Below are 70,470 nucleotides of genomic sequence, written 5' to 3'. Positions count from 1 at the left end.
CACTGTCTCCCGGAGTTTGCTCAAATTCATGTTCATTGCATTAATGAAACTATCTAACCATCTCATCCTCTGCCATCCCCTTCTCTTTTGCCTTCCATCTTTCCCAACATCAGGCTCTTTTCCAAGGAGTCCTCTCTTCTCATTAGGTGGCCAAAGTATTTGAGCTTCAACTTCAGTATCTGTCCTTCCAAAGAACAGTGCGGATTGATTTCGTTTAGGATTGACTGATTAGATCTCCTTAACAGTCCACGGGACTCTCAAGAGTCTTCTCCAACACCAGAATTTGAAAGCATCTAATTCTTCAGTGCGCAGCCTTCGTTATGGTCCAACTCTCACAGCCATACATTACTACTGGCAACACCATAGTTTTGACTATATGGACCTTTGTCGGCAAGGTGACGTCTCTGCTGTCTAGGTTTGCCATAGATTTCCTCCCAAGGAGCAAGTGTCTTTTAATTTCATGGTTGTAGTTACCATCTGCTGTGATCTTGTAGCCCAAGAAAATAAAATCTGTCACCAATTCCATTTCTTCCCCTTTTATATGCCATGTTCCTATGATCTTGGTTTTTTAATGTTGAGTTTTAAGCTAAATAAGGGCTACTAGGGAGATAAAATGAAGATTTCACTACACAACAATATAATATAAACATCTGTAGCCACTTTACTTGTTCCATTCATTTCTCCCAGAATTAGGGTCATTCTATGACTTTGTTTGGCAAGATGTCAACTAGAACAAAGTAGTATGAAGCTCATACAATGGACTATATTTTCCTTTACACTGTTTTTACCTTGCAGGATCCAATCTGGGTCGGTCACTGGGACCAGAAGTTTAATCTTCCAAGGTTTTGGACTTGTGCTGGAGCTTGTGTTCCTCAGAGAACTACTCTCCTACCAGGATGTTTGCTTCATGATTTGTGTCCTGGTTAGGTTGTTCTGATCTATGTTGTACTCTTCTTCTAGTTTTCTATCTATTACTTTGTTAAGGAATTTGTTGTGCAGAGGTCTCCTTGTGCTACCAAAGAGTTGCACAGACAAGGAAGGGTACTGAGAGTAGTAAAAGTCACACACAGGAATACACTGAGTTATAAAAACAAAAAGTAGTTTACTTTTGAGATGGTGTAAAAACAAAAATGCACAGTCAAAAAAAAAACAGTCCAAGTCATTCACAATAGCAACAGTCCAAGCTACAAAGTCTTCTTACCGGTCCAGAGGTCAATACACAGTTCAGGTTACAACAGTAGTAAACCAACAGCAGAGCAAAAACAGTAACAGTAGAGATCAGTAAATTCAGAGAGAGAGAGAAACTATGTTCCTAGCTTCCTCTTATGGCCATGAGAACACTTACACACCCATTGGCCAATTAACATCTTAAAGACATAGCATTATGGTTAATATATTTTCAACCCAACATTGTAGGCTAACACCATATGCCTAACATACTTCATACGGCAACACCTGCGGCCGGCGTCAACTTCCCTCCGTCCAGTGCGCTCCCACAGAGAGGGCCTCCTCAGGGTGCTTCCGATCAAAGAATGTCAACTGGTGGCCCCTAGGGGGAGGGCGTTCTCTGTGGGCGCACCAGACCTGTGGAACCGCTTGCCGGTCAAGCTCTGGATGGCCCCCGACCTTTGCTCCTTCCGGCGGGATCTAAAAACTTATTTATTTGAGCAATCCGGCCTGGTTTGATGGGTTAGGGGTTGGGGTTTCAATATGGTTTTTAATTACTGTATATATCGGGCATAATATTTAATTGTTTTTTAACTTTTGTACTTCGTTTTTAATATTTATTGCCCTGTACACCGCCCTGAGTCCTTCAGGAGAAGGGCGGTATAAAAATTTAATAAATAAATAAATTTAATAAATAAATAAATTTAATAAATAAATATGCTAAGTGGAGGAGGGATGAATGTAAATAGGGACAGTACGTCAATGGAGACCGTGATCTCATCAGGAGCCACATTTAAGCCTTGTTGTGTCAAAAACTGTGTGGATGATACGACCGTGCTGTTCATGGGTGGGGTGAGGAAGCTTAAGCGTTGTGCAGGCCACTTAGTTAGGCTGTAAGTAGGGGTATCTTGTAGCACTACAATAGTTCTGAAAGGGATTCCTATTTTGTGTGTCTTGGGGAGTCCATAAAATCTCACTAGGGCAGTATCTGCTCCTGTCATTTTCCACCATTCCTTTTCCTTTATACAGTTGTTGTTGTTGTTGTTTTGTTTGAGCTAGCTAAGATAAGCATTTAATTGTGTGACCATCCTTCTCATCTCTGATCCTTTGTTGGTCTTTATGCTGAGGAATCATTGAGCAGAGTGAATGCCTTCCTTTCTTAATCTGTGCAGATCATCACCACCTTTGTTTTTATCTTCAAAGAAGGCATTAACATGCTTGTGAAGTGGCCTTCAACACCTATGTGTTCTGTAGGATGTTATGTACAGTATTCAGACTTGTTTTTTATGCAAGAAAGTGTAATTCCATGTTTGGTCTTACCAAGAGTCGATGTGAAGTTCTGCACGTGGTCCATCTCTACTGGGAAATTCATTAATGGAGGACAACCTGTTCTTCAAGGGAAGCCGAGTTCAAGGAAATAGCAGGATCAGTTTCTACAGATCGTAAACTGTTTGATAGCCCATTACAATGCTCTATATTCTACTCAGTAGGAGTCTGCAGTATTCATTTCATATTACCATTTTCTCCAATTTAGATCTTAAATACAAGAGATTGTATTTAAGGAAATCAAAATGATTTCTTTGGAAATATCCACCTAAGGCAATGTCTCCTTAAATCCCTGAGCCTGACAGTCATGAGTTGTTACTTGAAACAACAGCTATGAAATGTCCTGCCTTAATTTTTTAATAGAGAGAAGGATTGACCAGCTGTGTATATAAAGAACCTCGAACATATTAGCAGCAAATTCTACTGATCCACTGAGAATTGACTGCATGTAAAATAGCAACATATCTGATACCTATCTGACCCTCTGGAGGAGAATCTACTTATGCAGTGATATTCAGAAAGTACAAATATATTGTGTCTGCGAAACACAGTCCTCTTATCAAAGTTTCTCTCCGTTGTCAGTTTGATGCTTTTCCTAGTTAATTGGCCAAAGAGCATTGTAGATGCACTTCTTGAAAGCACAAGCTTTATGATTTAGACCAGAGTTACAAACTGTCTTTGCTCTTCCCCTATTATGCCTAATGAAGAATGTGCCAGGCCACTTGCTAGTTATGACAGCAAAGCTACCGTGCTGCTTGAATGAAGCAAAATGCCCTTGGACACAGTGTGGAAGGAGAAAATATTTGCCAAATGGGTGAAATTAATGCAAAGGAAATGGACAAGAACCTCTCGGAATCATCCTTGAAAATACCTGCTCTATGCAATGCAGAGCAGAAGGCCAAACAGAGCAAAATCTACTCCGCCTAATACCGGTAACATAAGCCAGTCTAGAAAATGCAGGGAAATAATTTTATTCGTTTATTTGCCGCGCATGTCTAAAAGGAAACTATTTCCCTACTGAAATTTTCCTGTTCAAGCTATTGTATCCAAGAGTTTAGTTTGGCTTTTAAGAAAGTTATGGAATTTGTTTCCTCTTTCTCTTTCTCTTTCTCTCTCTCTCTCCCTCTCCCTTAACAGTTACACAATTTTCTTTTCTGTGAGATTTATTCTAAGCCACCGCTGAAGCCTCAGGTTCAAGAATGGAAGAATAGACACTAAATCTTGGTTGAGTCACAAATTGGGTCTGCTCTTGGTCACTCAAGGAATCTTTATTATTGATTCCACCTATCCTCAACTTTTCCCTGAATTTCAGTAAAAAAAAAAAGATTCATTTTACCATCTCAGACTTTCACACTAAGGCTCTTCCTAAAGCAGATTATTTTCCTTTCTCCCCTTCTATCATTGTGTTCAATAGCATTAATGTTTATACAAAGTCCAAACAGAAGATCAAATAGGGCAACAGGTTTTTAAAAACTTAGAAGCCAGTGTCGGTTGGGTTATGTGTTGAATCACTTAAAACACACAACTATAATTTTGCTCCTCCCAAATTTCAAAAATTCTTTTCTTTCATCCCAGCCTGTCCTTGTTCTTGTTGTTCCACCTTTCAGCATTTTTCCAGTTATTTTTGGTTTTAAAAGCATTTTATTGAATTGCTGTTTTGTGGTTTGAATAGTTTTTAACGCATTGCAAATTGCAAATTGCTTTTAATGAATTGTGTCCTGTCTGAGGATTTTTTTTAAAAAATGATGAAAATGTGCAGGACAAAAAGATATAAATATATATCTATAAAGAGTACATAGAAGAGCAGCCAACATGATCAGGGGACCAGTGGCGTAGCGTGGGTTGTCAGCACCCGGGGCAAGGCAAGTAATTTGCGCCCCCTAACCTGTGGATTTTAGCATTCGAGTCTCTTCCACTAGCTCAGGAATTCTGGGAGTTGAAGTCCATGAGTCATAAAAGAGCCAAGGTTGCCTACCCCTGAGTTAGGTTCAAGGCAAAAAAGGGTCTCTGGAGAAGAGGGAAAATGCTAGTTTAAAACTGAAACAAGGCAACTTTAAGGTGCCTCAGCTGTGATTTAGGATGAGACAAAGAGAGGACATGGCGTTGAAAATGGTTAATGGGGCATGTTTGTTCCACTCTTAGTGGATGTCAGGATAAACCCCACGAGAGAATGACCTTACAACAGATGTGAATAGGCTTGGACTACGTTTGTAGATTGAGTGCATACATCACATGGAGCGATGATGGGCTTCATCAAGATTTATGATCCCACAATTGGCTAGTTTTCTCCATCTTGTCCTAAACCCTGGATACCAACCACGGTTTATGGCTTAGCATGTGGCATGGGGTTGACCCAACATGTTAGGCGACAAACAATGACTTCCAACTTACAATGCCTCAGCTTCCCAAGGTTATTCCAAAGCCGGAAAAGCCAACCAACCCACCCTGCAGCTTTGCCTGCTTAGGCTGAACCCCAGGAATTCATACTTGCTGCAGCGCCCGACCTATTTTCTGCCCAGACGCTGCTTATCCAAGCCAAGCCGCCTCCTTCTCTTTGGCACCTCGCCCCAAAGATTCACCAGCCTGGCTGGAAACTCTCGCTGCTGGCGACGTGTGTCGGGGGGGCGGTCCCGATTGCCTCCTGAAGGGGGAACCGAGTGGCCGCAGAGAGTCAATACAACAGGAGGAGGAGGAGGAGGAGCAGCAGCAGCAAGCAGCCGCAGGTGCGGCAGCTGCAGTTGTTACCTTTACCTCCGGGAAAGGAGGAGACGGGGGCGGGAGCTGGGTCGGGGGGGGCGGGCTTGCAGGTTGAGAGCCAAGCGGAGGAGAGCCGCGGCGGGAGAAAGAGAGGGAGGCAAGACACCGCCAAGCCTCCCCACCCCCACACGAGAAAGGAGGCGATCCGCAGCCGCGAGAGGACGGGATCCCGCTCTGGCTGGGCGCAGCGAATGCGGTTGCTTTCTACACTCCACCCGCTCGCTCGCTCACTCAATCGCTCCTCCGACCCTCGGCAAAGCGGAATCGTCCCCCTCCGGCGAGCTTAATGGGCGCCCCCCCAGATGTTGCGCCCGGTGCGGCCGGCCCCCCCTGCACCCCCCACGCTACGCCACTGCAGGGGACTGGAGGCTAAAACATATAAGGAACAGTTGCTGGAATTGGGTATGTCTAAGTTAATGAAGAGAAGGACTGGGGGTGACATGATAGCAGTCTTCCAATATCTCAGGGGCTGCCACAAAGAAGAGGGAGTCAAGCTATTCTCCAAAGCACCTGAAGAGAAGACAAGAAGCAACAGATGGAAAATAGTCAAGGAGAGAAACAACCTAGAACTAAGGAGAAACTTCCTGACAGTTAGAACAATTAACCAGTGGAACAACCTGCCTCCAGAGGTGGTGAATGCTCCAACACTGGAAGTTTTTAAGAAGAGATTGGACAACTATTTGCCTGAAATGGTATGGGGTTTCCTGCCTGAGCAGGGGGGGTTGGTCTAGAAGACCTCCAAGGCTCCAACTATTATTATTATTATTATTATTATTATTATTATTATTATTATTATTATTATTATTCGCACAGTCAGCCAGATGTTCAGACTGGATTTGGCATTTTTGTCTACCTATCAAGTCTTTACCAAGGACCTGGGATAGGCAGATGTGGATGTTTGATGGTATTACAGCTGTTGTCACAGGATGGAAGCAATTCCTAGTAAGGCCGCCTTTTGCAATTGACTAACTGCGAATTTGCCAATGCCAGTGGTGTTCAAGTGGTGCTCCAGTTGTTTTGGGATTGCACACAAGGCGCCTATTACTATTGGTACTACCCTTGCTTGCCTTTGCCACAGTTTTTCTATTTCTAATTGTAGGTCTTTGTATTTTGTTATCTTCTCCAGTTCTTTCTCATCTATTCTGCTGTCTCCAGACTCTGCCACGTCCACTATCCAGACTTTTTTATCTTTCTTATCAACAATTGTTAAGTCCGGGGTGTTATGTTGCAGGTGCTTGTCTGTTTGAATTCTGAAGTCCCAGAGCAGTTTAACTTTATCATTTTCTATGACTTTCTCTATTTTATGATCCCACCAGTTCTTGCTTACAGGCAAATGATATTTCTTGCAGATCTTCCAATGCACCATTGTTGCTACTTTGTCATGCCGCTGCTTGTAGTCAGTCTGTGCGATCTTCTTGCAATAGCTTACCACGTGGTCCACTGTTTCTTCAGCTTCTTTGCATAGGCGGCACTTACTGTCTGTTGCTGTCTTCTCAATTTTGGCTTTGTATGCATTTATATGCTGCTGCATCATCATCATCATCATCATCATCATCATCATCATCATCATTATTATTATTATTATTATTATTATTATTATTATTATTATTATATTGGTGTTTTTTTAAAAAAAGGGGGAGGAGGAGGAAGAGGAGGAGGAGGAAGAGCTCCCCTTAAAAAGTTGCTATTGAGCAGTCATTTTGAATATGCTGTACTGAACTTTTTAAAGGAATGGGAAGATTGTATATGTCAACAGCAAAGAAATAAATCCAGCACAGAGGTATAAAATATAACAGAGGAGGATGGAAGGGGATACCCCAGAGTTTAGCCACTGCTTCATGATGATATCTTCCATTTCTGCTTAAATGATACCTTCATCGGACAATTGGTTTGCCTTTTACAATGACAGAAAGAACCTTCGTTCAATCCCTTTCCCCGCCCTGATGTGATTTCCTTCTCCTTTCTTCCTCTTTGCAAACACAAACCGCGCTGCAACTCCTCCCGTACAAATGCAGCTTGTGTGGAGCGCTGGTGACATGTTGTGGTTAGGCTAGCTAATCACAGGTATTCTGAGGTTGCCTTTAAATGCTCAGGTCCTGAGCTGCCTGAAATTGGGAGCACTGCATTGGGAGCCAGGCAAGAAGGCTCAGGGAATCAGAAGAAATGACACATATCCCAAAGGCACAGAAGTCTTTTTGTGCTTATCAGAAGGCAAATTACTTGGAAAAGGCTAAAAGGCCTGGAGCTGAGACAAACAAAATTGGATTGGTATTTGCAAAGTTCTGTCCTACGGTCACTCAGAAGGGGTAGAAATTGGCAAATCTCAACATCTTTTTTGTAATGTGGTGACCAAAACTGGATGCATATTCCAGGTGTGGTGTTACTAAGGATTTATAAAGCAGTATTAATACTTCATGTGATTTGATTCTATGCCTCTGTTTATACAACCAAGGATTGCATTAATTTTTTTGGTTGCTGCCACACACTGCTACATATTTAAGTGATCATCTGCGAGGACACCAAGGACCCTCTCACAGTTACTATTTTTGAGCCAGGTTTTGCCTAATCTGTACTTGTAGCTTTGGTTTTTCCTGCTACATGTAAAATCTTGCTTTTCTCCATATTAAATTTCATGTTGTTTGATAGGGCCAGTGGTGGGATTCAGCCGGTTCGCACCGGTTCAGTAGAACCAGTAGCTAATTTTTTGTTGACTTCGGCAAATAGCCTGATGCCCTAGCCCTTTTGCCTAAGGCCCAGAACGGACACCAGAAGTGCATGGACGCCACTTCCAGAAGTCCATTCTGAGCTGGGAGGCTTCCCAGGCCCAGAACTGCCCACTGGAAGTGGGGTCCATGCATTGCTGGTGGGCCATTCTGGACCTGAGAGGCCTCCCCAGCTCAGAACAGACTTCCAGAAGTGGCATCCACACAGAAAACTGGTTGTTCAGGTATTTGAATGCCGCCACTGGATTCCCACTACTGGATCCTGAGCTTGTCTTCTGGCGTATTGTCTATTCCTGCCAGCTTAGTGTCATTTGCAGATATGATGAGTTGCCCTTCTATTCCCTCATCTATTCATGAAGATATTGAAGAGTACTGGGCCTAAGACAGAACTTTGTGGTACCCCACTGCTCACTTTCCACCATGTAAACATAGTACCATTAAGGATGACTCATTGAGTATGGTTTGCCAGCCAGTTACAAATCCATCAGGTGGTGATACTGTCTATCCCACATTTTTCTAATTTACCAAGAAGTAGGTTCTGATCTACTTTGTTGAATGCCTTGCTGAAGTTGAAGTATATTATGTCCACAGCATTTCACCGGTCTACTAATTTAGTCACTTTGTAAATAAATGAAATAAAATTGGTTTGGCATGACCTGTTTTTAACAAACCCATGCTGGCTACTACTTATATCTTTATTTGTTTCTAGATGTTCACAGATCTGTTTTTTTATTTTTTCCAGTGTTTTCCTAGGTATTAATGTCAGGCTGGCTCTTCTATAGGTTTTTTTTTCCTTTTTCCAATCCTTCCACTCTTTTTTAACCTCCGATAGTTGTTTCAGAATTTTTTAAAGATATGGCACAATGGTTCTAAGATAACATCTGCCAGCTCCTTTCAAATTCAGGGATATAATCCATCAGGTCCTGGTGATTTATATTCATCAAGATCAGACAGGTGTTCTCTTACCATTTTCTTGCTATTCTTCCATAAGAATCATAAATTTTCTTCCATAAGGTCATAGTGAGAATCTAGTGGTATAAACCAGAGGTTCCTAAACTTTTTGCCATCATTCCTTCCTTGTAATCTTAATATACACATCTCCCCTAAAAATCTAATGACCAAAATGAAGACAAATGAATAATGAAAACAATACAATGACACTTGGATAAAGGTGAATTTATTGTAACAATGTAGGACTAAAATGTTCTTCAGATCTCCCCTAGTCTCTGTCTACACCTCCCCTAAGTAGGGACACCTCACAGTTTGGGAAACCCTGATAAATAGATTTATACCACCATGAGCATCTAAACAAACATAGATTAATGATAGATAGAAAAATAATCGCCAGACAGTTGCTCATATTTGTCTATTGCAATAACAACAAAATCCTTAGGATATCTTAGAGACAAACAAACTACACTTTCATGGTTGTGTGTGCCATAAAAGTTAGTAGCAATGGTGATCAACTGCTTTTGGGGTCTCAGAATTCACTCCCACTGACCTTGAAATCAGGAGAGTTTGTAGCATGAAATAAATACATAAGTAAATGAATACTTGCCATTATAAATGATTTCTCAAGTCGAACAAAACTCACTGGAATGTACTCTGTGTTTTTCTTCCTCTTAAATATATTAGCAGGTCTTTGAAAATTTCCCCAGATCTTTGAGGCTAGCCCTGGGGTCTTCAAACTTGGCCCTTTTATGACTTGTGGACTTCAACTCCCAGCTTCTGCCAACCTAGCAGTTCGAAAGCACGTAAAAATGCAAGTAGAAAAATAGGGATCACTACAGTGGGAAGGTAACAGCGTTCCGTGCGCCTTTGGCGTCTAGTCATGTCGGCCACATGACGACGGAGACATCCTCAGACAAACGCTGGCTCTTTGGCTTTGAAACGGAGATGAGCACCGGCCCCTAGAGTCGGAAACAACTAGCACGCATGTCCGGGGGAACCTTTACCTTTACCTTTTATATTTTGCCAAAAGTTTTAAATAGTAAAAGCAGGTCTGTTCGTTTGTTTGTATCCCACCTTTTAATATATATATAAATAACTCAAGGCAGTGAACATACCTAATCTTCCTCCTCCTTTTTTCCTCACAACAACAACCCTGTGAGGTGGGTTGGGCCAAGAGTGAGTAACTGGCCCAAGGTTACTCAGCTGGCTTTCAAACCCAAGGCAGGACTAGAACTCACAGTCTCCTGGGACCTAGCCTGATGCCTAAAATAGGTTTTATTAAAATACATGGGTTGAAAGCAAATGGGAAATTGTTCATCTGACTTTCAGCTTATTTTTTTAAGACACATTGGTATACAGTAACTTCTGTTGTTCTCTATGACACCAACTGAAGGATTTCATAGGTATTAGAATTAATGTTGCCCAATTAGTTAAACGCTTTCAATAATTACTATTTGGGTTACGACATATAACCAAATCAAGATTTTCTTAAATAATTCTGCCTCTGAGCTTAGGGGTTGTTTTTGTTTGGTGGGTTTGTTTTGTTTTATTGTGTTGTGTTGTGTTTTTGTTTTGTTTTGTTTTGTTTTGTTTTGTTTTTTGTGGGCCAGCAGTAGATTGCCATCGCTGGAAGAGTTAGAGTCTCCTGAACACTTAAGGCATGGCTTGAAGGTGTCTGATGAACTGATTCTGTCAAGAAAGGTTTGTATAATCTTCTGGGCTTGTTAGGAAAAAGGAGGAAAATCTAAATGCATTTTGACATTTGTTTTTCAAACGTTATCTGTCAATTCTGCAAGGAATGGAATCATAAATTTCCAGAGCTTCTCTGTGGCTATCTAAGGTATCAGTAGCAATATACAACTCATACACATGATTTAGTTTGAAAGTCAAATGTTTAAAAATACAAGGAAATTTCACAACTGCACACGCATAAACAAAAATTAAAGTGTTTTCAAGCATGGGAATAGGAGAAAAGTGATACCCGACAAACTTATCTTAGAAATAGAGACAGATCCAAAGAGGTCATGTGATTGTGGCACTGAAAGTAATGTATGGCACACATTGACTATTGTACTACAGGCAGTCCTCAACGTACGACCACAACTGAGCCCAAAATTTCTGTTGCTAAGTGAAAATTATGTTAAGTGAGTTTTGCCCCATTTTACAACCTATCTTGCCACAGTTGTTGAGTGAATCACTGGAGTTGTTAGGTTAATAACACAGTTGTTAAGTGAATCTGGCTTCCCCATTGACTTCACTTGTCAATCGTGATCACCCACGATCTTGGGACACTGCAGAACAGTCATAAATATGGTTGGTGAGCATCCACATTTGACTGTGTGGCCATGAGAATGCTGCAACAGTCATAAGCATGAAAAATGGTCATAATTCTTTTTTTTTAGTGGCATTGTAACATTGAACTGTCACTATGTGAACTGTTGTAAGTTGGGGACTACTTGTATAGCTGTGTATAGTATGGCCAAAAATATTAACTGTTTTATTTTCCTTGAGGAATCAGGATTTGAGACTATTCCACCTTCCTCCACCCTACTTAATTATATTCGTTCTCCAGCCCTCTTTACGGACTATACAAAAGGTCTATTGATAAAAAACGCATGTCCTCAAAGACCTCCCCATGAAAAGGACAGCAGCCGGTTTCTTTCTTACTCCAAGTCATCAATACACCATGCAGCTTGTAACTGTTCCTTCAGTTTCCATATGGACAGTAAGAATGGCTGCCAAGGAGGGCTGTGTGTGTGTGTGTGTATACAACATATGCATAAGCTCACCCAATAAAAGGGTAGCCCTGAATTACAGATGTTCTGGCTTTCTTCAAAGACTCATCTAGAAAATATTCACTCTACTCTGCGGACATTTATTATATATGCTCAGGCACATGCAGGATACATGGGATAATCACAATAGCAGAGTGGATGTCAAGGTTCCGATAAACAAAACCAAACAAATCAGAACTCAGAGGCTAGAGATTTCCTCAAAGAACGTAAAAACTAGTTACATAGCATTGGCACAGTTAAAAGTGAAACCAAGTCAGAAATTCCCTCCAAAGAGTTACAGTATTACAAAGTCAAACTTCCCACCCCAGGAGCTATGCAATCGGCTACATTCCCCAACAGAACAATTTGGCGGGCTTTCTAACAAAACACCCAACCATCCAGGCTAACTGATAGAATGACCTTGGTTCCCACAGTAGCCAGAATTGTTTAGACTAGCAAAAATCCTCTGTATCCCCTCCCATCCTTTGGCAACCTAGAACGAGCAAGATGACCTCAGCCAGCTCCGTTGTAGAGTTGACAGTGGAGCTACACAGCACTTTCTTACTTCTGGCATGTCTTCCAGAGATGAAATGTAGGCATATTATACTGCAAAAATGTATAGGTAGTCCTCAACTTACAACAGTCCATTCAGTGACCATTCAAAGTTATGAGGGCACTGGGGAAAAAAGTGATTTATGACCATTTTTCACCCTTATGGCTATTGCAGCATTGCCACAAGTCACATGATCAAAATTCAGATGCTTGGCAACTGGCTCACATTCATGACGTTTGCTGTGTCCCAGGCTCATGTGATCACCTTTTGAAGTCTTCTGATCCACAAAGTCAATTGGGAAAACAAATTCACTTAACCACCATGTTACTAAATTAACAGCTGCAGTGATTCACTGAACAACTGTGGCAAAAAGGGTCGTAAAATGGGGCAAAACTCTCTTAACAAATGTCTCACTTAGCAGCAGAAATTTTGGGGTCAGTTGTGGTCATAAGTTGAGGACTACCTATACATACGTATCCAAGGATAGTTTACTTTGAAGCCTCCTCTAAATAGACTTCTTGCACTATCTGTGAGCAAATATATTAATATTTTTGAAGGTCAAGGATTTTTCTTTCTATAAATAGTGGATTTATCTCACTACAGAAAGAAAAAGTACCTACATTATTGGGTTTACTTAGCTCTCTATTTTCACATTGGCCCAGACCATGTTGTCGCTATCAAGCAAATTGCTATCAATTTACATTTAATTTGCTCGGTACAATTTCTGCCATTGCAATCTCATTCAGTCAAACTCACTCCAAGGTGATCTGACCAAGAAGCTTCCAGCAGTCACATTGGATTCCTATTTCCCATCTGTGCTTGTCATTTTAACCATATGCAACAAGCCCTGTTATTAAATAAAAATATAACTGTATTGTTTGGGACCCATTTTGGAAGGTTATATATTTGCATTGCCACTGTTAAAGAAAGCCTGACCTCCCAAGTCTGCTGTGTATTAGATTAGCTGCTTTGATTTGTACATAGAATCTGCATAAACTGATGAGACATGGTACTACAGGACTGCAACAAAACTGCTGATGAGATGTAATGTAATATAGAGAAATCCCAAGAGAATCAAATGTAGTGGATGTAGTGGAGACACTGGCCTTTCCAAATAATTTGAAATCACACATAGGGTGTTGAAGGGGTTTAATTTCAGATGATTATAATATTTCCAAAATAGGAGGACCAAAATTCATTTGTAAATCACCTAACAAAACTCCAGCCTGCACATCAAATCCATGAAGCTATGAAAATGGCTGGTAAATTAAGGGAAACAATGAATGAACCCTGAACCCAGAATAGCAGAGCACGGACCTCTGTGAAAGTTGGAGTGAGATTTATTTCTTAGTAACCAAATTTAATTTAATTTAAGGCCCCTTCCAACTCTGTTATTCTGTTAGTCAATATATTTCAGTCTATTTCAGGAGCACTGGGGAAGTATTTTCTTGGTGTCAAACTCAATTTCATTGAGGGCCGCATCAGCATTGCGGTTGCCCTCAAGGGACTGGGTGGGTATGGCCAGGGTGGGTGTGGCCTACTGGGTGGGCGTGGCTAGAGTGCGTATGGCCTACAGTGTGGGTGTGGCCAGCTCTACATCTTTCGCATCAAGGGTGCCTATGGGGGCCTGGGCAGGAGTGGGACAGAACTGAGGGTCTCTGGCAGGAGGAGGGTCTCTGGGCCAGGGCCAAGGCAGTGGGGGCCGTTCCCTCACTGTTTCCAGGATGGCTTTGCGGGCCGCATGAAACCACTTCGCAGGACGGATCTGGCCCCCGGGCCTTGTGTTTGACATGTCTGTTCTACAATCTCAGAGAAAATCAAATGTGAAAGACACGTACAGTATTCATACCAGGAAGTTACTGAGGACGTATCGGTGGAATCAAAGTCAAGCAAAGAGAATATTTGCAGCTCAGGGTTGAACTGTGGGGTCCTTGTGTTCTCTGAGGTTGGTTGTCTTTCTTGCAGAAGTTTCATTTTCATAGCATCTTCCAGATGTGCATCAATGATGTTCTCAGCTGAGTAATGAAATGTCTGCAAAAAAAAGAAAACCAGCCAGACTCAGAGAGCACCAAGGACCCCAAAGTCAATTAGTTGTTCTGGATGTTATGAGCCCGTCTTTCAAGCATTAGTTCTTGCTTCCATGGGAAGGAAACTCTGGCTGATTTGTTTCTACTAGCAGACTAAGTATACCAGCATACCAAAGGATGTGAGTATAAAGATGCATACTGATTTCAGAGTTACATATTGAAGAAGAGTTTGTATATCAGCTTTCCCCAACATTGGTACCTTTCAACTGTATTGGCTTCAACTCCCAGAATTTTCAACAATGCCTGGGGAATTCTGAAAGTTGAAATTTACACATCTGGAAGTTCTCCAGGTTGGGAAAAGGACTTGCATACTGAGAAGGTTCTTTAGTCCCAAAATTTACTTTTTCTCTTCTTTATTCATCTTGAAATTAATGTCTTCTTGTTTTCCTTCTTTTCCCCAACACTATTTTTTTCCTTTAAGTTCTGAATGTGGTTATGTAATATTCCAAAAGTAAATATACAATACATTGTTGTTGTTGTTGTTTGCTTTTGAATTCCCCATCTTCTAAAATACTCAGTGCAGTGTATAGGGATGGGAGAGATCAGGCTATGAAGTTTGAAGATAGGTTTGAGCAAACATTCAAATTAGACCTCTCTGTTCAAGTTTGCTCTCAGGTCTACTGTTTCATAACTCCTTTTTTATTCAAAACAAATAATTAATATTTTCCACAGAAATTCTGCGATTTTTTTTTCTCTTTCTGGCAGCTGGCATTCTAGTCATGTCAGGAGTTCAATATTCAACAATAGCATCAGCAGAACAATCATTTCTATGCAGTAAATTCCTTTTATTGCAGTGAATTCTTAACGGCTGTTAACTCAAATGTCCACATTGTATCACTGTTATGAATACTGTTGGATTTCAAGTAGAATAGCTGTATACAGAATACAGAATAACAGAGTTGGAAGGGACCTTGGAGGTCTTCTAGTCCAACCCCCTGCTCAAGCAGAAAGCCCTATACAATTTCAGACAAATGGTTGTCCAGTCTCTTCTTAAAAACTTCCAGCTTTGATAATTTAGCTCTGGTACAATCAACAGAAACAGGTTCATATATTATCAGTTGTTCCACAAGTTTTGCAAACTACCTGCATGGTTTATAGATGGAGAAATTAAACTTCAGATGAATCGCTGGAGACCTGCCAACTCTTTATAAAGTTTCTCTTTTACAAAGTTATATGCAGAGCAAACAAATGTTATTTATTTATTTATTTTTATTTGAGTTATATACCGCCCTATTCCCATAGGACTCAGGGCGGTTTACAGGGCAATTAAAACCATACAATACAAAAGTTAAAATAAATTTAAAACAATTAATTAAATTTAAAGCCCAAAAGTTAAAAATTAAAACTTTAAAACCCAGTTAAAAACCCCTCAGTCTAGGCCAGACAGCTCAAAGAGCCAAGTTTTTAGGTCCCGGGAAATGTTAGCAAACTTTACCAGTCTGTAGTGACCTATCCTGCTGATTTATACCCAGAGTTTTATGAGACATCAGAAAGGAACTACAATGAGAAATGTAAAGAGCTTCAAGAAAGGTGTAGTACTGGTAGAAAAAGCTAAGAACGCAGCAACACTGGAAAAGATCCAAAAATGTGTTTATTAAAGTTAGCAAGTTACAATGAGTTGCACAGTTGTTAAAGTGAAGAGTCATCAACAAAGTCAGTACAGGTTTACAGAGATTGAAGATGAATACACAATCCATTTGATCATTGACAGACAATTGTTTTACAACCGATAAGTTGTACAGTTAATGGTACATAAGAATCTGGGCATCCCTGTGTCCAGAAAAACAATGTTTCATAATGTAGGGCACTTAGCCAAACAATGATTGCCAAACAAGTTGTTCTAACTTTTTGATCTGGCATCCCACTTAAAATGGGAGAATTGTAAACATACTTTTTACTATCATCCTTGAGATTGCTTAGTTTACAGAGGCATAGTTTGCAAATCAAAGGACATCCAACAAATGTTGCAACTCCACAAGAAAATACATCATGAGAGAAGTAACTGTGGCATGAAAACAGAGAACAATATTTATCAGTTAAGCTACTGTGGCTAGTAATATTGACTATTTATGTAAATGGGGAACTAAAATAGAGATATTCAGGAACCATTGATGACCTAGGGATAAGCATGAAGGAGGTATTTCAAACAATAAGAATTCCCTCCATAAAGAAGCAAAAAGGATTTCCATAGCTGACAATATTTCTTTTCATATTCAAAACAAGAATGTGAGCCATGTGAGAGACCAGAAAGAGAGAGAAGCGTATTTCCTTCAGAAGCAAAAAAGCAGCTATTCTGTATGATTATTGATACATAATCTATCAAGCTGGACACCTGATGCTAAGTCTGACAGGGAAGCAGAACGTACACCCTCCCCAGGAGCGACTTTTATGTAGGGAATCAGGAATTCCAAAAAAATTACTGTGACAGAGAGAAAGAAAGAGAAAGAGAGAGAGAGAGAGAGTTACCCGCACTGTGCTGCTGTCTTCCCTTCTTCACCAGACTGGTTCTACTTCAGTCTGGCTCAATCAACTTGTGTTTAGGGGGAAAAAGAACATTTATATCAGATGTAAAGATTTATTATGAGAGAGTGGAGGAGGATTGATTCCATGGGCTGCGCCCTGCATTTTGCCAGTAGTTTTAGTGGAGGGTGTAAAAAGAATTGCTCAATTGGTAGGTCAATAAGAAAGGAAGAATTTCACAAATTATACCTGTAGATAAAACTGTGAGGCAGAAACAGAAACACCCAGGTTCCTGCTACTTGAAAACAAACATGTGAGCAACTTTTCTGTAATTTAAAAGTCATCTGGAAGCTGAGTCATGGCAACTGGACTTAATCTTCTTGTTGGTTTGAGATCTTTCACTGCCCATCCAAACAGCTTTTTCAGTCTGAAGTAGGTTAGGGGAATCTGAGTAGGCAGAGAGTCGCTGGAATGTGCCAAATCCTAAAATGTACGTCTACTGTATGCAAACTCCATGAGTTTGTCCACAGAAAAGACTAGCAGGAATTAAGAGCATCTGACCTGATCTCAGTGAGAATATGCCTGCACTTGCCACCTCTAGCACTTGAGTAAACCAATTCTATTTCATCCCATACTTGGCTGGCAATCTACTAATCAGAATGATTCTTGAAATCAGTCATAAGTAGATATATAAACTGTATCTGCAGAATGGGGCAACTATCCTGCTCCAGGCCTTGCAAGCTTGCCATTTTCAATGAGATGGCAGAACATATTTAGTTACATTTTTTGGTTCCTTCTCCAAACCTACTGAGGGCATTTTCATACATGTCACTCAAAGCAATTCTTGATCCCATTAGTTGCTGATGGGTATGTAAAAGCTGTGTTGGCCACAGGCAGTTTGAGCCATAGCTCTGAAAACACTCATTTGCAGCAGGCCTATGCAATCTGCAAGCTACCAAGAAGAAGGTAATGTCCCAACTACAATAGCAGCTCTCTAGGGACCTGATAAAACCTCAATTTTCTTGCCAGCCTGGAGATGCACAACCTCGCAGAGCAAAATAGGTGAATGGAAGATTACATTTATTTTCCCAAAGGGAAAAATTGTGCCTGTCAAAGCCTTCGTTTCCTCAGGTAGTCTGTTGGGTGCTGCACAGAGTTCACAGACAGAGACAAAAATGAGGATGGACATTTGTAAAGGCTTATCAACCTCTTATGCTGAGCCTTAACATGTGAATTTGCTTAGAATGTTATAAAAAAAACAGCCAAGCATGGCTTATTCAAGAAACAATGGTTAGAGCAAACATGGTTTAGTACAATGCTTGAATTCAGTGTCTCTTTCCATTACTCTCCTTTGATTGGCATGTGAGCACTTTCTGGCTATTGGTATTTTTCTCTTTGGAGGTCAACAGAAGTGATAGTGAGCACAGATTAGTTTCAAACTGCATCCTCTTTGCCATACCTCTGAGAGACAACTGATATATAAACTTATGCCTATTTTCCGAAGTCACATACCAGTGAGAAGAGATGAACTTTAATTAATTGGCCACACAACTCCATATGTCAACTGTGAGCTTACATTTTGCAAGGAAGCACAAGATGCCACCTCCCACATCTGTAATTTCCTTTCTGCTAGGGTGCAGTGTGACTAATCAACACCCGAGCAACTCTACGATGTTTCTTTTTCAGTACGACGTAAGCAAAGGGAGCATAGTCCCTATATTCTGTGATCCCTCCATATGGGACACGAGTATCATAGACACATCATTTTGTTTGTCACAATGCAGAGTTTTAGCAGTTTAAGGTTTACTTTTGAACTGTAAATCTCAAAAATCCAAACCTCATTTGGAACCTCACCTGGAGATGTTGACCAGCGTTCCTCAGTATCTAGCTAATTGTGTCCCTGCACGAAGAAACACTAGGAGACAAGCCTGTAGCTGGGTTTTTATAAAATGCAGAAGTGAACCAGTGGTAGCTCAGAGTATAAACACAGCTGCTGCTTTATTCACTTAGCTCTACAAAAGCATTGCTGAAGTGCACTGTGGTCCGAACATACAGCTGAAACATGTTTTACAAACCAAGGGAACATAAAAGGGAACAGAGTCTAAAAAAGGAAGTTGCAAAATATGTTGACAGCCTAGAAAGGGTACAGAGAAGAGCAACAAAGATGATTGGGGGACTGGAGGCTAAAACATATAGGGAACGTTTGCTGGAATTGGGTATGTGTAGTTTAATGAAGAGAAGGGTGAGGGGTGACATGATAGCAGTGTTCCAATATCTCAGGGGCTGCCACCAAGAAGAGGGAGTCAAGCTATTCACCAAAGCACCTGAAAGCAGGACAAGAAGCAACGGATGGAAACTAGTCAAGGAGAGAAGCAACCTAGAACTAAGGAGAAACTTCCTGACAGTTAGAACAATTAACCAGTGGAACAACCTGCCTCCAGAAGTGGTGAATGCTCCAACACTGGAAGTTTTTAAGAAGAGACTGGACAGCCATTTGCCTGAAATGGTATAGGGTTTCCTGCCTGAGCAGGGGGTTGGACTAGATGACCTCCAAGGTCCCTTCCAACATTATTATTATTATTATTATTATTATTATTATTATTATTATTATTATTATTATTATTGTTGTTGTTGTTGTTGTTGTTGTTGTTGTTGTTGTTGTTATTAAAAGATGGTGTTGCATTGCCTGCCTAAATATCAAACTATTGCCAAATTCTGTCCTCCACTGAAAAGGGTATCTCGCATTCCTACTATAAGTTATTTTGATGGGGTGGGGGGGAAATCCCAAGGAAATGTATAGCAAAAATGAAAGTAGTTTTAATAGACGCTGCATATTCATCCTTTAATATTGACCAGACATTTGGCATTTCAATATAGAAGAAAAGTTTTAATCATGAAAATTGCAGTGAAATTCCCCAGTAGAATGAATAACAATGTTCAAAATTCTCAATTCTTTCTTCAGCTAAGCAAAAATTTCTTCCCCTACCAATTCAGATATTTTAGTCTCATTTTTCTTTCACCTTCTCTTTCAATAAAATTGAATTATTGTGATCTTCCTGTGTTTGTCTGAACTGTAAATTCAGATCATGGCCTAATTTTGATTCAACACTTCATTTAAATCTCTTTTTTACTTTAGTTTACAAATCTTGCTTTCAAGAAGATGACTTAAACATATTCGATTTAGAAGGCCAGTGAAGAAATTTGTCTGGAAAAGGCTGTGCTCGGTTCACACTCAAATTTGATTCAAAATCACACACCTCTTCTATCTAATTTCAAGGAATTAGGCTTTTCCTGTGTAGAAATCCACTCTCCTTTTGCCAGATTCATTTAACTAGCATGGAAGATGTATGTGCAGTGAAACATGCAAATCCCTTTTGTGAGATCTGCTACATAAAAAAAGAAAATCTACAAAATCTCAAAATGCCCAAATATCCTGTATTAGTCATTTTAACAAGAAGCAGCAAAACTAGCTATGGGCATTTCTCTTTGGGGAAAGAAGGTCTAATACTTAAGCCACCCATATATATTTCTTTTGTTGGATCTGGGGGGGGGGTGGCAGGAGAGATGTTCTCAGCAGGTCTGCCTTAATGACCAGACTGGGACATGTTCAATTCTGGCAACATGAATAAATAGGATTATATGAGGGAGACTGTTTGGGGAAAACAGACATTGAATTCCATCTTTTCAAGTCTCAGTTCATCAACCTTTACAGTCCCCTCATGTTTATCACACAGCTGTGGTATTAATAATAATAATAATAATAACAACAACAACAACAATCTGACTACAAGCAGGGGCATGACAAAGTAGCAACAATGGTGCTTTGGAAGATCTGCTAGAAATATCATTTGCCTGTAAGCAAGAACTGGTGGGACCATAAAATAGAGAAAGTCATAGAAAATGATAAAGTTAAACTGCTCTGGGACTTCAGAATTCAAACAGACAAGCACCTGCAACATAACACCCCGGACTTAACAATTGTAGATAAGAAAGACAAAAAAGACTGGATAGTGGACGTGGCAATGCCTGGAGACAGCAGAATAGACGAGAAAGAACTGGAGAAGATAACAAAATACAAAGACCTACAAATAGAAATAGAAAGACTGTGGCAAAGGCAAGCAAGGGTAGTACCAATAGTAATAGGCGCCTTGTGTGCAATCCCAAAACAACTGGAGCACCAATTGAACACCATTGGAACTGACAAATTTGCCATTAGTCAATTGCAAAAGGCGGCCTTACTAGGAACTGCTTCCATCCTGCAATGATATCTGTAATACCATCAAACATCCACATCTGCCTATCCCAGGTCCTTGGTAAGGACTCGATAGGTAGACAGAAATTCCAAATCCAGTCTGAACATCTGGCTGACTGTGCGATGATTAATAATAATAATAATAATAATAATAATAATAATAATAATAATAATAATAATAATAATAATATGGACTTTGGACTTGGAAAATGTGCTATATTATCCATGCAGCGAGGAAAAATGGGAAAAATAGAAGGAATAGAACTGGGAAACGGAAGTATTATGAAAGCAGTAGTAAAGGACGACGGTTACAAATACCTGGGCATATTAGAAGCAGATAACATCTTGAATGGAAAAGTCAAAGAGTCAACACAAAACGAATACATCAGGAGAGTCCGCAAAATACTAAAATCAAAGCTGAATGCTGGAAATATAATTAAAGCCATTAATACATGGGTAGTCCCAGTGATACGCTACCTAGCTGGAATTATCAACTGGACTTTGGCTGAATTGGAACAGCTAGACCGGAAAAAGCGTAAACTTTTGAATATGCACCACGCTCTACATCCATGCAGTGACATCGACAGGTTGTACCTGCCAAGAAGAATAGGGGACAGAGGGCTACTGCAAATGCACCAAACTGTAGAAGAAGAAAAACGAAGTTTGAATGACTATGTAAATCAAAGTACAGAAAAATTGCTGCAGGCTGTGAAAACAGAGAGCATTATAAAAATAACAGAAACAAAGGCAGACTATAAGGAAAATCTGGATGACAGATTAAATAGATGGAAAACCAAAGCTTTGCATGGACAGCATTTGAAAAATATTGAAGGAAAATGTGATAACAACTTGACATGGGCATGGCTTAAAACCATCAAGAAACGGAAGGCTTAATACTGGCTGCTCAAGAACAAGCACTACAAACTAATGCCATGAAAGCAAAGATACAAAAATCTACTGACAATCCAAATTGCCAACTTTGCAACGACAAAGTTGAAGCTGTTTCACATTTAATATGTGAGTGGAGCAAAATCGTGCAAACTGATTACAAAGCTAGACATGACTGAGTTGCTAAACTAATCCACTGGGCATTGTGTAAAAAATAAGACTTGCCTGTGTCTGAAAAGTTGTGGGAACATAGGGTGGAAAAAGTGGTCAAGAATGAGAGGGTGAAGATCTTGTGTGACTTCCAAATACAGACAGATTGCCATTTGGAACACAACACGCCAGATATCGCAGTCATAGAGAACCGAAGCGTACAGTTGATTGATATCACTGTACCAGGAGATGCCAGAGTCGAAGAAAAAGAACTGGAAAAAATTATGAAATACCGCAACCTGGCAATCGAAACTGCACGATTATGGATGAAACATGTAACAGTGATACCCATTGTCATTGGGGCACTGGGAACTGTGTCCAAAAACTTTGCAAAATACATCAAGAAATTGCAGCTTCCTGCAATAACTCCAGCAAAGCTACAAAAAACTGCGCTACTCGGAACATCTTACATTTTAAGGAAACACCTGGTTGATACCTAGGATGCCGGCAGCAACCCATGTCAACCATTAGTGCCAGTCAATTTGCGTGTTCAGTTGACAGAGTTTCATGTTTAATAATAATAATGATGATGATGTTGATGATGATGATGATGATGATGATGATGATGATGATGATGATGATGATGATGATGATGGAAGGGACCTTGGAGATCATTAGTCCAAACCCCTGCTCAGGCAGGAAACCCTATACCATTTCAGACAAATGGCTGTCCAATCTCTTCTTAAAAACTTCCAGTGTTGGAGCATTCACAGCTTCTGGAGGCAGCTTGTTCCACTGGTTAATTGTTCTAACTGTCAGGAAGTTTCTCCTTAGTTCTAGGTTGCTTCTCTCCTTGATTAATTTCCATCCATTGCTTCTTGTCCTGCCTTCAGGTGCTTTGGAGAATAGCTTGAATCCCCCCCTACTTTCTGGCATATACTTAAATATTGGAACACTGCTATCACAGTTATAGTTATTGTGTGGTAATGAATTCTTCAGCTACCACCCAAAACTATAGGTGAACACGTCAGAATCATTACTTATTAATGTATTACCAACACTTGTTTCTTTTTCGAGAAAAGCAAGGAACGCATTATTCAAATCTTTCTAGTTTTTTTTTTAAAAAAAATCCATTTTGTCCACTAGATGGTGATCAGAAAGATCTTTCCTACTATGCTCAACAGAACACTTTCAGCTTTTTTCCTTGTAGTGAGAATGCTAGATATATTTATGTCACACAAATTGTTATAATTGTATTGCAGGATAAGGAAATGTCATCCCCAAGAAACATACTTAAAGTGAATTTGAACTGAAACAAGAAGCCAGTTCGTGACCTATTTCACCAAATTGTTCAGCACCAATTTAGGAGTTTGCTCCATTTTGCAGTTCCCCAGCAAAATTTATGCAGCAATTGTCAAATCCTTCCACTGTGACTTTTGCCCTGTGATGTTGCAGACAAAATGGGTTAAGCGCTGCCAGTATTTACCTGTCATCATTCCTGTGCACAGATCTCAAGAGAGGCTGCCTGGAGACAAAACAAAACAAAAATGTATAGTCTATATTTGGTTCACTTCCATATATTTGCTCACCCAGATCTTTACAAAATGGCTACTTTCAATAGGCAATTATCCCTGTGTGTAACTCCTGGATTTCCTTTCCCTCTGAATTATTTTTATCTTAATTCCCCACCCATATCCTGCTGTAAAGCACTGTGAAGCGGTATATAAGTCTTAAGTGCTATTGCTAAGTGCTAAGTAAAAGGGAAATTTATTACACAGTGCCATCTCTTTGCATTGTGGAACAACTAAAAGATCTGACTAGGGAAATCGGCCTCTTCCCCCTAGTGACTAGATCAACCCCACAAGAGATAAATGCAATCAAACTTTATCTTTAAATAAAAAGGGGTGAAAACTAAATGAAAGGAATGCAAATGGGAGCCACCTTGGAGGCAAACCAAGTCCTTTGTAGTTGTGTGAAACTGATTAGGGTTGTGTCAGTTTCAGGTTCAGGAAGCCAGGGCAGTCTTCTAATCCAGGGCTTTTCACCCATTGTACCACTTTTAGGATATGGCAACATCCAAGAACCACCAGTTGCCTAGCAAGGTGTCAAAAACTTATTGACCAAAAAAAAAAGGAAAGAAGTAATGAAGTACAGGTAGTTCTCAACTTACAACAGTTCGCTTAGTGACTGCTCAAAGTTACAATGGCACTGAAAAAAGTGCCCCCCAAGCCACAGCCAAGCAAGACACCTGCCTGCCCGCCTGGTGGCACTCTTCCTCCTGTCCGAGGTTTTCATTGTTGTGACCATTTCTGTTGAGGATTGGCAGCGGGGACGGAGTGGGGGTGGGGGGTGTTTGGCTTTTATTCCCCCCACCCCGTCTGCTGGGTGGTTGCCGCAGGTTTTGGTGACTTCACATGACCCTGGGACACTGTGACCATCATAAATATGAATCAGTTGCCAAGCATCTGAATGTAAATCACAAGACCCTGGAGGTGCTGCAACGTTCCAGCTGATTGGCGCTTCTTCTGGGCTTAGCAGAAGCGCCAGGATCAGCGCCGAGCTCTAGCTGGAGCCTGGCGCTGATCCTGGCGCTTCTGCTGAGCCCTGACAGGCCTGCAGCTCCAGCCGTCTCTCGTTCAGGCTTGTGCGGTGCTGCCACCGGTTCAGCTCATTCCCCTCCCCCGCTACCACTTTTCTAGGATGGTTGCATGCCACCTGCCAGGTGCCAATGTACCACAGGTGGTACCCATACCACTAGTTGAAAAGCCCTGTTCTAATCAACTAATTAATGCCACAGAGTTGAGCTTGCTAACCTGACTGCTTGTAGCTGGGCCCTTTGCTATCAGATGATTACATTCACAAGTTTTCCCTTTTTCACAGCAGGGGTTATATATAATCTTCTTGGTTATGGTATAATACAGGTAGTCCACGACTTACGACCACAGTTGAACCAACATTTCTGTTGCTCAGTGAGACAGTTATGTGAGTTTTGCCCCATTTTATGACCTTTCTGTTGTTACGTGAATTACTGCAGTGAAGTTAGTAACACGGTTGTTAAGTGAATCTGGTTTTCCCGTTGACTTTGCTTGATGGAAGATCACAAAAGATGATCAAGTGTCCCGGGGACACCGCAACCGTCATAAATGTCAGCCAGTTGCCAAGCATCTGGAGTTTTGATCACATGACCATGGGGATGCTGCAATGGTCATAAGTGTGAAAAACCGTCCTAAGTCACTTTTTCAATGCCACCGTGAAGTGGTGCATAAGTCTAAGTGCTATTGCTATGGTAAGTTTGAACAAATGGATCGTAAGTCAAGGACCACCTGTTCTGTGTCTTCCTGCCTTCATTTGGGATCTAATGGGAAGGAACAGCAAAGGATCAAGTTACTTATCTTATTCTCAGGTTAACGGCCTTCTCCCAGTCTATCTAGGGTAAACTCTGTTATCGGTCCTTATACATTTTGGCACTTCAGGGGCTGCAAAGGATTGGCTACTGATAACATGCTTTTAAAAAAAGAAGAAGAAGAAGAATCACCCTCCCACAGAAACAGGCCACATATCTACAGTATAAAATGGGCTTGCTAATAGAAAATTAAAGCCTGTGTCAGGCTTCTGTCCAAGAAGAGAAACTGGTGCTATCTTGGCACAGCATGCTGATGGCAGCATAATCCACCCGTCATTATTTCTTCTCTGTGGTTTTCTGCAAACTGGATTTTGCATATAATGAGCTTTGTGGCAGTGAAGTCCCCTCCTTCGCCCATTTCCTGCCTCTCCGATGCTATTGGTTTAAAGCTTGGTTCTCACAAAATGAGGTACTACAGTACACCAAATCTTTCAAAGTGCTCCGTTTCAACCATAATATGCTTTCTGAAATGCTTCTTTTAGGTGTGGGGATGAAAGCTCCTACATCAGGTATCCCAGAGGAAATTTCAGTCTGAATTTTCATGTAGTTTTGCTGACTTCTGTTTTCTAGCAGGAAGTATTCAAAAATGGGATCTGGAAAAGAAATGATACTATTCAATTCAAACAGCTCATTGGGCAGCACATGTACATCTTGTTCAATTTTCCCCTGGTGGCACCTGGAGGTGTTAATACTATAACTCACAGAATTTCCAGGCAACAGTGGTCATGCTGGTTGAGAATTCTGGGAAATTTAACTCCAGAACATCTAGAGGAGCATTTGATTCAGGAAGGATAATAAAGCCTCAGAACGCAAGGGATAAAAACAGATCACAATTGACTGTATAATTTCTCTTTCTCTCTCTCTCTTTCTCTCTCTCTCTCTCTCTCTCTCTCTCTCTCTCACACACACACACACACACACACACACACACACACACACACACCACTGACAATATAAATGGAAGACATTCCTTTGGTGCAATCAACTTTCCATCCTTCTAAACGTTTTTATTTCTAAACCACCATGAAGTGCTTTTTCCCTGCTTTATCTTTCACTGCAGAGAGGAAACGGTAGAATATTATTCTGAATTGTGATACTATAATTTGCAAACAATCATTTCCAATAGTTTTCTATATTTTGTTTTCTCTTAAAGACTTCAGAACTCCTTTGCTTCTCCAACAGGCTATGACAGTTTAACGCTTTTTTAAAAAAAAGTTTCTGCAGGCCTTTGTTAGAAATGTATATAAAGAAGCTGTGTATATACACCTTTTAATTTATTTATTTCTCACAGAAGCAGATCTGGGTAGCAGATCTGGGTAGCCCAAGAGTCAGTAAATACAGCAAAACAAATAAAATCAATAAAAATACATAAAGCAGTCATTGCAAAAAGATAAAGGCATTATTAAAAAGATTATCTTCATCATCATCACCATCTTAGCCATTGTCTATCTACTGCAGGATGAAGGCCTCATCAGCACGTTTCCAACCAATATGGTCCTGAGCTTTCTTTTGCCAATTGGGCCCTCAATACTTGCTGATGTCATCAATCCACCTTGTTTTAGGTTTCTTTCATGGATGCTTTTTATCAAGTGGGATCCATTCTATGACTGCTTTGCTCCACCTGCCATTAAGAGATGATGTTGTTCCTTTCTCACCAAGACCCAGAAGAGCTACAAAGACACATACAATAGCTGCTAGCTGCACAAGGCAGGAAAACCATTTGGCTTAAAAATAAAGCTTAAAAATAATATATATATATATATATATATATATAATATATATATATATATATATATATATATATATATATATATATATATATATATATATATATATATATATATATATATATATTTGTTTTCTGAGGTTTTCGCGGGTGCCTGTATGTGGATCCTTGGTTTTTCGGGTTTTTCCCCGCGTAGAATTAAAGGTGTAGGCGCAACGTTTCGACGGAATCCCATCCGTCATCGTCAGCCTCCTCCCATACTTAAAAGGGACCACAGACATAAACAAACGAGATGATACCTCTCGCCTACCAACCATTTGGAAACCCACCTTGATTGACAGACGAGTCCCAACCACCAAGAATGATAGACCCAAACACATGATAACACCACATGACATCACCACCACACAACCATTCAAAAAGCAAATCCGAACCCACAATGATAACGAGGCACAACCACAAAACAGAAACCTAACTACAGCTGCAACATCAGCCACTTTAAACCCCTCCAAACCACACAATAAGCAAACTGACACCCACTATAAAAACATGGCACCACCACAAACACGAAGCCGAACAAAAGCAGCACAACTCACCAGCTCAGGTCTAAGGCTGTCAGCTGAGACCAGCCCATCCACTCAAAACACCCCCCCACCCAATCAGAACACACCCACCATTCAAAACACACTCCCACCCAATCAGAACACACTTACTCCCCCACCCAATCAGAGCACACCACCCACAGAACACACCCCCTCTGTCAGTTTAAAAAAGAGGAACAAACAGCCACATGCTTCTCCCAGAAGAAGGAAGCAGAAGCCACCAGCCTGATGATGACGGATGGGATTCCGTTGAAACGTCGCCCCTACACCTACGCGGGGAAAAACCCAAATAACCAAAGATGCATATATATATATATATATATATATATATATATATATATATATATATATATATATATATATATATGTTTTCTGAGGTTTTCGCGGGTGCCTGTATGTGGATCCTTGGTTTTTCGGGTTTTTCCCGCGTAGAACTAAAGGTGTGGGCGCAACGTTTCGACGGAGTCCCATCCGTCATCATCAGGCTTTAGCTTCCTTCTTCTGGGAGAAGCATGTGGCTGTTAGTTCCTCTTTTTTAAACTGCCAGAGGGGGTGTGTTCTCTGGAGGTGTGCTCTGATTGGGTAGGGGACCAAGTGTGTTCTGATTGGGTGGGAGTGTGTTTTGAATGGTGGGTGTGTTCTGATTGGGTGGGGGGGTGTTCTGAGTGGATGGGCTGGTCTCAGCTGCCAGCTCCAGAACTGAGCTGGTGAGTTGTGCTGCTTTTGTTCGGCTTCATGTTTGTGGTGGTGCCATGTTTTTATAGTGGGTGTCAGTTTGCTTATTGTGTGGTTTGGAGGGGTTTAAAGTGGCTGATGTTGCACCTGTAGTTAGGTTTCTGTTTTGTGGTTGTGTGTCTTTACCGTTGTGGGTTCGGATTTGCTTTTTGAGTGGTTGTGTGGTGGTGATGTCATGTGATGTTATGAGTTTGGGTCTGGTATCATTCTTGGTGGTTGGGCCTCGTCTGTCAATCAAGGCGGGTTTCCAAATGGCTGGTAGACGAGAGGTATCATCTCGTGTATTCATGCTGTGGGGGCGTTTTTCTATCTCAATGGCTTCTCTGATTATTCTGTTGTTAAAATGTTCAATTTTGGCGATAGTTTTGGTTTTTTTAAAATCAATTTCATGTCCCGTGGCTTCAAAGTGTTGGACCAGGGATGAAGTTTGTTCTCCTTTTCTGAGTGAGTTTTTGTGCTCTTCAATGCGTGCACTTATTCTTCTGTTGGTCTGTCCGATGTATGTGGTGGGGCAGGTGGTGTATGGGATTTCGTATACTCCTTGGTTTTCTAAGCCAATTATGTCCTTGGGGTTTCTTAGGATGGTGGATATTTTTCTGTCTGTGTAGAATGCTGTTTTGATGTTGTGTTTTTGGAGGACCTTACTGATTCTGTCTGTGGTCCCTTTTAAGTATGGGAGGAGGGCTTTGCCTTTTCTTGTTCTCTGTCTTGGGTTTTTGTGGGTGTCTCTCTTCGGATTAAGTTGTTAATCGTGTTTCTTTGGAATCCATTGGCTGTTAGTACATTAGTGAGAGTGTGTAGTTCGGTTTTTTGGTGTTGTTCGTCAGCTAGGTGTTTTGTTCTGGAGATGAGTGTCTTGGCTACGGAGTTGATCTGTGCTGGGTGGTGGTGTGAGAGTGCGTTCAGATAGCGGTTTGTGTTTTTTTATGGTAGATAGTGTGTCCTAGGGAGCCGTTGGATTTCTTGTAGACTAAGACATCAAGGAAGGGAAGTTGATTGTTAGCTTCTGTTTCCATAGTGAATTGTATTTTGGGGTGTAGGCTATTGAGGTGTGTGAGGAAGTCATCCAGTTTTTCTTTGCCGTGTGGCCAGATTACGAATGTGTCATCTGCGTATCTGAGCCAGAGTTTGGGTTTGTGGTTGGATTTTTCTAGAGTGAGGGTTTCAAAGTGTTCCATGTAGAGGTTTGCGATGACAGGTGAAAGGGGTGATCCCATGGGTGCTCCTTCCATTTGTTTGTATCTTTGTCCATTGTAGATGAAGTATGTGATAGATAGGCAGTGGTTGGTCAGATCTAGGATGTGTTTTGGGGGGTTGTATTTATTTAGGATAGCTGTCAAGGCTTCTTTGATTGGCACTTGGGTGAAGAGGGACACGACATCGAAGCTCACAAGTAGGTCACAGGGCTGTAAGTTTAGTTTACTTATGATCTCTATGAATTGGAATGAATCTTGTACGTGTGAGGTGATGGAATTTGCGTAAGGCTGTAGTTGTTTGGCAAGAAATTTGGCTAGATTTTGTAGAGGTGAGCCTATGGAGCTGACTATGGGTCTGAGTGGGGTTCCTTCTTTGTGTATCTTGGGCAGACCATAGAGCTTGGGACATCTGGATGATTTTTCTCTGGGAATGATTGTTTTCTGGATCTCTTCACTGATGGGGGTGGCTTTTATTTTGGATTTTGTGGTTTTTTCCAGGTAGGTGGTGGGATCTGTCTTGAGGAGTTTGTATGTGGAGTCTCGGAGTAGGTTGGATAATTTGGTATGGTAGTCAGATGAGTTCATTACCACCGTGGCGTTGCCTTTGTCTGCTGGCAGAATGATTATGCTGGTGTCATTTTTTAGGTTAAGTAGTGCTGTCTGTTCCTCTTTGGGTAAGTTGCTTTTGGGTGGTTTGCTGGTGCAGAGGATGTTGGTCACTTCGAGTCTGATTTTGTTGGCGTCATCAAGGTTAATTTTGGTCAGACTGGATTCGACTCCGCATATAATGGTTTCCGTGGGAATGTGTTTGGGAGCGACTGCAAAATTAAATCCTTTAGACAGGACGTTGGTTTCGGCTTTGGTGAGAATCCTATCTGAGATGTTGTGCACAGTTTGTTTCATGTGTTGCTGTGAGAGAGGAGGGGTTTGTTTCTGGCGTTCCTTTAGTCTTCGGAGTTTATTGGTGTGTGTGTCTGTTTTGTAGGCAGTCTCTGTTTCAGCTCTCCAGACAGCGATTTGTTTGAATTTGTCCCATACACATACATATATATATATATATATATATATACATACATACACATACATACACATACATATATATATATATATATACACATACATACATACATACATATATATATATACACATACATATATATATATATATATATATATATATATATATATATATATATATATATATATATATACATACATACATATATATACATATATGAGAAGAACTAGACTTAGTAGACCACTACATATACCTTGGCCAATGGATCTCAGTGGAAGTTGATACAATAAAGCAGGAGTGTCAAACTCAATTTCATTGAGGGCCGCATCAGCATTGCGGTTGCCCTCAGGGGGCCGGGTGGGTATGGCCAGGGTGGGCGTGGCATACTGGGTGGGCGTGGCTAGAGTACGTATGGACTACTGGGTGGGCATGGCCAGCTCTACATCGTTCGCATCAAGGGTGCCTATGGAGGCCTGGGCAGGAGTGGGACAGATCTGAGGGTCTCTGGGCCAGGGCCAAGGCAGTGGGGGCCGTTCCCTCACTGTTTCCAGGATGGCTTTGCGGGCCACATGAAACCACTTCGCGGGCCGGATCCGGCCCCCGGGCCTTGTGTTTGACATGTCTGCAATAAAGGAAATTGAAGAGCGTGTTACATCTGGTTGGCAGGCATTTGGCAAGCTAAGTGTAATTTTCAAGAACAACCTCCCCCTATGCCTGAAGAAAAAAGTTTTCGATCAGTGTGTGCTGCCTCCTCTAACATATGCCAGTGAAACGTGGACACAAAAGCTCACAATCGACACAAAAGCTTCGAGTGGTGCAAAGAGCCATGGAAAGATACATGCTCAACATTACAAGAGAGGATAGAAAGACCTGCCTAAGTTCCCAGCCTATACATCAGAGACTTGGATGACCTTTTTAAATCAAGGTAGAAGCAGCAGGCTTTTTGGCTAGGCCTAATTGCCCCTCCAGAAAGGCAAGGCAGCAGATTTGCCATTGAAGAGGAAAGAATTAATCCTGATCTCACCACTTTCTATATGGCAGTTAGGCTTAGGGAGAGGAAAAAATGGCGTCAATGGACCTGAGAGTCTGATCCCTTCAGCATCCTCCATGCCACAATTATGCTTAAAGGAAGAAAGTCCTCTTCTATTAAAAGCAATGGGAGCTTTTTAAAAGAACCAGTTGCAGGAAAACATCATACCTGTTCTCCAAAATGAAAAGAGAAAGAAAGGGATGAGAAGGTGAAAGTCAAGGAAAGAAACACATTTACTGTTCCAGAATAAAGAATCGGGCAGGAGGTCCTCCCCTAAATATCATAGTACAGGAATGGGCAACTATGACAATTTTATGACCTGCGGACTTCAATTCCCAGAATTTCTGAGCCAGCTCAGGAATTTTGGGAGTTGAAGTCCACAGGTCTAGTTGCCCACCCTGTCGTAGTAGAACTGAATGTATATTTGTACTACGGCACCTTTTTCTTATGCTCTGGCTTGCTCTACACATGTGTATAGATCAGAGATCTCCAACCTTTTGGGCACCAGGGACCGGTGCCATGGAGAAAGGTTTTTCCATGGACCAGAGGGGATGTGGTTTTGAATACTGCCTGCATCCCAAGGATGGAGCTTTTCTTGTTTGTGCGGCCGGTCCACAGACCAGGGGTTGGGGACCCCTGGTATAGATCATACACAGGGAGAAAACAAGATCTTTCTTTCGGTATGGATGTAATCTCTGTGTGCGTGCTGTAGAGCCAGAAAAGAATCACAAGCTGCAAAGAAAAGGGGACATCCAATGTAATGGCTACTTTTCACCTTACTGCTCTGTCTTTCCTCTCCTTGCTCAGCCTAACCTCCTTGTTTCAGCTTCCCATTCTTGCTTCATAATAAGCTCCTTCCATTCTTTGCATTTCTTCCTCTCGTCTTATGTTCCACTCTCCAGCTTTGCTCTTGATGCTTCTCATTAAAAAAAAACATGCAATTACATCAAGATGCCTTATGTCTAGGAGTATCTGCATGCGGTCAAAAAAGTCAAAGTGGCAGCCACTGGGGGGGGGGATTGAAACTCTGTGATGCACATAAAAACAGGCAGAGCTTTGTCTGTACTGTTGTAACCACCATTTTGACTTTTTGGACCCTATCCTGTGGACATCAGGGTAGCTTTCATCAAATATGATGGCTACACAGATACGCCTGTGTTACTTCCTTGATACTTGAGGCAGTGTTTCCCAAATTTGGGGGCTTTAAAATGTATGGACTTCAACTCCCAAAATCCCCCCCAGCTAGCCATGCTGGATAGGGAATTCTGGGAATTGAAGTCCACACTTCTCAAAGTTCCTAAGGTTGGGAAACATTGCACTTAGGAGGTTGTCACTGCTTTCCTGCAGGATGATTTCTTCTCTATGTGTAGATTAACAACCTCTTTTCTGAGTCAACCAAGGTCAGCTAGGCACTGCCACCTGCTGTGGTCATTTTTAGCCGACATTATAGTTATGATGATTGTCATGTATGAAAGAGATAATTCCAGGAAAAAACTTGATGACATGTTGAAGCTGAAGCTGAGAAATGAAAATCTGAGTGACCTTTCCTCAGTTAAACTAAGCTTGCTTTGGGATTAGTTCTGGTCAGCTGCTTAAAGTTCCAGTTACAGCAAAAGTTTTCATTTTTAAATACACATCTTGGGCTTTTGTTTATTATCATTAATTGTTAATGCTTTTGTTTTTTAATCCTTTGTGTACCATCCAGAGTCACAATTGTGGGATGGGAGGCTGTATACATTGATGTAATAAATAACAATAAAAAGAACTCTTGAAATGTACAATTACCAGCTCTATTTAAACCTTGATTATTCACAGTATTGTTCACCCCATGTTGTTTTTACAACATCCCTGTGAGAAAAGCTGAGTTCAGATATAGGGACTAGTAAACCTGAGATGAGACTATACCAGGGGTAGGCAACCTCGTCTTTTATGACTCGTGGACTTCAACTCCCAGAATTCCTGAGTCAGCTATGCTGACTCAGGAATTCTGGGAGTTGAAGTCCACGAGTCATAAAAGAGCCGAGGTTGCCTACCCCTGGACTGTACCAACAATGTCTCCCAGCTGGACTAGAAAATCACAATGATTTTCTTTAATATACAGTAGCATTCTCCAGCCTCAAGTCCCTGTTGAGCTTCTCAACACCACGTAGCTTTTCTTTGGAACAAGACCCAAGAGGCTTCCCTATGCTGACTTCTATTGGTGGTGATATTAATTTGTGCGTCCACCCTCCAGGCCTTGGATTTCTTGGTGGTCTCCTTCCCAAGGAGAAACCAACTCAGACGAGGCTCACTCAGCTTCTTCAAAAATCAACTTAAGAGAGGCTTCCCTGTCTTGGACACAACTTTCACGTAACATTTACTGCCTTTCTCTCTTGGAGCTCAAGGGGAAAGTTTACTTTTCAGCATCAAAAGCCCCGGCGGAGGTAGATTCACCTGAGATCTATTGGCCATTCGAGACGTCAGGGGGGAGTCACAGCTGTTGCAAACCGAAACCTATTCGAGTCGAAGGAACGACATAATTAGTTCCTTTTGGGGGGGGGCGTTTTGACGGGGAGATTATTTAGCTAGCTTTGCCTAGGGCGGAGCGTTAAAACCTGTTTGTTCGACATTTGTACGGGTGTTGTTGCTTTTTTTTCTTTCCCGGATAAAGGAAGCGAAAAAAAGCGGGACGGGTTTGTACTCGATCCCAGCAGGAGCCGGAGCTCAGGATCCACCGCCCTTCCAAGAGGTAAGAGCAGGGGTCTTCAAACTCGGCCCTTTTATGACTCGTGGACTTCAACTCCCAGAATTCCTCAGCCAGCATGCCTGGCTGAGGAATTCTGGGAGTTGAAGTCCACGAGTCATAAAAGGGCCGAGTTTGAGGACCCTTGGGTAAGAGCGCGGCCGGGCTTTGAGCCCCCCCTCCCCACCACCACCAGCCGCTTTCCCCGGCCTGGGATCCCGGAGGGGCGGCGAAGGGCAGCGCCGCGGCACTTCCCAGATTGTTGGGGGCAATTAAGCTGACTTTGTAATAATGCCGCTGGGTGTGTGTGTGTGTGAAAGCCCTAATAAGCAGGCATATACATAGAATGAAGGCTACCGCTAAGCTTGTAAGCCGCCCTGAGTCTTCGGAGAAGGGCGGGATATCAATGGAATTAAAATAAAAAAAATAAATAAATAAAACTTCCCCCAGCAGCGCCCGAAGGAGCCCCCCGCGCACGTAACACGTGCGCCAGCGCCAGGCCCGGATCAGGAACGAGCAAAAGCAGGTCGAGATCGCTCCTGGAGCGAGGCGGGGAAAAGCCAAAGCGAGCTGGCGGGAGGAGGGGAGGGGAGGGGAGGAGCCCGCCGTTTTTATTCCCTCGCCCCGCGAGCGCGGCCAAAATAAAAATAAAAAAATCAAATCGCCCACTTTCTCCTTCGCTTCGCTTCGTCTGCTTCGGCCCCACTAGAGCGGTGAGTACACCAGCCCGAGCGCTGGGGGGGGGTGGAAACCTGGGCTGGACTCCAGAGTTGGTGGCGGCTCCTCGCGTGGCGGGGCTGCGGGGCTGAATGCCATTTGCTGGCCGTGCGTGGAAGACCAGCGGGTGGGGGGAGCGAGCGAGCGAGCGCCTCTGGGGAAAATGGGGAAAAAAGAGGCTCAAAGGAGCCCCTTAAAGCGCAGGAAAGGGCCCGGTGGAAAGGCGACGCTGCCCGCCTCGCCTCCTGCCCAGCGAAGCAGCCTTTTTTTTTTCCTTCCTCGGGTCCCCCGGGGAGCGACAGGCCGCGCCCCTCGGTGCAAGGTCTCGAGGATGGGCGCCCCTCAACGGAAGGGCTTCGCCTCCAGCGGCGCTTTCTCCCCCCCCCCCTCGGCCCCGCGCAACTATGGGGCTCCCTTCCCGTCTCGACGACCGTCCGTCCCCCTTCTGCTCTCCACGTTAGGCTCGCCTCTGCTTTTTCGGTTCCGAGCAGTCTCGCCTCTCCTGCTTGTGTTTCTCTCTTTTCTCGGCTTTTGCTCGTTATTTTCCTATTTCCAAGAGACCTGGGGTAGAAAAAGCGCCGGCTTCTTGTTTCGTCTTCCCCGCCTTCCGTAAACGAACCCGCTTGGCAGCTACCGTATCAGTCTATGGGAGTAATCTGCACGGCGTTAGATAAAAGAGGGCCGTTGACTTGGGGCTCCGCTTTCTGAAGCGTGCCTAGGTCTGCTTTGTGGTTGCATGGGTGCCGTTTAAAGCCACAGTATTAGCGAACGCCTCCTTGGATGGAAGAGCGAACTGAAACCTGTTCGGGATGAATGGCGCTCTTGGTATTATGTTTATTATAAATAAAGAGCCTTGGTGGAGCAGTGGGCTGATGCCTCCTTAAGTAACACCAGCTGCCTGCAATTAGTGCAGGTTCGCATCCCACCAGGCTCAAGGTTGACTCAGCCTTCCATCCTTCCGAGGTAGGTAAAATGAGGACCCAGATTGTTGGGGGCAATTAAGCTGACTTTGTAATAATGCCGCTTGGGTGTGTGTGAAAGCCCTAATAAGCAGGCATATACATAGAATGAAGGCTACTGCTAAGTTTGTAAGCCGCCCTGAGTCTTCGGAGAAGGGCGGGATATAAATGGAATTAAAAAAATAAATAAATTATAAATTATATGATAAATATTATAATTATATTTGCCTGCTCCTCGCTTTCCACTTAGTGCACCTGGATTGCTTTTAATGTAGGCTGTGTTGCCTTGACCCAGTCTGTTGTGGTAACCTTGCCTCAGCAGTCGACTTTAGGAGGGGGAAAAAGTTTCCAGTAAAAGGTTTTATGTTTCCATACCACCAATTTATGTATTCGTTAAATTTATTTGCTGCCTATGTCGCCTTTGGGCTATTCTAGGTTTATAACAAAAAAAGAAAAAAAATGAAAGGAGTGTAAACAGAACAGAAGTGAAATAACAGAACAATAAAATAAACAATGGCAAAGTAGGAATACAATGAGAATAATACATCAATAGAGTAATTTTTTTAAAAAAAACACTTTTTCAATTAGTTGCTTTCCCTTCATCCTCTGTTAGCAAGATTTGTAAAAGGAACTGCTTGAAGCTGGGCTGTATTCCTGATAACTTCATGGACATAATTCTGTTGGCAAAAATATGGGAGTTATTGGCCCCTGCTCTTTTCCAAGATACTTTTTTTAAAAATTTCCAGTCTAACTTGCAGTCTTATGGATTCCTGGTGGTCCCCCATTCAAACATCAATCACATCCCTGTTATTATTTTTAATTCACAAAGGACAGCTAGATGCTGGCATCTGAACAAGGCAGATGCAAAATACTTAACTGCCTGAATGGTGGATTAAACTATTGTGGAGAAAATTATACCTGTCAGCTATGATTTCATACCTGTTGTGAACAGTAAATGGATTAGAGTAGGGAGGTATGAAATTTTTCAGCCTCTCAGTGAAAGTATGAGGGAAAAGATGAGCTTTTGAATGAAGCACTCCATTGATTCCTGTCTGGCCTCTCAATGTTTTTATTGTGGCATAAACTACCCTTCCTAATGTGGTAAACTCAGGATTTTGTTGATACTACAAATTTTAGGCGATCCTGGTTGGCATAAGCTTTTATGGATGAAAATCTTTTAAGAAGAATTTTAAAAAAAAAATAATCCTCCATATGTTGTTCAGCCTACTCATTGTTTCTCTGCCATCAATTCTTAAATGTTTTCTAACTTTTTAAATGTGATCACAAAATAGAGTAAATTATCAGACATCAAACATTCTCTACTTCACCACTCTTGATAAGAGTTTGCCTTATGCCTGTCGGTATCTCTTACAAAAACATCTTTCTTTGCCTAATCTATGTTCCTCAACTTTGGCAGCTTTAAGATGTGTGGACTTCAACTCTTAGTATTCTCCGGTCAGAATGCTGAGTGAGAGTTAAAATCCATACTTCTTCAAGCCACCATAGTTGAAAGACACTGGCCTAAACTAATTACTGTGAGCTAGATTAGCGTGGTGATTAAGGCATCAGGCTAGAACACAGGTCGGCAACCTGCGGCTCCGGAGCCGCATGCGGCTCTTTGAGCCGTCTCTTGCGGCTCCCAGCCGCCCGGTGCGCGCGCACCTCTTCCAACGGGCAGTGGTGCGCGCGCACCTCTCCAAATGGAGAGTGGCACCGCCCGTTTGGAGAGGTGCACGCGCACCTCCCCGAATGGGCGGAGGTGCGCGCGCACCTCCCCAAACCTTTGGAGAGGTGCGCGCGTACCTCTGCGCGAATGGGCAGCGGTGCCGCTCTTTCAGGAAGCCCGCCGCGGCCCGTCTGTGAAGCTGCCGAAAGCGGCAGCTTAGCAGAAGGGCCGCGGCAGCTTCCGCAAAGAGCGGCGCCCCTGCCCATTCCGAGAGGTGCGCGCGCACCTCTCCGAACGACCGGAGGTGCGCGCGTACCTCCGCGCGAATGGGCAGCGGTGCCACTCTTTCAGGAAGCCCGCCGCGGCCCGTCTGTGAAGCTGCCGAAAGCGGCAGCTTAGCAGACGGGCCGCGGCAGCTTCCGCAAAGAGCGGCGCCCCTGCCCATTCCGAGAGGTGCGCGCGCACCTCTCCGAACGACCGGAGGTGCGCACGTACCTCCGCGCGAATGGGCAGCGGTGCCGCTCTTTCAGGAAGCCCGCCGCGGCCCGTCTGTGAAGCTGCCGAAAGCGGCAGCTTAGCAGAAGGGCCGCGGCAGCTTCCGCAAAGAGCGGCGCCCCTGCCCATTCCGAGAGGTGCGCGCGCACCTCTCCGAACGACCGGAGGTGCGCACGCACCTCTCGGAATGGGCAGGGGCGCCGCTCTTTGCGGAAGCTGCCGCGGCCCGTCTGCTAAGCTGCCGCTTTCGGCAGCTTCACAGACGGGCCGCGGCGGGCTTCCTGAAAGAGCGGCACCGCTGCCCATTCGCGCGGAGGTACGCGCGCACCTCCGGTCGTTCGGAGAGGTGCGCGCGCACCTCTCGGAATGGGCAGGGGCGCCGCTCTTTGCGGAAGCTGCCACGGCCCGTCTGCAAAGCTGCCGAAAGCGGCAGCTTTGCAGACGGGCCGTCGCCATCAGGCAACCGGGAACCGGTTCCATCTCATTTTTTAAAAAATGGCAGCCGCGTGCGTCCGCGCATGCGCAAAAAACCTTTTTGCGCATGCGCGTGCATGGACACACGCACGCGGCTCCCTCTTTTTTTAATTTGTGATGGAACCGGTTCCCAGTGGCTCCTTTTCTTTTTTAGGTTGCCGACCCCTGGGCTAGAAACTGCAAGACAGCAAGTTCTAGTCCTACCTTAAAAACAAAGCAAGCCATAGGAAGCTGGCAAGGGCAAAATCTGTTCTGAAATCTTGCCAAGAAAACAGCAGAAACTTGTCCAAGTAAATGCCAGGAATCAACACTGACTTGAAAGGGGGGGGGAAGCTAATGATTAAAAGAGCTTGTGTTTATATTGGTTATTACACATGACAAAATGCCAATGGCCAGGTTAACGGTAAGTTAGCAGAGTAGAATTTTGTGAGAAAAAGTTGTAGTTCTCAAGTGTTTGCCTTTGTTAGGAAACTTGTTTCAAAAACTTCCTTTTAAAAAAAGGGACAGTAGCAATAAGGCAGATTTTATATCCAGTTTCAAAGGAAAAAGTTGAAAATGGCTCCATTTACTGTCTTTCCTCCTAGTTGGTAGCAGTTGGCAGGAGGATACATGGATTGATTTTAAGTTTCAGTGTTCTTAAAAAGTACATTAGCTATTTTGGCACCCACGACAACAAGTGCTCCATATTCTCCCTGTATATTAGAGTGGCTCTGTGGTAACAATTACTTCTGGAATATGATTTAAGTTCTCTTGGCCAGTTCTTTACAGTATATGACTCATATCACCTGCTGCAGTGCCTGTACATAAGAATTCGTGGTGATTTTGGCCACCAGATCTGGTGGAGGAGAGTGTCCTACTGTCTTCAAGATCTACAAAGGTCCCTCAGATTCAGAGAAGGTAAAAACAGAGGAAAGAGTATCAGATATATTTTGGTAACATGTAAGGGCAGAAGAGGTTAGAGGTCAGGTACAACAAATTGCTTAGTTGAAGAAAGTTAATGAATGTATGTATCAGTTAACTTTCCATTTGCATTATAGTCTTTATGGTACACTCTCTTAATTTTTATTCTAGCCAGAGAAAATATGCATTTATTACAGGAATGTGATGTGTCCCCCTAAGAATATTTAAATAGTTTTCCCTATACACCTTGAAATAATCCATTTCCTAAAGTGGAAAAAAAAGGCCAAATAGGCTGAAGGAGGCAGCAACATAGAGTGTTAAATTGTCTCAACCTTATCTTTGTTTTGAAAAGAAGTATTAAGCTTTACTGGGCTGATCACAATAAAGATCAGTATTTGGACAGTGCTATTTTGAAAGTCCTAAATATACATATAGCAAAAAGTAAAGGGGTCAGAAAGACTTTAAAGAGGGCCAACTCGAACACGGGCTAATACAGAAATTCACCCTATTGAGCAAGCAGGAATTAGACTACACTAGTGATTATATGAGGAAGCAAGCTATATATTACTAAAAACTCTCATCATGACCTTTACCTGGACCAAGTAATGCATCATAGAGCAACAGTTTTTGAATCAGGGTACCACAAATGAGCTAACATAGGGAATATGCCCAAAATCTGGAGAGGTGGTAGCTGCTGCTGTGTCACTGGGTAACTGTTGCAGTCATGCGATCTGCATTTTCAACAATCTATATGACATTTTCCCTGACAATCTCATTCCCCCTCCCTACCCACACTTACCACCACTTACCTGCTTAATAGAAAGGGGAGGCCCACCTCTTGCTCACCCCAGTGTTGATCCAAGCCCAGAGAACCCAGTAAGATTCAATCAAGTTTAATCTTTTATTTGCTTAACACCTAATGGCCAGAGTCTTGTCACACTGAAGCTAGAACCTTCTAACCTACTAGATATATCCTGACAGATTCTAAGGTGTGGCTACCCTGAATCTTTTCTTCCCTGTCTCATCCAGCTTGGTACTCTGCAGTGTCTTAATCGGGGCCTGTCTCTGGGGAAGCTGTGTGTTGCCAAAACCCCGATCCACTGAATCTCCAAGAATATATTCCATCCCTTAAGCCACAGGGCACCTCCTGCATGCCTCCATGCACCCTTGTCCATCCACATCAGCCCTGACATGCGCAGCACCTCTTGTGGGTACTCCATGCACCATTCCCAGCTCATGCCGGTCTCCTGTGCACCATCTCTGAGCGCCATGGCACTTCTTGCACTCTTCTAAACACACCCAGGCAACTTTTCCAATCCACATTGTCACCATCCATGCACCATCCCTGACTTGCACAGCACCTCTCACGTACCCCTGTGACCCCCTGCTTGACCTGTGCAGCACCTCTTACACATGACCCCCATGCACCCTTCTCAGCCTCTGCTATCAACCCCTCTCCCATGTGCCCTACCTCAAGAGTTCCCCAATCTTTTGAGCACCAGGGACCGGTTCCGTGGAGAGAGGTTTTTTCCGCGGACCAGAGGATGCATGGTTTTATGTGCTGCCTGCATCTCGTGGATGGGGCTTTGCTTGTTTGTGCAAACCAGTTGCTGGCATGCCGCAGCCTGGCCCAATAGATGGGGACCCCTGCCCCACCTAACACACATTTGTGGATACCAGACAGCACCCTTCCTGACCTACACTGCCCACCTGTCTACTCTCCCCAATCCCACGGCATCTCTGGCACACGCAACATGCCCTTCCCAATCATGTGACAACTCTCGCACAGCCCCCTAGCTATCTGCTCATCCCTCTTCTCCACCAAGCAGCAGCCACTGGCCTTGGACTGGATGTTCTGTACCAGCCTGCTACCGGCCCTGCAGAAAAGGCAGGGACAACCCCTTTTACAAGAAGGCAAGAGGCTGGAATTACGCCTGCCAAATTTATTGCTACAAAAACAAACGGAACAAGACAAACCAAGAAACAGGAGCTTTAAGAAACAGGAACTATCCAAGCAGTTGCCTTCAGCAAACCAGCCCTCCCACACATTCCCCTTATATAGAGTTCAGGGCGTGGCTTCTCTCTGCCTCCTTCCGAGAAGCCCCATTGCCTTCCTCTGTTTACTCCTAATTGACTGCCTCCTGCGTCGGGCGTCCTTGAACAGGGCCAGCTGTGGGTCATCTTCATCCACGCTGTCAAGCTCACACAGCTGGGTCTCTGTGGTGACCAAGTGGGAGGGGCCTGGCTGAGGGCTCTCATCAGCAAGATCTTCAACCCCCTCAGCAAGGTCTTCAACACCCCCCTCCTCCTCCTCTGAGTCGTCCGACCCAACTGCCGAACCCACAGGCTGACCCTGAATCACAACACTGGAAGGTTCCTCCTGGCTTCCCCACTGACTTCCTTTCTGCAAGCTTCCCACAAACTAAGTACATTTTTGCAAAATATTTTCAGAAAAAAAATCCACAATGAGAATTCTGGAAAAAGTTTTAGTTTGTCATCCCCCAATTTAGCAAATATTTATATCAGTTGTTAGATCATCAATCAGTAACTTCAATATTAAGACACAGTATTTGTGTCATTGAAATGATAGCTGATCTGTGTAAGTTGAAACAATACAGAAATTGGGTAACTTAAGGGAAAAAAGCAACATGAGGCATCAGTCATATATTACCTCTTATTAGGAATTAATAGGGGGATTGATTTTTGTTTTTTACTGTTACTGGGCAAATTTCCAAGAGATTTAACTTTAAAGAATGCCAAAGAGATGGGACTTCAGATCAATTAAGCCTCTCTTATCTGATTACTCATAATGAGCAGGATCAAGCGTCATGGAAAATACAATCAATTCTACCCAAGCAGTGGAATAGGTAATTTTACAACAAAAGTAGAAAACAGGAAATCTGAATTTCCACAAATCTTTTTGACCCAGTTTTATTATCTAATGCAGCTAAGGCATCCAAGTTTCCAGATCAGTTCACATTTTGAATTCAATCCAATAGAAGCTTTCATTAGTAAAAAAAAAATATATCTCTCTGAAAGCCTTTCTGGCTGAAGAGCAGAGTATAAATGCTCTAAATAATATATATAAAAGGCAGAAATATATTGATTGCTAGCTAAGTCCATATTATTTATTTATAATCAGTTTTGCTAACTTTTCCATAGAAAGATGGTGGCATGAAATGTACCTGCACAGCAGCCCTTCAGTGTAGGTCACAAATACAGGTGGCCCTTGACTTGTGACAATTGAGCCCAACATTTTGGTTGCAAAGCGAGACATTTGTTAAGTGAGTTCTGCCCTATTAAGTGAATTCTGCCCAAAAACTTTTTATGGCCTTCCTTGCCACAGTTGTTAAATGAATCACTGCATTTAATAAGTTAAGTGAATCTGGCTTCCCCATTGACTTTGCTTGTCAAAAGTTTGCAAAAGGTGATCACATGACCTTGGGACACAGCAATGGTCATAAATATGAACTAGTTGCCAAGCATCTGGATTTTGATTGCATGATCATGGGGAATGCTGCAAAGGTCGTAACTGTGAAAAACCATCATAAGTCACTTTTTTTAGTGCCATTGTAACTTTGAATGGTCACTAAATGAATTCTTGTAAGCTGAGGGCAACCTATGTTTTTATTTTACCGCCATACCAAATGAATGCTGAGAGAAAAGAATTCCATGAAGCTACTACTTCGTCAATGACAAAACCTGAGCCCAGGTTTAATCAATCCAGGCCTGCGCCCTGTTGTAAATTGATCCTTGTAATTCTCTGGTTCAGAAACGAAAGGTCCAAATTTATAGCAAGAAATTAGTTAAGAAAGGCTAAAATGATCCTTTGTTGATGGATAAAGTAGTTGAGTTCTGAAATGGGAGAATGGACTTGTAATACAGAATTTGAGTAGGCGATGTCAGTTTAAATTTCTCTTTGCTACAGTGTTTTTGGGGGCAAATGTGAGATGAAATTGTTATTACATTTACCCGAAAGAAAGACCACATTTTCTCTCCAAATAAATTACCTTTAAATTGGTGAGTTTTCAGTTTGCTTAGAATATGGTGACAGAAGCAGTTGGGGGCCTTTCCCCCACATGAGAGAATTAGTTTAAATCCATCCCCTTTTCAGATTATTATCAAAAGCTCAATCAATGGTCCCCAAAAATAATTTAAGAGAATCCTTTAAGATCTAAAGAGAAAAAAGTATTTTGCACACTAACTGAAAGATATCTAAGTTTTTGTATCAATATTAAGGCCAAGATAAACAGTTAAATAGACTATGAAATACTTCTGATTTGCCATACCGGTAATAGTTGTTTTTTTTAATATTACTTGCTGCGTCTTTTCACATTTTTATCATTTTATGCCTATAGTACTTATTGCTTTATTGGAAAAAAAAGAACAGTCATCATACAAAACATTACAACAGGTCTTTCACCTGGATGAATGTTGTTTATTGATTGCATAAATTAAGCAGTTCATCAAAAATTTAGATAGCTTATAAATTACATTTAAAGGACTGCTCTATTGTCAAAGGAATATAGTTGTCCCAGCCTTAGTGATTCATCAAGTAAAGATTTGTTTAGAGAAAGTTGTAAAGTATCAATTATCTGGGTAGAAAAACATTTTCCAAAAGCAGTTATTTCCTACCCTTTAATCAAAAATGATATGGATTAAAGAATTGGACTATGAAAAAGGATTTGGGGGTAATTGCCTTTGTGAATTTCTTGGCAATTAGATAGTAACTCAGGGAAAAGAAGGCACACTTAAGTTTTATTTCCTTGACCAGACAAAAAAGTGGGAAAGGGTCTAACTTTAAATCTTTTAATAAAATGATAGATTGGACCTCCCTTAAGAATCAGTGGCCTCCTGGCATCTGCTGTTTGGACTAGAAGGGAGACAAAGGAGGATTGTGGGAATAGATAGAAGCTCCCATCCACTTTGGGTTCATGGTTCCATTCGATATACCCACACGTACAAAACAAACACCACGGCCCTCAACCTATTTCCCTTAAGTACATGGCTTTCTAAAAATATTTTTCCCAAAGTGACAATTGACTTAATAATATAATAAATAATAAATTATTTATTTATTAATAAAATTAATAACTGTTGTTTACATAAATGCGATAGACAGTAAACACTTTTTAAACCTCCATGTTCAATAGGTGTGTCCAAAATGATATTTATACACATGAAGATATTCAGTTTTGAGAATTGTCAATAAAGGTAATAGTGAGCCAAGTGAACTTCACACTACAGACTGACTGTGCTGCCACCACGTTTAATTAAAGTACAACAGCTTCGATCCAGAATACTGACAATGCTTCATTAATTTTGTTGCCAGGTTAATTTTTGAAATCCTGTACTGGGGATCCAGTAGGATCATTCTACATCATCTTCTCCAGTGTTTTGTAATAAAGACCTTTGCATTGTATAGGTCAGTGGTGGTGAACCTATGGCACGCCTGCCAGAGGCGGCACGCAGAGCCCTCTCTGTGGGCATGTGTGCCATCGCCCCAGTCTCTCCCTGCAGCCCCCTCCTCACCAGCAACCCCTCCCCCGGAGGAGAGTCGCCCCTGGGAGCGGCCTGCATGGAGCATCACAGCCAAGTACATGGCAGCAAGACAAGATCCCACCCTCCGCCCCATTGTGTGCAGATGATGCTGTGGGGCACAGGGGGAGGGCGTGGCCACCATCGGGCTGCAGGACTGCCTGGGCGATCTGCTGTAGTGGGCCGTGGAGACAATAGGTGGCCCTGCAGGTGGACGGGGGAGGGGGGAGGGCAGGGTGGGAGAGGGTGGGGCATGAGGTGGAGTGGGGGCGTGGAGGTTTGGGGGCACTCGGTGTCTAAAAGGTTCGCCATCACTGGTATAGGTAGTCCTTGACTTGCAACCATTTTGTCATGGTTCGAAGTTACGACACTGAAAGAAAAAGTGACTTATGACCGCTTTTCACACTCACCCCCATTTCAGCATCTCCATGGTCACGTGATCAGAATTCAGGTGCTTGGCAACTGGCATGTGTTTTATGACACTTGCACATGTGTTGGGGTCATTTGATCACCATTTGTAGGCTCCCGACAAGCAAAGTCAATGGGGGAAGCCAGGTTCGCTTAGCGATTGCGTTACTTACTTAACAACTGCAGTGAGTCGCTTAACAACTGTGGCAAAAAAAAGATGAAATCAGGCACAACTCACCTGACAACTGTCTTGCTTTTGGGCTCCATTGTAGTCGTAACTTGAGGACTATCTGAAATGCCCAAATTCTGTAAATATAAGGCAGACGGCTTAGTCAGATAAGATCTTAACAAATTCAAGTCCTGGAGGAGAGTTGGAGATGGGCCTGCCCTGTTAGTAGAGAAGGTCTGAAGAGAGCAGGGCCCTTACAGAATCAGGATCCCTTATTGTAACTGGACTGTAATTACAGTTAGAAATATGGTTTCGGTATTTCTTTACTCCTGTTCTGCAAAGTTCAAGCAATTGGGATGGAGAGTCTTTAACCTTCCACGTGCCTCTCGTTTTCTTCCATGTTTAGGTTTAGTTCACAAAACATACTTGACAGAACTGGATGGTTTGTGGCTTACTGTGCTAGGAATCAGATAATTGTATTAAGCAGTCCTTTTGTTTGGGCAAAGAATGTTTTACAAACAGGATTTCTTAAGTCCTGCCTAGACTAGGAAACAAAACAGACTTCTCATATATATATATGCTAATCTAGCAAGATCCTATAATTGCTGGGGAAACATTCAAGCAACAATATTTTGTGAACTGGCACAGGGAAATAATTTTAAGGGATGAATAAATATGTCTGAAGGCCCAGTAATAATAATGACCCTTGAAACTCAGCTTCATTTTGCTCTGGCAACCCACAAGGCTATTATGGGATTCATGATGTTGGATGATAGAGTGGCTTTGCTAGGACCAGCTTGGCCAACCTTCTGCATAAATGGGACATCTTACCGGACTTGTATAATCTTTCCACTAATCCCCTTTTGGTGCCATTTGCATTGCACGGAGTCCTTTCGGGAGAGTTAGTAGTAACAGAGATGAGGTCACAATTTTCCAGCTGCTATCGAGAGGCAAAACATGTTAGGTCACAAATTTGAATATAAACCGTGCCTAGAAAAACAGGTCAACCTCAGGTGCCAAAATATCTTTTTAAAAAGGTTTAGGCGAGCGGTTTTGAGGAAGGCTAAACAAAGCCTTTAGAAAAATAAGAGCACCCCCATCTTTGAACAAAAAATACAATACGACTGGGATCAGAACTTACGGCTAATTAATAATTACATTAATTATATCAAACCGGTCAGGGTGAACAACCATTTTCCTGTTGTAGGCTATATTTTCATGGGATTGATAGGAAAGGTATATGCCCGGGGTCCCCAACCCTCTGGCTACCACCCACTACTGGGTCATGGCTCACCTCCCTCACCTCCAGATCACCAAGTCATAAAGGTTGGTGACCGCTGCTTATAGGCCATTTATGGGAGGCTTTAAAGCCTATGGGGATAATGGCAAATATGAGCCAGATTTCCTTTGTTCCTTCCATATCCTTTCATGCTTTCTTTCCACTCTTTTTTCTAGCCCAGCAAACTGCCAGGAAGGGGACAAATAGCTCTTGCCAGCAGTCTGAATTAGTCACTTGGGGGGCTGTTTTAATTACGCCGAGGACAGCATAAGGCCCCTAAAGCAGCAAACTGATCATCTCTCCAGCTCATCCATCAGCCACAAGTATCATATTTTCTCCACTAGAAAATCCGGTGCTTTGCTTGCTTTGGAAAATGTGACTTCCTAGAAGCAGTGCAGAATTTGGGGGAAGAACATGTAAACTGCCTACTGCCTTTTAAAAAGGAAGAAGCAAATGCACTGAAAGCACCCTTAAGCGATCAGACATTAGCGGTTGTGGGAAGGAGGCAGCCTCTGTGTTCTAAAAGCAGGCTGTTGTGTTGTATCCTGTTGGTGCTTTGTTGTGCCTGTTTACTTGCTAGCAACCTTTGCAGATGGCTGTGAATGTGTCTTGCCTGCAACAAAAGCATTTGTGGTTTTAATCTGCAGATTTAGCTAAGCCTGTGGAAAAATGATTCAGGTCCAGACAGATTCAGTAGCTCTGTCAGTGCAGAAGAGAGTGCCGAGTGTCACTCCTTTAACTCCTTATACAAGCAACTACAGAATGTTTATACCCAGTAAATTATATAATATGCCTTAAACGTGGATGCTGTGCTCCAGTGAACAATACCGTTAGAGAGTAAACTATCTAACATTAGAGTTTCAGTTGTTGGAGTAAATAGAATGTGGTGTGTGCGTGGGGGGAACACTGTTCCAGTTGTATTTACTATGCTAGCTGGACTGGTAGCAATTCATCGTATTGTGCCAGGATTTAATTAAGAACCTAAAACTGACCAAAGAGAGAAGCAACCTGGATCTGGAGAGACGTTTCCTGACAGTGAGGACAATCAACCAGTGGAAAAGCTTAACCCCAGAAATCGTGGGCGCTCCATCACTGGAGGTTTTTAACAAAAGACTAGACATCCACCTGTCTGAGACAATATATAGGTTCTCCTGCTTGAGCAGGGGGCTGGACTAGAAGACCTCCAAGGTCCCTTCCAGGTCTATTATATATGTGAGGACTTTGTAACATTTGAAAGTATGGAGGTAGGGAAAGTGTGTCTCTCAATCAAGTTTGATTCCTATCCTGATGACACCATGAAGAAGTTGATGTTACATGATACAGGAGATAGGCCACTTCAGGATTTTCATTCAACTACTCGGTCTAGCCTACAGCTTGTGATATCTTGCTAGTCCTCCATTCAGGGACTAGCCAAGGATGACCTTGTTTGGTTTTCTTTCAATCTAGGTTAAAAATACTTGGTATTGAGCCATGGCTTGCTCGTGTAAACCTTGCCGTTTCCAAGGCCACCAAAGAAATGTACTGCAACCCTACCTCAATAATAGAACATTTTGAAAGACAAGCAGGACCACACCCCCATAAGAAAGGAATACATAAAAATTTGTAATATGCAAGATTTGGCAAGAGTAATTCAAAATGATGCCATTTTAAACCAGAATTTATCTTGTGTTTTTTTTATTTGACCTCAGATAAGTAAAAGACAGTGAACTGTTTTTCAAACTGAAGTCATCCCATGGTAACCCCTGCGTGATCCTGTGGTCATCCCATGCATCATAGATGCATCTATGTAGTTTTCTTAGCAGCATCATAAAAGTGGGTTGTTGTTACCTTTTTCAATAGGTTTTTTAAGACTTTCCAGCCTGGTTGACAATTCTTAGATTTTCTGATCATCTTCCATCCATTTACCAGACCTACCTTTGCTTAGCTTAGGTTAGAGTCCCTTCGCCCCCATAGGAGACCTAAGTCCATTGAAGCTTATATTCTTTTTGAAACTACACAAGGGAATTGTCAGCAATTCTCTGGTCTGAGTTCCATCATACAGGTATACAGGTAGTCCTTGACATACGACCATAACGGAGCCTGCCCATAATGGTCATTATGTCATGGTAGTCTTAAAAACGGGTTGGTCACATGACCCAATTTTATGATTATTTTTTTGTTGTTATTAAGTGAATGCTACAGTCGTTAAGCAAACCACTAGTTTATTATAGGCATGGTTTTGCTGAAAACTGGAAATAAGTGCCTGTTATTTGGCAGAGCTGTTGTAAAACATGGTCATATAACCATGGGATGCTGCAAACAGCCATAAATGCAGCTATGTTGCTGGGCTCCTGAAGTCGGGTCACGTGATGGTGGATCATCATAACTTCGGATCTGAGTCATAAGTCCCCTTTTCCCCCTTTGAATGGTCACTAAGTGATCGGTCATAAGTCAAGGACTACCTGTAAATAAAGTGAGGTGATAGAAGTTACAGGTAGCCTTTGATTTGTTTAGTGACTGAGGATACGACAGCACTGAAAAAAGTGACTTATGACCAGTTTTCACACTGCCATTGTAGCATCTCCATGGTCACATGACCAAAATTCGGACGCTTGGCAACTGGTTCATATTTATGACAATTGCAGTGTTCCAGAGTCATGTCATCATTCTTTGTGACCTTCTGACAAGCAAAGTCAGTGGGGAAGCCAGATTCACTTAATAACTGTGTTATTAATTTAACAACTGAGGTGACTTACTTAACAACTGTGGCAAGACAGATTGTAAAATGGGCAAAACTCACTCAACAGAAATTTTGGACTCCATCGTGGATGTTAAGTCAAGAACTACCTGTATTTATCAGTATCAATCCATCAATTTTATTATTACAGCCATAGGCCACACATAAATCAAACATCCAAATAAAACTAAACAGAACCATCACAAGAGGGCATAGCAATACATCACATATTGATCAGTATTTTGCTCTCTCCCACCCTCCCCGGAGGTGATTAAATTAATTTTCAGTGGTTCTACCAACCTCCTAATAGACTTTTGGGAAAATTTGCAAATAAATACACCAAAGTCACCATCTAAGTTTAAAAGGTTGTGTCCATGTCATGGAAGTGCCACATATCATTCTTCTTGCTGCATAATGATACACCTCCCATGCTTTTTATTAAGGGAAGGTGTTCTGGTTGATGCTTCCATTCCCTTGTATTTGATTTCTTTTATTTTGTGTCCAAATAACATGCTTGCTAGAAGCTGGATGATATTATTTTTCCCTTTATATTTCCAACAATAAGGAGCTGCAGATTAAAATGTCCTTGAAATATCTGCTGCGTTGAACAACAACAATAAAAGCTTAACTCTCCAAAGTTGTTTCCTTTCATAAAGACTGTTTTGGCTACCTCTCTCCTAGTCTGTACTTATTTATCTATTTAAAAGATTTGTAGACTCCTATTTAGAATAAAACCTCACAAGACAGCTCCCTGTGTATGTTTTTGCAATAAATAATCAACTATGAATTTGTAAAAGCATAAAACATTACAGTATTAAGAAAAATAATTCAGAATGGGCTAATCATTCAAAATATTATGGTTGGTTAAAAAATAAAATATTGCATTTTATTTACAATAGATAAAGACATACTAAATATATGCTGTCATACACTTAGGCTAGAAACCAGGAGTTTGTGAATTCTAGTCCCACTTTAGGCATGAAATCCAGCTGGGTGACTTTAGGCCAGTCACTCTTTCTCAGTCCAACCCACACCACAGGGTTGTTGTGGGGAAACAATAGGAGGAGGAACTATTAGAAATGTTGTTGCTTGAGTTTTTATAGAAACTAATAAAGGCAGGATCAAAATGAATATCGGGAGGGTTTAAAAGCTCAATGTGGTGATGGAGCCCTGCATTTTCCCATTAAAACTGAGTTCCATAAATGCGGAGCCATCACTGAGCAGGACTCTTCCATTTTACCCACAAGGTAATGATCATTACTATAGCTTGTAGGTTTGTGAAACAGATTTACTGTTGATCTAAGAATGCAAAAAAAACAAAAACCTGATCAGCACAAAAGTGCAGTCCTTCATGTAACTTGAGTACAAGCTATTTATTTATTTTTTATTTATTTTTTAATTCCATTTATATCCAGCCCTTCTCTGAAGACTCAGGGCGGCTTACAAGCTTAGCAGTAGCCTTCATTCTATGTATATGTCTGCTTATTAGGGCTTTCATACACCCCCTAAGCGGCATTATTACAAAGTCAGCTTAATTGCCCCCAACAATCTGGGTCCTCATTTTACCTACCTCGGAAGGATGGAAGGCTGAGTCAACCTTGAGCCTGGTGGGACTCGAACCTGCACTAATTGCAGGCAGCTGGTGTTACTTAAGGAGGCATTAGCCCACTGCTCCACCAAGGCTCTCTTATTTAGAGCTTTCAAGATAACTTTCCTTGCATGTATGCCTTTGGGTCAGCTTTTCACTCCTGGGTCTCGACAAGTGCCTGGAATTTTCTTGGAAAGATTTTGGAAATAATATGCCATCGCCTCTTTCCGAGAGAGTGACTGGCCCAAGATCACCAACTGGCCCAAGTCATACCTAAGGCATGACTAGAATTCATGGTCTCCCAGTTTCTTGGTGGTGCCTTAACACCAAATTGGCTCCTCAAAGTATACGCAGTATCAGAATTTGAAATAAGACCTGATAATATATACTAGCTGAGTGTAAATTAGTATGATACAGACGCCAAGTGCAACTGCCTAACCATAATCCCAAATGCATAACAATTCCCATCAGTATCAGACTCCTGGTAATTTTGAGACCGTTCTTAAAAGTGATTTTTTATTTTATTTTTTTGGAAAAAAAATACGTATTTCAAAAATTGCATTTTGAAAAACTGAGACTTTATTCGTGTATCTGCAGCCCTAGAGAAAAATAAACTGCAAAACTAATACCTTCCCACCTAGTAGTTCAAAAGCATGCAAATAAGAATAAACACGTACCACTTCGGTGGGAAGGTAACAACGTTCCATGTGCCTTTGGCATATTTAGCCCTGCAGGTGTCCATGGGCCCTCGGAAAGGCTCTTCAGACAACACTGGCTTCCTCGGCTAAGAAATGGAAATGAGCACCACCCCCTGGAATCGGACATGACTGGACAGGGGAAACCTTTACCTTTACCTTTTATACCGTCTTATCGGTGTTTACCCACGGAAGAATTTCTCCCAGGGCCACTTCTAATTGTCTCTGCGTGCCCAAGATGCCGGATCACTGTTGCTACTCCTGTGATTGGAAAGAGAGGAGAAGAGATGGCAATTAAACATTTTGGGTTAAAAAAAATCACCTTGCTCTTCCTCTACCAGTATCGTATGAGTTCCAAACATAATCAGAACAAATGGTACTGTTGTTGCATCAAGGAGGGAGTTGTTTTCATTGGATTTATAGGAGTAGCAATTTTGGAAAGCAGGAACAAGTCATCTCGGTCTATCCAAGACGGAGTTGCCACAGATAAGCACTGCATATGAATCAGCAAAAATAAAGGCTTAGTGGACCACCAATGGTGTCTGACTCACCTGTTTCAAACAGCCATATTAAACCACACTCCTTTATGAAGAAGCTTTGAACAAGCTGTCTTAATCATGTTGACTTCAAACAATGGTTTTTAGTTAAATCTACCATTAATGAGAGTCCAGACTTAAGCTAGTCCCCTCCTTTAAAAATATCACTCTTTTGCTTAACATTTCCAAAGGGTGTAATGCTTCAGATTTAGATGTATTGCATCATCCGTTGTCTTGGCCTATCAAAACGAGAGTACAGTACAATGTTTAATTTAAAACTTTGCAAATCTGCCCTTGCTCATTTTGAATGGCAGTTTGCAAAACACCGGTGCCAGACTATAAAAGAGACTAGGACAGTTCCTTATCCATAGGGAGAAGGCTTGCAGGTTTGAGGCATCGCTGGTTCAGGGGACAAATCTCTAGGTAAATTCTATTCTGACATTACTGAATATTTATATATCTTACTTTCACTCAGACTGATAAGGTTCTGTTTGAAGTCTGGATTGGGCAACGATTGGCCCTCAAGATGTCCTTAGACTATCATTCCCATCTTCCCTAGCTAACATGTCCAGTACTGAGGGATAATGGGAATTATAGTCCGTGATCATTCAAAGGATTGCATGTCGGTCATGCCTGCTTTAAGAGAATAGCATTTAAGAGTGCTTCTAAAAGGAAATAGAGCTCAAAAACTGAACTGTTTTTCAAGCTGATAATTTTGTTCGTTGGATTAAATGAGTGTAATGTAGAAATGTTTCTGCTCTAATTACAGGAATGACTTCTCAAGTCAGGGTTTCAGATTATGAAATGCTATTCTAATCTATATTTAGAATACTTAAATCCTTATTCCAGAATCTTTATTGCTAATATGTTTTTAGGTTTCCTATAAAGATAATATAAAAGGCACTTAGACAGTGTTTTAAATAAACTAATAAGCATAGAAACATCATGAAATTTAATTCTTATGAGCTAGTCCTAGAAATGTGTAATATTTTCTAATTCATATTTACTCAAGTACTAAGAATACTCTGTTAAGCATAGACATTGTGTATTTGTAAAATCATATTAAGACTTGCTTTTAAAGTAAAATTTAGCTCTTCATCAGGAAACACTAAAGATTTTGGAAGTAAGTTTAAATAAAGTTTGTAAGTAGGTGAGTTCTTCTTTATTTAACGAGTTGATTCTTAAGCATAATTCAAAATTTTAATGACAAACTCTGAAGCCTGTTTTAGTTATTTACTTGTTAGGCTTATAACAACATTTAGCACTTATACTGTACAGCTACATGATATAGAAATTATTTTAATTTTTTCTTAAAATTTGAGATGTTCAAAAACTTTCAATGTGGGACTCAGGCTACATATCGTCAACAATCAAGCAGATACTTCTACCTTCGTGAGAATAACCAGTGTGGGTGTTTGATATAACCTTGTGTTTATTTGCTTTAGCTTTACGGGATGCCAGGAGGTGATATGGCCAAACCACTGTTAGATCATCAGAATGCGGACAGTAATTTAAGCTTGGCCCCAGCTGCTGGGAGCAGGACAATTGGGATTCTGGGAAGTGGCGACTTCGCGCGCTCCTTGTCTATGCGCCTGGTGTGCTCAGGTTTCAAAGTGGTGATCGGAAGTCGGAACCCAAAGCGCAATACCAGCCTCTTTCCTTCTGCAGTTGAAGTTACATGCCAGGCAGACGCCATAAAGAAGGCCGATATCATCTTTGTGGCAATTTTCAGAGAACACTACACCACGCTCTGTGACCTCAGCAATGAGCTTTCTGGCAAAGTCCTGGTGGATGTTAGCAACAATGCTGAAGTAAATCATCATAAAGAATCCAATGCGGAGTATCTAGCCTCGCTTTTGCCAGCCTGCCCTGTGGTCAAAGGATTTAATGTCATTTCAGCCTGGACTCTGCAGTCAGGTCCCAGAGATGGGAACAAACAGGTAATGGGTTGCTTCCCCCCCCCCCTTTGGTACGTTGTGGACATACCAGCATCTCTAGGATTCTGAGATTCTTCCCTCCCAGGAAGGAGTCATAGTTTGTGTAACCAGTTTCTTCTGAGTGAGCTTCAGGACCCACATGAAGCCCATCAGAATCTGTGTGAATTTAGCTTGAGGAAAAAAAGGGAAAGCGTGACTTAGTATCTGGTAGTAATTAGCATGCCCGTAATGAATATCCGAATTATTTTTGCTACCCGGACAGTTGCAATCTTGCACATAGTTCTGCACCTCAAGAACAGAGGCATCCAATTCTAGCTGACCTTGTACTTGAGGTAGTCCTTATTATAGAAAATTACGATTGATTCGTTAAAATTCTTATAATCAAGTACGTCAATATCTTTTTAAAATCCTTCACCAGGAGCCTCATGTTGTTCATAATGGTTCACTGGGAAAAATGCTTGTTTCAGCATTCAAGAATGAGGCTATCGTGGGAAGAAAAGGAGCAGAAAAATAAAATCTTCTCATGTGACTCATTTTTCACAGCTGTTCCTGCTGCTGCTGTTGTCCTTCATTTGTTCAGTCATTCATTCACATTTCTATCCCATCTTTCTCCTGAGCACTCCTATAGCATACAGGTGGATTTCCTGTCACTTGACACTGTGAGATAGGTTGGATTGAAAGAGAGTAAATGGTCCCAAATCACCCAGTGGTTCCAGGGTTGAGTAGAAATTTAAAATTCTCTGTTCCAAACCTTAACCACTAGGCCAGGGGTAGGCAACCTTGGCTCTTTTATGACTCGTGGACTTCAACTCCCAGAATTCCTGAGCCAGCATGGCTCAGCTTGGAAACATCTCCCTTTCCCCTCAGCGTGGCTGGCTCAGGAATTCTGGGAGTTGAAGTCCACGGGTCATAAAAGAGCCAAGGTTGCCTACCCCTGCACTAGGCAAACACTATGCTGTTAAGATTCTTTTGATTGCACCATTGCCTTGGGTTCCTGGTTACAATTTCCCAGTTGTTCCCCCCCCTCCTTTTGTCACAGGTCTTCATTTGCTCTGACAGCCAAGAAGCCAAACAGGCGGTTTCTGAAATTGCTCATGCCCTGGGCTTCATCCCGGTGGACATGGGTGCCTTGTTCTCAGCTCGGGAAATAGAGAATATTCCCCTGCGTCTTCTCCCTGCGTGGAAGATTCCCGTCTTCTTGGCCCTGGGCCTCTTCCTCTGCTTCTACACCTACAACTTCATCCGGCAAGTCTTGCACCCCTACATTCGAGAGAAGAAGAACAAATTCTACAAGATCCCTGTGGAGATCGTCAACACCACCTTGCCTTGCGTGGCCTACGTCATGCTCTCCCTGGTTTACCTTCCTGGAGTGCTCGCAGCCATCTTTCAGCTGTACCACTGCACAAAGTACCGGCGTTTCCCTGACTGGCTTGACCAGTGGCTGCAGCACCGGAAGCAGATAGGCCTCCTCAGCTTCTTCTGCGCAGCATTGCATGCTGTCTACAGTCTGTGCCTACCCATGCGCCGGTCCCATCGCTATCTGTTACTCAACGAGGCGGTCAAGCAGGTACGGTAATTTGAAAATCTGACTGCTCCTTTCATTGCGGGATCTTCGGAATCCCTGGCTCCATTGCTTCATTCCAAATTGCCTCAATCCAGCAGGAGACAACCTTGTGATAGCTGGTGGGCTGTATAGGTAGTCCTTGACTTACAACATTTGTTTAGTGACTGAGGTTACAACAGCACTGGAAAAGCTCATCACATGACCATTGCAGTGTCCCCATAGTCACATGATCAAAATTCAGACGCTTGGCAACTGACTCATATTTACAAGGGCCACAGTGTCCCGGGGTCATGTGATCCCCTTTTGCAACCTTCTGACAAGCAAAGTCAATGGGGAAGCCAGAGGCACTTAGCAACTATGTTACTAACTCAGGGGTCGGCAACCTAAAAAAGGAAAAGAGCCACCGGGAACCGGTTCCATCACAAATTAAAAAAACTGGGAGCCAAGTGCATGTGTCCATGCACGGGCATGCGCAAAAAACGTTTTGCGCATACGCGAACGCACGCGGTTGGCATTTTTTTTAAAAGTGAGCTGGAACCGGTTCCCGGTTGCCCGACGGCGACGGCCCGTCTCCAAAGGTTTGGGGAGGTGCGCGCTCAGCTCCGCCCATTCGGGGAGGTGCGCGCGCACCTCTCGGAACGGGCCGCGGCGTCGCTCTTTCAGGAAGCTGCCGTGGCCCATCTGCAAAGCTGCCGCTTTCGGCAACTTTGCAGACGGGCCGCGGCAGCGTCCTCAAAGAGCGACGCCGCGGCCCGTTCGCGCGGAGGTACGCGCGCACCTCTCCAAAGGTTTGGGGAGGTGCGCGGCAGCTCCGCCCATTCGGGGAGGTGCGCGCGCACCTCTCGGAACGGGCTGCGGCGTCGCTCTTTCAGGAAGCTGCCGTGGCCCATCTGCAAAGCTGCCGCTTTCGGCAGCTTTGCAGACGGGCCGCGGCAGCGTCCTCAAAGAACGACGCCGCGGCCCGTTCGCGTGGAGGTACGCGCGCACCTCTCCAAAGGTTTGGGGTGGTGCGCGCGCACCTCCGCCCATTCGGGGAGGTGCGCGCGCACCTCTCCAAATGGGCGGTGCCACTCTCCATTTGGAGAGGTGCGCGCGCACCACTGCCCGTTCGAAGAGGTGCGCGCACACCGGGCGGCTGGGAGCCGCAGGAGACGGCTCAAAGAGCCGCATGCGGCTCCGGAGCCGCGGGTTGCCGACCCGTGTACTAACTTAACACCCATGGCAAGAAAGGTCGGAAAAGGGGGCAAAATTCACTTAACAACTGTCTTGCTTAGCAGCAAAAATTTTGGGTTCAATTGTGGTCATAAGTCAAGGACTACCTGTAAGTTATATTTTGGCAGGATTGGGATCAGCAGTGAATGGAGTAGATTGGTGATACAAAATAATGCCATGGCAGCTTTTTCTTAGATTTGGGAGTGTGAGAGTTTGGAGACTGTTACTTTAGGGAGAGAAAAAAAAACTTCATTGAGCTTCTATCAGGATTAACCTTACAATTTTTGAATGTTCTCAGAAGGGCTTCATTGATTAGAGGAGCTTAAGGCCACATTCAGCCCTGGAAGTTTAGATTCCCCTCTCATTCCATAGTTGTAAACAGCAGAAGAGAATATTTGTAGCTCAAGGTTGAACTTTGGGTCCTTGGCGCTCTCTAAGCTTGGTTGTTTTCTTGCAGATGTTTCATTAGCACCAATGATGTTGCCTTCTTTGGTAATGAAACATCTGCAAGAAAAGAAGCTCAGAGAGCACCAAGGACCACTTTGTTGTGACGTTTGTACTGTTAAAAGATACAAAATTGGGGTTCTTTCTGGCACTTTGTCTTGATTAAGCAAGCTGCCTCATGTAAAACTGGCTGGGCTTTGCAACAAAACATGAAAGAGATTTTCATCCCCTTCCCTCTCCCATTGTTTTGGATTTTCCATACCAGTTGAGCAAAAATTCCATGGCCATTCTTAGTCTATATTCTATATCCCAGAAAACTGGCTGTTATATTCTAGCTGGCTAAGGCTTCCAAGCATTTCCCAAAGGCATGAATGATTCAGCCCAGGTTCCCATTTTCCAAGGACGAAAAGGAGATCCTGGATTATAGCATTCACCTGAGCCAGTAGGAAGAAAGCCGAATCAGAAGGCATTGTTCCAGTTTGAACTAGATTCCTGATTTTCCTTCGTCCTTCTGAGAGTTGGAAAATTGGTTTCTTTCTACGTGGAAATCAAGACGCTTACGCCTAAGCTCAAAATCTAAGGTGTGAGTAGATTATTTATATGGAACACTGGTTGTTTCTAGATATCAGCCCAGGCCAGAACATACATTCCCTAGTTTGGTAATGAAATATCTGCAAGAAAAAACTACCAAGCTCAGAGAGCAGGAAGGACTGCCGTAGTTCAACCCGAAGCTAGAAGTATTTTTTTTTTCCTATCAATGGTACATTCTAAAGTTGATGAAGTTTCATTGATGCCAATGGACCCCAGTTCTACTTAAGTAAGTGACTGTGAGATGCAGTGTAGAGATTTTTCATTCCTTTCTAGTTTGCCTGCATGATCTTTTGCCCGGTTGCCTTCCTGTATTTGCTGCTAGGAACACAATATCCCCACCCCAGCTTTTAATTCTGCTCCCATTTCTTTTTGCTGATTATCGCAAATAAATCTCAGGCAAGCTTTCCTGGCCTGTTTGTTTCTCTTCTTATGCTAGTTATTTCTCTTCCCCACCCCCGCCCCCCCAGCTTCATGAATCACATTGATTTAGCAGAATAAATGGAAGGAGCTAAGTGTCGGTCTCTGTAATATGGTACAAATCCCATTTCTGAGAAGTTTTTTTCCCCATTAGCCTGAAGACCTCTCTCCTAAAAGCATTTAAACCAAATCCCATTAAGCCCCTAAGCAATCCAGCATTCGGAGAGCGATGCTTGTGGTCTTTGCTTGAAACTAGAGCTGCTTTGCCATTTTAATTGTATCCTTCAAATGGCAAAGTGAGGTTTGATCTTCCAGGCACCAAGTTCTTGGCATATTCCAGCAGAAGCTGGTAAGAGTTATGGATGTACTGTTTTCTTCCGGCCACATTTCAACAATATTGGGAAATCAGTTCAGTGGCTCATATACATGTGACTGGGTTTGGAATGATTGTGTTGTTGCCAATCCAGCTGTCAAGTCTCATTCAGATACCTACCTGTGGCTATAAGTGGGATTCACTCTTTTTATTGGTACCAGATGGTAAGTAAAGGTAAGTGGGAGACCCAATCCTGCAGCAGAACTAAATTCACATTTTTGCTTCAAGCCACACGTGTCCACCAGGAAAAGGAGTCCGGTCAAATCTTGCTGGTTGATAAAAGTTTTTGCCAAGCCTTAAGCCACGCGGCACAGTTGCAAAGTTTAACTGAGCTCTGAAGCTTTTCCTTTGCAATATTTTTATACTTTGATATACAGTTGCTGATGGGATTGATATATGTACTTCTCTAGGAAAGTCATTTCTAAACAGATCGTGATCCAGAAAGAGTGCTCCATTCAGCCTATGAGAAGCAAAACCCTAAGCAAACTTAGATGCCAGTGTGACTTAAAGGAAGGCAATACTAAAAATCCAAAACATGCGCACACAGCATACTACATTGAAAACCCAGGTGAACACTCCTTTTATCCAGTATTAAGAGCAATGGGAAGGAAGCTGTAGCTGATTGCCAGTGGCACAACTGAAGCACTTGTACTTCAGTGGTGGGAGTGGACCGTGCGCCAGCTTAACCTATTTAAACCTATCATTGACAAATGATTATGAAACACCCCCCCACTATGTGGGGAAGTGGAATTCGTTGCAGCCAACTCACCATGGCCAACTCACCACAGGACAACTCACTGCGAGACAATTTAACAGTTCTATTTAATTATTTAAAATACTGTATTTATTGGCGTATAACACGCACTTTTTCTTCCTGAAAATAGGGGGCAAATGATGTGTGCGTGTTATACGCCGATATAATTTAAGGTTTTTTTTCCTGAAATTTCCTTTTTAAAATGAGGTGCGTGTTATACGCCGGTGCGTGTTATACGCCGATAAATACGGTAAATAATTTTAATTTTTTGCCATTCACGTTTCATTCTGTCCCTCCTTTTGCATCCTTTAATTTAATTTAATTTAATTTAATAATATTTCTATACCGCCCTTCTCCCTGAGGACTCAGGGCGGTTCACAGGGCAAGAATAAAATACAAAAATTACAAATATTAAAAGAAAATTAAATAATTGCCCGATTTTAAAACAATTGATATGTTACAATTATAAAACCCCAAAGATACAATATTAAGAATACAAGAATAAAAAACCCCCACCAATCCCCTATCAGGCTAGGCCGGCTTGTACAAACAAAAACGCCTTGAGATCGCGACGAAAGGAGCGAAGATCGGGCGCCATCCGATCTTTAATGATTCTGTTCCACCATTTCTTTGATATTAGTGTCATTTTTGTCCCCCAACGAGTTGTCCTGTGGCGAGTCGGCCATGGCGAATTGTCCCACAGCGAGTTGGCAGTGGTGAGTTGGCCATGGCTATTTAGCTGCAGCAAATTGTCATAGACCCAACTATGTATGCAAGCTGTATTCAGGGGTAGGCAGCCTCGGCTCTCTTATGACTCATGGACTTCAACTCCCAGAATTCCTGAGCCAGCTGACTCAGGAATTCTGGGATTTGAAGTCCATGAGTCATAAAAGAGCTGAGGTTGCCTACCCCTGAGGTCCTAGGGCAATGGTAGGAGTGGGCAAATTATTCCCAGCTATGAAAAGTTCCAATTCATATACTTTCAAGTCAAATGAAGGTTAGGAATCAGTATCTGGCCAGAAAACAAGTTGGCTGAAGGACAGGCTTCCTTTATCCAAAGTTTCCAGATATCCTGCAGCTGGCAGACATTACATGGAAATTAATCCCACCCTTGGGCACTATTCAGTTCACCACCCTGTTTCCCCGTCTTGGTTTTTTTAACGTGGCTTTGCCACTGTTCTTTCAGGTGGAGAAGAGAGCAGATGCCTGGGTGGAGGAGGAAGTCTGGAGGATGGAGATATATATCTCTTTTGGCATCATGGCTCTGGGCTTGCTCTCGTTACTTGCCATAACCTCACTTCCATCCATCTCGAACTCTCTTAACTGGAGGGAATTCAGCTTTGTTCAAGTAAGTGCTACAGCTGAAGGGTTGTTCTCCAGAAAGAAAGACTGGTGGTGAAGGAGACCTTGTTCTTAGTCCCATTCAATATACACATAAGGAATTTCATCGCTATCCAGCCTTCTTGCTAATCATGGGTGAATATAGCTTCTGTGGCAGCATCTCTGGACTGGAGAACCAACATGCTGATGATCCCCCCATAAATAGGGAGCAGAATGCCCTTGGCTCTAAATCACCCTCCTGTGGCTTTTACATGGGATCTCCCAGCTGCACGAAAATTGCATAGCATTGCATTAAATAGCCTTAGATAAGTCAAGCGTCACCTTGGGCTCTGAGCAAGATAGAAAGTAGACTCCAGAAACTCAAATTATTTCTTGATGTTAATGATTGACCATTCAGATGTTGTCCAATTCAAGGCAGCATACGTAGATAGATAACGTTCCCACTTCCTATTTTCCCCAACAACAACAAAGACCCTGTGAGGTGGGTTGGGCTTTTTTGCCTAAGTGGAGATTAAATTAAGGCCAAAAGCCCTTGTATTCTTAAGACGTTCAGTCACTGGAGGGAAAGGGTTGGTGGCTATAGGAAAGTGTGTCCTTTCTCAACAGAGCCCCATAATCATAACCGTTTTACATCTTTAAAGACCCTTTTGGCAGTGAGGGTGACTATTTCAGTGATGGCAAAATTGCACAAAGTGTACAAGTGTACCAAGAAGTTCCTATAGTGTACCAAGAAGATTTCCTGTAGGAAATCTGACAGTTTCATTGGTTTCAAGAGAGACATGGGTTCACTACAGCCTTCAACTGACATACAGCGTTGATGCTCTGGTGCAGAGGTTGCAGGCGTTCCACAGTGAAAACAGAAAGAGATACTGGTGATTAAAACTGGTTGGTTCTAAGAAGAGAGGATTTTTTTTCCCTACACAAAGCTGTCTCACTGTCAGAAGAGATCCTAGCAAGAAAGTGTTCCACTTTAACGAGAGAGAGAGAGAGATTTAGCTTTCATGAGAGAAAAACCAGAGTGCTGCAAAAAAAATATCACCTGGAATATAAATAGATTTTTCTAGTTCTGAAACCAGTCCTAATTTTCTAGCAAAATCAAACAATGTTTCCGCTTGCTCACCAATTACTTCTGTACATCCACTTAGGTTAGTCTTTCTGTTTCCTGCTCTGACATGGCTTTCTGGGCTCTTGTTCTGATTACAGGCACTCCTTTAATAAGCCAGAAAGGCAAAATCCTTTCAAGGTCAATGCTAATGACTCTCTCTGACAGGCAAGGAATCTTTCTGCCAAACAGCCTTGTGTGCTTTCAGAGATGGCTGTGGTACCGTTGTGTGTAATAAGATAATGTGAAATGCATAAAAGACTAGCTGAAAATACTGTGATCCTTCCAGGAAGGATGCTTGTTGAGTCACCTTCTTGAACGAAAGCCCTGGTTTTGTTCTAATTATGATTTGCGGGATACAGTAAGCCACAGTGACTAGATTCAACCGTAATACTAAGGCATAAGCAAAGGGGACATCCATCCATACATGGATTTGCTTAAATTTATCAATATAAATGATAGAGAGGGACCCATGTTCCTCTCCAGCAAAGATTGATCCTTTTGCATTTTTTCCATTGGCTGAGGCTTTGCTAAAAGATTACAACATCACACAAGGGCTCCAAAGTTATTGACCCATTCAAGTATTTGACTAAAAGTATATGTTGGGTTAGGTCTGAAGGAGGTTTAGATGATATTTGAAGTAAGAGCCCTGTCAACCTATCTACATGTGTCTTATGATGTGCAGATTTAATTGCCCAGAGGTTGAAGCCATGTGAAAGTTGTCAGCCATGTAAGCCAAACAAGTATTTCATAATATTACCAGTTGTTGCTCCTTAATATTTGCTCAGTCCTCATTTCTAGAAGAAATGTTATAATTCTTTTTTTTTTGAACGAATGAACTTCCTTTCCTTTCTTATTTATAACAGTGCTCCAGCAGAAAGGCCAAATCCTTATATTACAATTCAACACAGGGCAAGATGCTTTAACATATGTCAGAGCCTTGCATATTTACAAATTACTGTTTTAAAAGTCAAAGCAAGCCAGATTTGCAGTCTAATATATCATTTGGGACTCTTAACAGTCCCTGACTGTGTCATTGCAAATACAGGCCTCCTTCACATCTTTGGCTGAAGAGGAGAGAGTTCAGGCCATCTATCTTTATCTCCATCCAGCTTGAAGCTCACCTCACATTCAGTTCAACCAATGTCTACCAGGTTATAAACTGTAACTTAGTCTTTTGAAAGAGCAGAACTAAACCTTTTGCACCCATTAGGTGCTCAGTTTACAAATGGTAATGGGATTCCTCCCAGAGCCTTCCAATTTCCCGCTTCACTATTATTTTTCAAAATTTCATTGCAGTTGGGGCGTAGGTGTCCAACGCTGATCTGACTGGAAATGGCTTGACTATATCCTAATAAAATTAACAGTTATTTTTATATATATTAACTTCTACGGCAGTTAATATCACACTTCAGGGACATTCTTCTTCATGTGCAATTTAATTGTGGATTTACTTGGGACTAAATTCTTGAGTCAAGGGTAAAAGATAAAGGTTCCCCCGCACATGCGTGCTAGTCGTTTCCGACTCTAGGGGCCGGTGCTCATCTCTGTTTCAAAGCTGAAGAGCCAGCGCTTGTCCGAGGACGTCTCCGTGGTCATGTGGCTGGCATGACTAGACGCCAAAGGCGCACGGAACGCTGTTACCTTCCCACCGCAGTGGTCCCTATTTTTCTACTTGCATTTTTACGTGCTTTCGAACTGCTAGGTTGGCAGAAGCTGGGACGAGTAACAGGCGCTCACTCTGCTACGCGGCACTCGGGATTCGACCCACCAAACTGCCGACCTTCTGATTGACAAGCTCAGTGTCCTAACCCACTGAGCCACCGCATCCCTGAGTCAAGGGATTCAGGGCTAAATAACTGCTGTGAATCAGGATCAATATCCAGGTATTGATGTGTGTTTGAAATAGAGTATATAAACATTAACATTACAGAAAATAACAGGTTTTTATTCCTCCCCACTTTTTTTCAGTCTACCCTTGGTTTCGTTGCTCTGGTGATCAGCACGCTCCACACTTTGACCTATGGCTGGACAAGAGCCTTTGATGAAAACCAATACAAGTTTTACCTGCCTCCCACTTTCACCCTCACTCTCCTGGTACCATGCACCATAATCCTAGCTAAGCTCTTTTTCAACCTTCCTTGTCTGAGCCAAAAACTGCAGCGCATCAGGAGTGGGTGGGAGCGGAGCAGGTATGTCAAGTTCATGTTGCCGAGAGCATCTGGGGAATTTTCCAGTGGAGAAAGCAGCAGCACTGTGTGATGCTGAACCTCTGTTTCCATTACAATTGTGAAGAAGCATTCTGATTCTGTTTTTATTGTGTGCGTGGTTTTTTTAAAAAGCCTACTTGAGATCATTAAACGGTAGGCAATACCTTATTCCGGGAGAAAGTTATCAAATAGAGTAAGCTTACACACTGAGAATACACCGATAATTTCCTAGGTTATATAAAGGTTGCCTTAAAACATCAGTGCAGAATTTTCAGTTCTACCATTGAAACATACGTAAGGAAACACAAGCGTTTTGCTCCTTCAACACGGATAAAATGGAACACTAGAAATATTTTGTTCCTCCCTGATAGCAGTCTTTTTTTTCATGTGGCTGCAATCAAACACACACTCAAGAATAACATTTGGACTTATTTCTGAGCAGAAATTACTTTAGCTGCTTCTACAGGACATTGAGTATGCTAATGTTGTTCACTGATAGATTAGCTAAGGAGATTCTCTAGCAAACAAAAGATGTTTAAATTCTGTGAAACTGACTTTCAGCTATATCCAAGCCTTTATCAATCAAACAGTGAGAACTAATTCTCACAAATAGCAAACATCTAGAGCTGAAGAAGCTTCTTGGATGAGAAGCGAAAGTCCACTTGCTTCTTGAAAAAGCACCTTTGGGACGACCCTGACCTGGATATCTGAGAATCTCTATAGACACTTAAGAAACATCTAGTTATTAAAGAAAATACTTTAATTCACAAGAGAAGGGGGAATCAATTGTACTGCCCAGAAGTTAGTCAATGGAGGTTGGGGAGGGTTATTTTAACTACCTTGCTGCTACTTACGTAGCAACTGTGTTTTAATTCCTTCCACTTCTTCCAAAACTTTTCAGCATAATGTTATTTCTATATACCACATGGCAGGGGGCAAAGAAGCTTTGGGGCTACCATATCAGCTGTTGTGGAGACAGAATTAAATATTTTATATATCTGCACATAACTGCAGCATATTAGACACATTTCTCTTACATGGACAAATTCACACGTACTGTAGGTTATCTGATTCTTCTGAGTGAGTTATACATATACCACAGATTCAGGCTGGTATCCAGCCTGTAACCTGAAGACCACTTGTGCTCCCTGCTGTGGTTACAGGGAAAGAGGGAGGAAAGGAAGGAAAGAAGTTTCTTCCATCTATTTCAAAATCTTGGGAGATCACCAGGTCTCCTAAAATGTTGGCATCCTTGCATAAAACCTAATGAGCTTCAGGATATAATCTCTTGGTAATCTGAGATTGGATCTGTTCTTGTGCAAAAAACAAAAAAAACCAAATTGTTGTTCACAAACTACATTACTGTACACTCACTGCATTACAGTGGCCTTGAAAAGCATTTAATGACATAGTGAATCCAGATAAAGAAACATTTTGGAACTGCTGCTCTAGATCTGACATGTCAAACACAAGGCCCGGGGGCCGGATCCAGCCCGTGAAGTGGTTTCATGTGGCCCACGAAGCCATCCTGGAAACAGTGAGGGAATGGCCCCCACTGCCTTGGCCCTGGCCCAGAGACCCTCCTCCTGCCAGAGACCCTCAGATCTGTCCCATTCCTGCCCAGGCCCCCATAGGCACCCTTGATGCGAATGATGTAGAGCTGGCCATGCCCACCCAGTAGGCCATACGCACTGTAGCCACGCCCACCCAGTAGGCCACACCCACTCTGGCCATACCCACCCGGCTCCCTGAGGGCAACCGCAATGCTGATGCGGTCCTTAATGAAATTGAGTTTGGCACCCCTGCTCTAGATCATCAGCCTTTTAGCACTTCAGTTAGTTAGGTAAAATAAACTTGGGATTCCTTTTATACTTAGTACTAGCAAAAGCTGCTCTTCTGTTCTCAGGTGGGCAGTCATCTGCTGTTAGACCTATTGTAGTTATGCCATTCTGGATATTTTGTCCTGCATCTTTACCCACTAGCTCTGTCATTCTCTTGTTTCCTCATTGTCTCAGCCGTGGGGTAACATAGAAGGAAGGGCTTGCTTTTCCCAAATAGTTTGAGTAAACTGCTTAGAACAGGGGTCCCCAACCCCCAGTCTGCGGCCCGGTACTGGGCCGTGGCTAGTTAGGAACCGGGACGCACCGCTGGAGGTGCACTGAAGGCATGTCTTCCACCTCCAACCATGCGGCGAGTCTGCAGGAGTCGGTGCCCCAGTCTGCAGGAGTCGGTGCTGGGGCGGGAGAGTGGCGGAAGCTGTCTTACCCAGTGCAAAGGTCCTCCGGGGAGCTGAGCTTCCTCCTGTCCCCCTCCCGGCAGCCCAGCTGGGCTGTGCTCTCTTCGTAGCAGACAAGCACGCGTCAGCCCAGCTTGCAACCGGGGGTTCCCCCAAGCCAAGGTATGTGTGTGTGTGTGGAGGTGTCTTTTTCTCAGGGTGCAAATAGGGGCAGGGGGAAGCTACCTTTTACCTTAAGCACTGCGTCTCCAAGAGATTCCCTCTCTCGTTTGCATCTTGTCTAAGAGTGCCTGGCTCCATTGCACTTCAGCTGGAGTTTTTTTTTTTTTCCTTTTGTTTTGATGCTCCTGGATGCCTTGTGTTTTGGCAACATCCTTCGTGCTATGCCGAGTTGGTTTGGTCTCGTTTGTTTTTTAAGGTTTTCTCAGCACTTCCTCCTGCTACTTCTCCTCCTCCTCTTCCTCCTCCTTTCTCACTTTCCTCCTCTCCCCCTCCTGGCACTCCAACCAGGTTCACACTCCTTTCTTTTCCTACAGCTCTCCAAGTTTGCAAGCCAAGCAGGCTCCTACCCCCTACCCGACTTGCAGTGGGGGAGGGGAGGGAGAAGCTTAAACTTTCCCTTAAAGTTAAACGCTGTGTCACCTAGAGCAGACATGTCAAACACAAGGCCCGGGGGCCGGATCCGGCCCGCGAAGTGGTTTCATGTGGCCCGTGAAGCCATCCTGGAGACAGTGAGGGAACGGCCCCCACTGCCTTGGCCCTGGCCCAGAGACCCTCCTTCTGCCAGAGACCCTCAGATCTGTCCCACTCCCCATAGGCACCCTTGATGCGAACGATGTAGAGCTGGCCACGCCCACCCAGTAGGCCATACGCATTCTAGCCACACCCACCCAGTAGGCCACGCCCACCCTGGCCATAACCACCCGGCCCCTTGAGGGCAAACGCAATGCTGATGCGGCCCTCAATGGAATTGAGTTTGACACCCCTGGCATAGAGAATCCCTCTCTCGTTTGCACCTTTTCCAAGACTGCTGGGCTTGCGCAGAGTTGAGTTGGTTTGCTCTCTAATTTTCTCAGCACTTCCTCAACAACGTGCTGGGCCTTTGTTTTGTTTTGCTGGAAGGCTGAGTCAGGATTGTCTCTTCCTTCCCTTCTAATCTCGAAGAGAAACACTATACTGAACCACTGGAAAGTGCAGGCGGTGGTCATTCACACCTCTTTCTGCTCCCCACTTCCCCCGTCTTTGATTGGGGGTTTCTTCTGGAGCAGAAGCAGAGCGACTCTTTCAGTGAAGGTTTCTCTCTCGGGTTCTGATTTTCTTCCAGAGCAGAACAATAAAGCCTCTTCCTGTGAAGGTTTTTCCGTGCCTTTATTCTGATTTTTCCCTGGAGAAAAAGAAAGCCTCCTCCAGTGAAATTTTCCCTGTGTGTTTATTCTGATTTTCCTCTGGAGCAAAACCCATCTGGTGGCAGGCCTTAAGTCAGAATCCCACACTTATTTCAGTCTGTGCGTGGCCCGACGATTATTTCATTTACCACTTCTGTCTGTGCCTCTTTCCTGAACTGCACACTCGTCTCAGTCACCGTTTTGGTAAGCCCACACATTAAACCTAGCCAAAATGAATAAAAAAAGAAAAAAACTTCACGGGAGAGCTTCTTTGAAAAGGGGGAAAGACCCAATGATGAGACAGCAGAAGACTCTTAAGACTGCCAATAAAAGGAAATCTACGTTTAAAAGAAAATACCAAGTCTTACTTAAATTGCAGGTTCATTGCAATGGGTGATTCACATGCTCCAAACCCGCTTTGTATAATATGTGGTGGCCAGCTATCCAATGAAGCCATGAAACCTTCAAAAGTACTTCACCACATGGAGACCAAGCACCCTATATCAAAAGACAAGCTTTTGGCGGTGTTCAAAAGAAAAAAATGTCAACATGAAGAACAGAAGCAATTATTGCAAGGCCACCACTTCAGCAAATGTTTCTGCACTGAGAGCGTCATTCTTCATGGCTAATCGCATTGCTAAAGCTAAGAAGCCCTTTACTACAGTATTGGTGAAGAGTTGATTTTGTCTGCTGTTAAGGACATTTGTTGTGAAATTTTAGGAGAGGTTGCAGTTGAAAAGGTGGCACGTGTTCCTCTTTCAGCTAGCACCATAACTAGACGAATTGATGAAGTAGCAGAGGATATTGAGGCACAATTGTTAGAGAGGATTACTAAGTCACCATGGTGTGCAATCCAGGTTGATGAGTCTACTGATGTTGACAACAAGGCAACAATGCTTGTTTTTTTGTGTGTGTGATATATTTTTCAGGAGGATGTGCATGAGGATATGTTATGTGCGCTTTTGTTGGCAGCCAACACCACAGCTGCAGAACTATTTAAGTCTTTGAATGATTACCGTATATACTTGAGTATAAGCCGAATTTTTCAGCCCACTTTTTGGGCTGAAAAATTCCACTTCGGCTTATACTCCAGTCAACAAAAAAAACTTACCGAGGACTTGTGCGCGGCCGAGGCTTTGGTGCTTCCGGGATCGCGCGCACCTCTCCCAAGCCACTGCCGTCCGGAGACCTGCCGAAGTTTGGGGAGGTGCGCGTGCAAACCTCCCCAAACGTCGGCAGGTCTCCGGACCTCCGCGCCCTGCCTGCCTGCTTCTTTCCGCAGCGGAAAGAAGCAGCCTGCCTGCTTCTTTCCGCTGCGGAACGAAGCAGCCTGCCTGCTTCTTTCCGTTGCGGAACGAAGCAGCCTGCCTGCTTCTTTCCGCTGCGGAAAGAAGCAGGCAGGCTGCTTCTTTCCGCAGCGGAAAGAAGCAGGCAGGCAGGGCGCGGAGGTCCGGAGACCTGCCGACGTTTGGGGAGGTTTGGGGAGGTGCGCGCGCACCTCCCCAAACCTCCCCAAACTTCAGCAGGTCTCCGGACGGCGACGGCTTGGGAGAGGTGCGCGCGATCCTGGAAGCACCGAAGCCTCGGCCGCGCGCAAGTCCTCAGTAAGCTCCGGGCGGTCACTTGCTTCGCGTCTCCTGAGGGAAGGGGGGGCGACTGGAGTGGGTGTGTTTCCTCGCCTGCTGGGCGCCACGATTTGCCCGGGGAACGCGCGGGCCCCAAATGGCAGCGTGGAGCGAGGAAGCGGACAGCCAGGGCTTCCCCGAGAGCCGCGGCCACACAGGGTATTCCTGTGTATTCAGGCTTGCAAAATGGTGGATCGAGCCTCTGCTGGCGGCAGAGGCTTGCAGAGCGCGGATCCAGCCTCCGCCGGCGGCGGAGGCTTGCAGAACGGCGGATCGGCTTATACTCGAGTCAACAACTTTTCCCAGTTTTTGGGGGTGAAATTGGGGGTCTCGGCTTATACTCGAGTCGGCTTATACTCAAGTATATACGGTACATATTCGGAAAACTGAATTGGTCATTTGGTGTTGGTATATGCATGGATGGAGCAGCTGCCATGACTGGACGGCTTTCTGGTTTCACTACTCGGGTCAAGGAAGTTGCTTCTGAATGTGAGTCTACACACTGTGTAATCCATAGGGAAATGCTGGCTAGCCGAAAAATGTCATCTGAACTTAACAACGTTCTGCAGACTGTGATTAAAATGATCAACTACGTTAAAGCAAACGCCCTTAACTCACG

The 70,470-nt window shown here is 43.0% G+C and overlaps 1 protein-coding gene and 1 long non-coding RNA gene across 5 annotated transcripts; one reads left to right on the top strand and one right to left on the bottom strand.

The window, feature by feature from the left end:
• The first annotated feature begins 34,310 nt into the window (after window positions 1–34,310).
• Window positions 34,311–64,690, top strand: STEAP3 (STEAP3 metalloreductase). Of its 4 annotated transcripts, XR_014490906.1 has the most exons (6): window positions 34,311–34,526; window positions 54,106–54,600; window positions 55,637–56,164; window positions 61,139–61,300; window positions 64,101–64,281; window positions 64,367–64,503. XR_014490906.1 is itself a non-coding variant. In XM_083350137.1 (5 exons), the coding sequence occupies exons 2-5, from the start codon at window positions 54,115–54,117 to the stop codon at window positions 64,122–64,124; spliced, it is 1,200 nt and encodes a 399-aa protein (XP_083206263.1). In that variant the 5' UTR covers window positions 34,311–34,526; window positions 54,106–54,114; the 3' UTR covers window positions 64,125–64,513. The 4 variants fall into 4 exon arrangements, 3 of the variants coding, with proteins under 3 accessions (XP_083206263.1, XP_083206261.1, XP_083206262.1); XM_083350137.1 differs by having other exon boundaries at window positions 64,101–64,513; XM_083350135.1 differs by lacking the exon at window positions 64,101–64,281 and having other exon boundaries at window positions 34,344–34,526; window positions 64,367–64,690.
• On the bottom strand, window positions 36,736–46,730 carry LOC310632734. The gene is made up of 2 exons (XR_014490907.1): window positions 46,678–46,730; window positions 36,736–36,873 (listed from the first exon to the last, which is right to left on the bottom strand). It is a non-coding gene; the product is annotated as an uncharacterized lncRNA (long non-coding RNA).
• Window positions 64,691–70,470: the final 5,780 nt, after the last annotated feature.

This window comes from Vipera ursinii (genome assembly GCF_947247035.1).
Source record: "Vipera ursinii genome assembly, chromosome: 1".
Taxonomy (NCBI): Eukaryota; Metazoa; Chordata; class Lepidosauria; order Squamata; family Viperidae; genus Vipera; species Vipera ursinii.
This window is presented reverse-complemented; position numbering and strand designations above follow the sequence as displayed.

Coding starts and splice junctions, on each gene's coding strand:
- STEAP3 (XM_083350135.1), top strand. CDS start 54,115: ATGCCAGGAGGTGATATGGCCAAACCACTGTTAGATCATCAGAATGCG. Junction 54,601..55,636: donor CCAGAGATGGGAACAAACAG/GTAATGGGTTGC, acceptor CTTTTGTCACAG/GTCTTCATTTGCTCTGACAG. Junction 61,301..64,366: donor GGGAATTCAGCTTTGTTCAA/GTAAGTGCTACA, acceptor ACTTTTTTTCAG/TCTACCCTTGGTTTCGTTGC.